At 43.6% G+C, this 72089-nt stretch overlaps 1 protein-coding gene across 1 annotated transcript; it reads left to right on the forward strand.

The window, feature by feature from the left end:
* The first annotated feature begins 13118 nt into the window (after positions 1–13118).
* Positions 13119–50728, forward strand: LOC118622391 (sperm acrosome-associated protein 7-like). Its single transcript, XM_036249797.1, has 7 exons — positions 13119–13218; positions 19124–19135; positions 27657–27758; positions 28887–28997; positions 32101–32148; positions 47984–48064; positions 50616–50728. Exons 1-7 carry the CDS (start codon positions 13119–13121, stop codon positions 50726–50728), a joined length of 567 nt encoding a protein of 188 aa, XP_036105690.1.
* The last annotated feature ends 21361 nt before the right edge of the window (positions 50729–72089 follow it).

Consider the following 72089-nt stretch of genomic DNA (forward strand, 5'->3'; position numbering starts at 1 on the left):
CATTTCCCCCATCACATGGCTACCCAGAGACAACACTCAAGCTGGCACTCGCATAATCCACACACCTACCAGGGGTATAGGTACCCGTGAACCCATTGTACAGATGGGGAGACTGAGCACAAGGAGCCCAGATCCTTGCCTGAGGGCGCAGAGGATTTGAACCTGGCAGTCTGGCCCTTAAACATCTCACTCTGCCTCTTTCATACACACAGATGCTGTGAGTGGTTGAAAGGGGTGCAGGGAGCTGAAGGGGTACAGAGTGGGAGGAGGAGGGAGAGGAGGCATGACTGAAGGAAAGTAAAGGTGGGGTGATACACCGGCCCACATCCAGGACTGTGGGGTACAGTGTGTAGGCTTTTGTTTGTTTGTTTTTTCTTTGTGGTGGTATGTGTCCCTAGCGGGAACCGAACCCGGGAGTCTGTGGTCCGCAGGCTGACGCTCAACCGCTGAGCCAAACTTGCCAGGGCCAGTGTGTAGGCTTTTGAAGAAGCTGCTAGTGTTTTTACTTCAAAGCACCTAATCAGGTGTGTTATTCAAGGTTAATGTGGCAAGAGGGGGAGATGTCATTGGTTCTGCCACCATGGCAGCCCAGTTCAGTGGCGCCTGCTGAGCCACGGAACCTTGGACACGGCCTCCTCTGTCTCCTGCCCACTCAGTGCTCCTTTGCCTTCTGGCCTCCTTCTGCCTTCTCTCCCTTTCTCCATCTCTTACATACAATCAGAGCGGGAGCCCACGCCACAAGAAAGAGTCCTTACTAGCCCGGAGGTGAGGCAGGCCCTCTGGGGGTGGAATCGCCTGGCCTCAGGTCCCAGGTGTGCAAGAGACTGCCCTCCCATCCCAAAGCAGACACAGCAACTTGAAGCTTCTCCAAAGCCAATGGGGACAGAAGCCAGCAGCCTTTGTCACACATGGCCCAGTGGGTCCTCCCGGGAGCACGAGCCCCTTAGCTACCCCACCCTCAACACTGACTCCTAATGTGCAATTTGTACTACAGAGAAATACATCTGAAAACATTAGAAGACCAAACTTCCATGAGGTTTCACTACCTTCAAAGTGAAATAAAACTTGGAAACATTCAAATACCCCCTCCTAAATCCTATAAGATAGTCTAGGTTTTTATTAATGTAAACATTTGCATCATCACACTGAGTCAAGGTTACCTTTCCTTTGGGGATGAGCTATCCACGGAGGACTTCAATTGGCCATTTGCAAAGCAAGAGCCTATAAGCATGGCCAGGGCGATCCGGTGTCCTGTCCCTATGATGTTCTCTCTCCATATGAAGGTAATGACTTCATGGGAAGAAGAGCGTTTATTACGCAGTTCTCAAATTTGTGTCCATTTAGTAAATTTTTTAAGATTAAAATTAATTTTAAAATTGCACTCAATTATTTCAAATAAAAACTTGAAGAGACACGTAAATGGAACAATCGGTGTTGTTCGACTTGCAATAGATAAGCACAGCACTTTAGGCAGCAGTGCTGTGCCATTTCTTCTTGTCCACAGCATTACATTTCCCAAGTGGTGTGTACGCTGCATGAATAGAGATTCGGAGGGTGCAACTTCTACTCATGCTCCAAACATCGGGTCCTTTATTTTTCAGTGATGGCATTGGCCTGTGACCTGCTAAGCTTTTGGCACAAATTTGATATCAGAATAAAATTAGCCCCGATTACCCATCCCAGTGGAAATTGTATGGTCCTCCCTTTCCACTTTCTTAATGGTTTCTTCACTACAAAGCCTCAATTGAATGACCACGTCAGCCATATCCCAGATTTGGAATTAAATGTACCTAGTGTAAATCAATAGAAAGGAAATCAAAACTAAAAGGCCAGAATTATGTTTGCAGATCTCTTTGTGCAAAACAACTTTGCATCGAACCTCTGGGCCACCTGGAGACCCCAGCACAACTCTGCATTCCAGTTTCAGGTACACTAATGCACTGAAACAACTTCTATGGGCAGACATTAATGATGAGCTCTATTAAAATGGAATTACAAGTCTTGCCCGTTCACCTCCTAGAGCTACTAGATAACAAAATTAGAAAATTCCGATTTCTAAGTGTTCAATGTCAAATAGAAAGAGATGCTGCACTTGCAATAGTCTTGGCTGTTTTCCTTGCTTCCTGACTCGGATTACCATAGAATTTCATGTTCATATAAATTTTAAATGCACCACGTTCTCAGTTAAACAGGGGGATATACAAGAACGCCCTAAAGGCACATTTAGAATTGAGTGGAAGGTGTCTTAGGGAGCTGGCCCTGCCTCCCTCCAAGACAACCACCCCAAGAGCTCCAGATCATCCTCCAGCAAAGTACATCATGTAGAGACCTTCACCCGTCTTTACTGTTCCACCCTGATCCTATGCCTTCAGACTTGCCAACCCTTCATTGTGTTTGGGAAGCCATTTTCTAAATTATTTAGCTCTTAGGTATCAATGGCTGGTAAATTATTGTTATCCCTTCCAAAAGTATTTAATTTTTAAATGGTACCCTCAATACCATAATATTTCAAGCAAAGAAAGAACTCTCTAATGGTAAAAATTCAGCCACTTGAGCCAATAAGAAGACAATTTGTGCCTCTATGGGTTTAAAGAGCTGCGTACTGTGTCGCCATCTATGGTTGGTTCTGTGAACTGCAGATTCCCTGTTGAATTTCTGGAGTGGTCAACTAGCCTATAAATGATATATTATGAATATGTGAAATCACAAGATAAACAGTTTGCTTCCACTTTTTCTTGTAGTTCCAAAGTATGTAAGCTTTTATTTATTATGCATTGTTTTACGAAATATGAATTCTTACTTACAATGAAGCATACACTTTGATGAGTAGGTGCTGGGGATGTGTAATTTCAGTGTGAAAGGAAACAGTAGACCCAGTGATTCTTTCAAGGCTGTGGGTATCCTCTTCAGAAAGTCAGCAAATGAGAAAAATATGTTTCATTTAGTCATTGCAATATTTAACAGCCATCAGAATGAACTTTATTGCAAAGTTGATCTTATCTGTAGAACATTGGAATGACAGAAAGAGAACCTTCCAATTTTTTCAAAAAATGACAAGTTCTCCCTCTTTTCTGGAATCAGAGTTCTAGGATGCACTTACCTAAATGAAGAACAGAAAAAAGAACTTCTATGGGAAAACATGACAGAGTGGAAACAAATGGAGAAGTGGTGTTTTAAAAGGTGTGTGTGTGTGTGTGTGTGTGTGTGTGTACATATATGTATATATACAAATAGATACTTGATGAGATCAGAAGGTTTTGAAATGGGACTCCTTAATTCCATTTCAAAAGTGATGTTCTTTTTGTGCCCAAAGAGTAGTAATTATTTCCTAGGACCTTTAATAATTCTCCAAGAATGATTTTAGGTTAAAAAATATGTTCCCTGTTAAGGTAGAGGTCTTATAAAATGTAAAGTAAAATTGTACTGCCAGTTCACACACTCGACCAAAAATTCTTTTAATTATACATTATCTGAAGAAGTGTATATATGTTCAGTCTCTTCATATCTGCACACATTTTCCAGCACTTTTGTTCAGATTGAAAAAAAAAAAAAAAAAAACCTTGACTAATTCACTTAAGCGCGAAGCTAATCCTACACCATAGGCTAAGTATAAAACAAGTGACATTCTCAAATGGGTGACAAAAATGAGCAGACTGGGGATCATTAAGTGCTCATTAACTGCATGTTGTCACATTAACTATGGGGTGTAGCACCAATTTTCTCTTCTTTGTCATGAGCCAACACTACCCCTTTCTATGGAAGCAAACCTCCGGTGAGATGGTACCCAAAGCATGCCCCATTCTGCTCTGTTCATGTAGGGTTCCTTTAGAGTTTTAGTTCCATCACCAGAATTTTAGAAGTTCACCAAGGAAAGGCCATTACCCAAGTCTGTTGGTAATAGCAATGAGTGATTGAAAGGGTCAAGTATCAGAAAAAAAATTGTTTTCGTACCATTCAGTAGACACAGCTGTTAGAGCCATGGGTGTGAGCAGGGTCGTTTTATTTCAAGTCATGATTTTAGAATCTTAAAGATGGTCATGTGGCCTAGACATTTAGGATTCCCTGATTTAATTTTTAGTCACCCTTAGTCCCAATAATTGTAGGACCGACAACTGTGAATTTATGAATGCCCTCCACAAAGAATGCCAGAGGTATTCACCCGTCATCTGCTTTCGGCAGTGCCCGGCGAAACAGCAGTTAGACTTAAGCACGTGTCTTAGTGTGGTGTTGCTGGTAAGCATCTTTAAGGTTTCCTTGCCCTGTTTCCCTGTTCATTCCCTCCAGTTTATGATGTTCTTTAAACACACACACACACACACACACACACAACCTGCATTTAAGCACAACTAACAGAGGTCCCATTCCATAGCATTATGTTTTGCAAGGAGTTGGTCTAGACAAACGTTTCTTACACAATTTTATATCTAACCCCTGATCAATTTTTATCCTAATTTTCTGATTAATATTTAATCCTATGTAAGCAACTTTTTCCCTTTAATTGTAAGGTGATTCCATCTTCACACCACAATGCATTTTGTATATTATATTTGATTTTGCCAAAATTATTTCTTAAAGCAATATTGGATTCCTCATTTGAATTCAAGAGACTGATAATATGGACTCAGTCTCAGCGAGCACACCTTGAGGAACTCACAGTTGGCCATCTAAACTGACCACCCACAGCGGAGAGATTGGATTTTATTGCGTGTAAAAATTTATAACTAATTTGATTACCTATAATAGCAATACTGAAATAGGATCCTCCCAGAAAACACACTCCATAAGAAGGCAAAGATGAATGAATGAATGAATGAATGAATGAATGAATGAATGAATATAGAAATGTTTTAAGGGATTTCCTTATCCAGGCAAACTTTTCCCTGTTGCATCCTCAGAAGAGAGCACATCCCTCTGGCATTTCACTTTTGTTGCTGAGCCTTGGAATTCCTAGTAGAGCGGTCTCAGGAATATGCAGTTATTATGGCCCATTGAGGTCAAGGTTGGTGTTTCCAGGGGTAGGTAGAAAAGACCAGGGGCCACCACCCCATGGTGGCCTCCATGCTAGACCCAGGTCCCATTCTGCATTTTAAAACATCAGCATAACAAGACCCTGTAATTAATCTGTAAAGCACCAGAACTTTGTGATTTGACACGGTTAATCGTTCCTAGTTTCTCTATTTAAAGCTTTCTGAAGACAAAAGTAAGAAGACAATTATACAGATTGCAGAGACCAGAGAAAGAGGATCAAGAAAAAGAGAAGCTCAGAGAGCCAACAATATAACATAAACAGCTCAGTAAATAATAGTGCCACGTCCCAGCTAATAGAACGGTTTAACACCTGAATACATTCACACGCCTGATTAAACACTGACAACATACACCATAAGGGAAGATTATAAGTTGTAATATGTCTTTGCAAGAAGCAGTTTATTAACCACTGTTTGTATACTTCTCCAATTACATTCCTTTAATTCTTTCATTCAGAAAACAGTTTGCATTAAAATAGCCAGCATCACTTCTGTTTTTGAAACAATTGATTATATGTATATTGCCAAATTATGGGTCTCCAGGATATTTTCAAAAGTGAAAACAACTACAAATGTGCTTTGAAAACAATGTTCAATTGGGGCATCTGGTGACATACAGGCATACTGCCTAACGGTCACCTAGTCCCACTATTTCAAGGCCTCCCAAGGGGTCAACACATCCCATCTTTTCCTCTCAAGGTTTCTGGAAGCAGATTTGTTCTATAGACGTGGAAACCTGAAAAAATGTGTCTGCCGCCGCTCCCTCCCTGGCCTCCGGGTTCTCTCCGTGGACCCCAGCCCTTCCAGGCTGTCACACCACACTGAAGGACCATGAGATGGTGACTCCATGCGTTTATTCTGTGGCAAAAGTGCCTCAAATAAATCCTCCTTACCAGAACCCCAAAATCCTGCCGACCCCACCTGCTCATCATCCAGCCAGCACAGGATCTTTCCTTGGACTGAACCATGTCAGAAGCCAAGGTACAGTAGCAAACAGCAGAGGCCCAGAGACAAAACACCACAGGGATGAGAGCCGATGAAGACCTTCATGGACAGGCATGCACAGCCAGGTGGGCACAGAAAGGACCCCGGGGCCTGGACACAGCCCAGCAAGCACACACGTGAGAATACTGACCCTCGAGGGTGAATCGATAGCTAGCAAGCCACTGAACTAGGACCTGAGCCTCCCTGACTGGAGCTGAGCGCTTAACCGCAGTGTGCATTACCTCTCCAAAGCTGAGCCAAGCTAAGCGCGTGCCTGCTAATGGTTTTGACGAGAGCATGCACGAACTTTGGCAAAATTGAAGCCAATGCCCTTTTCCCTATCCTTCTGGCTGAGCACAACAAAAAGCCCTGGACATAACATACAAAATGTGAGAAGTCTCCAGAAGGTATAGAGAAGGCAGATGGACAAGGGACCTCAGGACCCAAGGAATGACATGGCGGTGAGGACCCTGGGTTCTTGGTTTGCCTCATGAATTTCAACAGGGTGCTGGAAAAGCTGGCAACCTGGAAATACCCCTAGACCCAGATTTATTTTTTAAATGCTTGCTCTCACCAGCTAAAGAGTCAAGGACAGACAATGTCGACACAGTAACAGCTTTATCCAACCAAACACCACAGGAAACAATGACGTCCTGTCCCCAGCCTGCCAGCGAAGTTGAGTGGGGAGACTGGACTTGTATTGTACCATCACTGGGCTAGAAAAACACCCCCCCTTTGGGGTGGTGACAGAGTAAAAGCAGGGGACCTGGACTCTCACCCCAATCGACGGTAATATGATGGCACCAGAGTTAAATGAGATCCAGAGTCTCCCACAGTGTCCAGGTTTCCATCAAGAACCATTCATCACACCAAGAACCAGGAGAATTGCAAATGGAACAAAAAAACAAAGACAATCAGCAGGTACCAACCGTGAAATAACACAAATGTTAGAATTATCCGATAAGGATTTTAAAGCAGTAATCATAAAAACGCGTCAGCAAGCATTAACACACATGCTTAAAACAAATGAAAAAAATAAAAATCCTTAACAAAATCATAGGAAGTTTCAGCAAATAAATAGAAAATATAAAGAAGAACCAAATGGATATTTTAGAATGAAAATATTCTGTATCTGAAATATTTTCAAACTCACAAGATGGACTCAATAGCAGAATAAAGAAGATAGAAAAGAATCAGTGAAAAAAAAGGTAAAACAATAGAAATTCTTTAATGTAACTGACCATATTAGAATGCTAATGAAAAAAAACACAATCATTTCAATTCACGCCCAAAAAAAAAAAAAAAAAGACAATTCTTCCTATACTGATGTATATACATAGAAAACCCCAAAGACTCATCAAAAGTTTACTAGACTTAATAAATGAATTTGGAAAAGTAGCAGGATACAAAATTAATGTCAAGAAATCGATGGCATTCTTAAACACCAATGATGAACTCACAGAAAGAGAAACTAAGCAAACAATCCCATTTACCATTGCGGCAAAAAAATTAAGATACCTAGGAATAAACTTAACCAAGGAAATAAAGGACCTATTCGCAGAAAACTACAGGATATTGAAAAAAGAAATAGAGGAAGATATAAAAAAGTGGAAGCACATATCCTGTTCATGGATTGGAAGAATTAACATCGTTAAAATGTCCATATTACCCAAAGCAATCTATAGATTCAACGCAATCCCCATCAAAATACCAATGGCATACTTCACAGAATTAGAACAATTATTTCAAAAGTTCATATGGAACCAAAAAAGGCCTCAAATAGCCACAGCAATCATGAAAAGGAAGAACAAAGTTGGAGGGATCACAATACCAGATTTCAGATTATACTACAAAGCCACTGTAATCTAAACAGCCTGGTACTGGCACAAGAACAGTCATATAGACCAGTGGAACAGAACAGAGAACCCAGAAATGGACCCAAGGCAATATGCTCAATTAATATTTGACAAAGGTGGCAAGAGCATACAGTGGAGTAAGGACAGCCTCTTTAATAAATGGTGCTGAGAAAATTGGACAGCTACTTGGAGAAAAATGAAACTAGACCATCAACTTACACCCTACACGAGAATAAACTCAAAATGGATAAAAGACTTAAATGTAACTCATGAATCCATAAAAATCCTAGAAGAGACTGTAGGCAACAAAATTTCAGACATCATACGCAGCAGAATTTTTACTGACACATCACCTAAGGCAATAGAAACAAAGGAGAAAATGAACACATGGGACTACAGCAAACTCAAAAGCTTCTGCACAGCGAAAAATACAATCATCAAAACGGAAAGGGTACCCACTGTATGGGAGAGCATAATTACCTATGATATATCAGATAAGGGGTTAATTTCCAATACATATAGAGTGCTCATGCAACTCCACAAAAGGAAGACAAAGAATCCAATTAAGAAATGAGCAGAGAACCCTGGCCGGTTCGGCTCAGCGGTTAGAGCGTCGGCCTGCGGTCCAGAGAGACCCGGGTTCAGTTCCCGCTAAGGGCACGTACTTCGGTTGCAGTTTGTCCCCAGCCCTGGTTGGTAATGCGGGTGGCAGCCACTCAATGTGTCCCTTCACGTCGATGTTTCTCTCTCTCTCTCCCTTCCTCTCTCTCCCTCCCACTCTATCTGTACAAAAAATGGAAAAATATCCTCGGGTGAGGATAAAAAAAAAAAAAAATGGGCAGAGTAACTAAATAGACATCTCTCCAAACAGGACATACAAATGGCTAAGAGACATATGAAGAAATGCTCAACATCACTAATCATCAGAGAGACGCAAATTAAAACAACAATGAGGTGTCACCTCACACCTGTCAGAATTGCTGCCATCAACAAATCATCAAACAACAAGTGTTGGCGAGGGTGTGGAGAAAAGGGGACTCTAGTACACTGCTGGTGGGAATGCAGACTGGTGCAGCCACTATGGAAAACAATATGGTGTTACCTCAAAAAATTAAAAATTGAACTTCCATTTGACCCAGTGATCCCACTTCTAGGAATATACCCTAAGAAGCCTAAAACACCAATCAGAAAGAATATATGTACCTCCATGTTTGTAGCAGCACTATTTACAATAGCTAAGATCTGGAAATAGCCCACGTGTTCATCAGTAGATGAATGGATCAAAAAGCTGTGGTACATATACACAATGGAGTACTACGCAGCTGTAAGAAAGACCTCTTATCCTTTGAGACTACTATCCTTTGGAAAGTATTATCCTAAGTGAAACAAGCCAAACAGAGAAAGACAAGTTTCATATGATCTCACTTATTTGTGGAATATAATGAACATAACAGTCTGAGGAATGGGGTAGTCCCAGAGACGTGGAAGCGGGGTACAGACTGACAATCCCCTAAATAGGGGGGTGGTGGGGAAGAGATAAACCACAGAACTTATAGGCATGTATGCGTGAATAGTGGACATGGACAACAAACTGGGGAAAGGGTAGGGAGGGAGGGGGAGAGGGAAATCAGTGGGGGGAAAGGAGAAGCATCTGTAACAAAAATTAATTAATAAAAAATTAAAATAAATTAATTAATTTAAAAAAAGGTAAAACAATAGAAATTCCTTAATGTAATTGACCATATTAGCATGCTAATGAAAAAAAACACAATCATTTCAATTCACGCAAAAAAAAAAAAATTGACAATTCTTCCTATACTGATGTACGGTTTTGACATAATTCCCATCAAAATCCCAGCAGTTTTTTTTAATACAACTCTAGTAATCAGAACAGTGTAATATTAGTGAAGGCATAACACACAGATCAATGAAACAGAAGAAACAGAATATTGAATCCAGAAATAGCCCCACATAATTACAGCCAACTGATTTTTTTTTTTTATCCTCACTCGAGGACATTTTTCCATTCTTTGTTCAGATAGAGTGGGAGGGAAAGAGAGAAACATCAACGTGAAAGGAACACATTGAATGGCTGCCACCTGCACAACCAACCAGGGCCGGGGACAAACTGCAACCGAGGTACGTGCCCTTAGCAGGAACCGAACTCGGGTCTCTCTGGACCGCAGGCCAACACTCTAACCGCTGAGCCAAACTGGCCAGGGCAGCCAACTGATTTTTGACAAAAAGGCAAAAGCAATTCAATGGAAGAGGAATAACTATTTTAGAAAATAGAGTGAGAACAATTGTAAATGTAAAGGCAAAAAAATAAACTTTGAACTAAGCCCTACACCTTATCAAAATCAATCACAAATTTAAATGTAAAATTATACATTTTTAGTAGATAGGAGAAAATCTTTAAGACCTAAGGCTTGGCGAAGAGTTCTTAGACATGACTCTAAAAACATAATCCATTTTAAAATATCAATATATTCGACATCAGCAAAATTAAAAACAATTGTCTTTCTTTTTTTTTTTTTAACTTATCTTTATTGTTGAGTGTATTACAGATGTTCCTCATTTTTCCCCCATCGACCCCCTCCTCCCCTCTCCTGCCCCCCTCCTGCCTTTCCCCACACTGTTGTCTGTGTCCATTGGTTATGCATATAAGTTCTTTGGTTTATTTCTTCCCACCCCCCAATCCTCTTTCCTTTGAGGTTTGTCAGTCTAGCAACCAATTTGTACTTCTTAATTCCTTCACCTTTTTCACCCATTCCCCAAACCCCCCTCCCATCTTGCAAGCAACAAAATGTTCTCTGTATCTATGAGTATGTTTCTGTTCTGCCTGTTCATTTTGTTTGTAGATTCCATTGTCAATAGATATGTATTGATTGCCATTTTGTTTGTTATATATTTTATCTTTTTCTTCAAAAAGACCCGTCATCATTTCATATAATACTGGTTTGGTGGTGATGAACTCCTTTAGCTTTTCCTTGTCTGGGAAACTCTTTATCTGACCATCAATTCTAAATGACAGCTTTGCAGGATAGAGTAATCTTGGTCGTAGGTTCTTGCTTTTCATCACTCTGAATATTTCTTGCCATTCCCTTCTGGCCTGCAAAGTTTCTTTTGAGAAATCAGTTGACAGTCTTATTTCTCAATAAGCCAAGGGAACTCTCTTGTAGGTAACTAACTGCTTTTCTCTTGCTGCTTTTAAGATTCTCTCTTTGTCTTGAACCTTTTGCATTTTGATGATGATGTGTCTTGGTGTGGGCCTCTTGGGGTTCATCTTTTTTGGGATTCTTTGTGCTTCCTGGACTTGTATGTCTGTTTCCTTCACCAAGTTAGGGAAGTTTCCTGCCATTATTGTTTCAAATAGCTTTTCCATTTCTTGTTCTCTCTCGTCTCTTTCTGGCACCCCCAAGATGCGAATGTTGGCACGTTTGAAATTGTCCCAGAGGCTCCTTACACTGTCCTCATTTGTTTGGATTTTTTTTTTTTTCTGTTCTGATTGGGTGATTTTTTGCTTCCTTTATATTCCAAATCGATGGTTTGCTTCTTGGCTTTACCTACTCTACTATTGAATCTGTGTAAATTATTCTTTATTTCAGTTAGTGCTTCCTTCATTTCTGACTGTGCATCCATCATTTCTGACTGTTTTTTTTGTTTGTTTTTTATGCTCTTGAGGCCCTCACTATGTGTGCTGAGGTTCTCACTAAGTTCATTGAGCATCCTTATAAACAGTGTTTTGAACTCAGCATCTGTTAGGTTGCTTATCTCCATTTCGCTTAGTTCTTTTCCTGGAGTTTTGTTCTGTTCTTTCATTTGGGACCTGTTTCTTTGTCTCCTCATTTTGGCTGCCTCCCTGTGTTTGTTTCTGTGTATTACTTAACGAGCGGTATGGGGCTAGCTGAGACCAGATGCTGGTGGTTTGAAAGAATTTAGGAAGACCTGAAGCAAGATCCAAGACAGGTCAATCCTATGGTAAAGCAACTGGTAACAGCTTGGGTGGGCCTGAAAGTTGGGTGGGGCGGGGCCTCAGGGAATCACCAGGGCGGGGCTACCAGAGTGAGCCAGGTTGCTGGAGTCCCAGGTATGGTGACTGTCTGCCGCCCCAGGGAAGGGCTCACCAAAGGAACAAAGGCCTCTGACAGCACGTTTGTCCCGGAGAAAGCCCCCTCTCCAGCCCTCGCTCCAGTGCCAAACAGTTCAGTTTTTCCCTGTGTGTCTCTGGTGCCCCTCAAGCTGCCTCCCCTCTGAGCTGAGAGGGAGCAAGTTTGAGTAAGTTTCTGTTCTGCCTGTTCATTTTGTACTTGGGCCCTTTAAGAGGAGCTGCCTGGGGCTCCAGCTGCCTCAGCCTCCCTGAACCTCAGTTCCCTGATTTTTACAGCTAGAAGTGATGGGGATTCTCTTCCTGGCACTGGAACCCTGAGCGGGGCACCTGGTGTGGGACGGGGACCCCTCACTCCTCAGGGAGGACCTTCCCAGCCGAGGTGTCCTCCTGATTTTTATCTGCCACACGTGAGTGTGGGACCAGCCTGTCTGCCTCCGCCCCTCCTACCAGTCTTGTTGTGGCTGCTTCTTTAATTTCGTAGTTGTAGGACTTCCATTCAGCTTGATTTCAGGCAGTTTTGAATTATGGTTGTTCTGTAGTTTAGTTGTAACGTTGATGTGGTTGTGGGAGGAGGCGATACCACGTTTACATACGCTGCCATCTTGACCGGAAGTCCATTTCTTGTGACGAAAGTCTGCCACCAGGGCGAAGTTGGGCTGATGCTGAGACGCAGAGATGGGAAAGAGGAATCTGAGGAGAGAATGGGGAGGCCTGGGGCATCAGCCACTACTCTGCAAGGAACTGATGCTGCAGCAGCGGTCTGGTAACTCAGCTAGCTCTCCACCCTCCTTCTGATACATCTCTTTCACTGAAGCAGACTTTGTTTGGTTCTGCCACTTGCACTTAGAGTCCTGATTCTCTCTCTTCAGAACTCAGGGTCTGCACAACTGAGGAAAGCACCCAACCAGGCAACTGAAACCAGTAGAGGGGATCTCTGTTGCCCGATGGCCCCCACGAACCCCCCACTTCTTCTCAGTCAAAGGCCCTGGGCACGACCCTCCCCACACACAGGGCAGGACCCAGCTCACTTCCTGCCATGATGTCACAGGTCCCTGGACATTCCACAGTATCCTGGAGACTAAGGCGAGGGGAGCTGAGGGGCCTTCAGGAGGAGGTCCTCCTCCTTCAGCTGGAGGGGACATGGCAGCGAATCGGGGAGTGACCGTCTTTGTCCTGCTGCTGTACTGCTGTCACAGAGCTGAGCAGCCGGCCCGCAACACTTCAGGTACAGTCACAGTGGGTGGCGGTGGCAGGTGGAAAACATGCTCCTCCCTGGGCCTGAATCAGGTCCCTCTTCTTCTCCATCTCCCCAAATTTATCCTTTATTCCCTGGGGGAATGGAGTAAGTCGAAGCCTTTTTTAAAATCTAGAACTCCGTGGGAGAGTAGCATACAATATGTATTTTAACTTTTTATTATGGTAATTTTGTGACTTACCTAGAAGTAGAGAAATAGTATACCCAGTTTTAATTATATACATTTTGCCATCTCATTTTTTCTACACACACACTTTTGTGGTTACTAGGAGTATTTTAGCACTGTCCAAGATGTCTTACCATGTCATGAAAGCATTTTCTTGTTAAGATAAGGACCTTTTTATTTTATTTCTTTTTATTATTTTTTGATTTTTAATTTTATTTTATATTTTCCATCACCATTTATCCCCTCTATGCCCTCTTCAGGGCCTTTTTCTTCTACAACAGCATTAAACACTGACAAGAGTAACAAAAACCCTGTGAAGGATTGACTGTGGGCTCGTACCCGGCCCACATTCTAATCTCTCCCGTGGTCTCAGAATCTCCTGTTAGAGTGGTTGGCTCCAATCACACCTAAGCAGGGCCCATGTGCCTTTGGCTCTGACCCTTGCGTCCTGACCACTTAAGTACTGAGAAGTGGGACGGTGGAACAGTGGACAGGGGGTGACCTTCGGGGATGTGACTCTGAGAGAGAAGTCAGAAGACAGCAGAAAGGGGGGACTTCCGTGACCCACCCTTTCTCTGCCCAGGAAGCTACATGTCAGACCACCCGCTCCCCCCACCCACCCACCCACAGAGGTCACCACAGATGGGAGCTCAAGGAAAGAGGCCTGAGAGGGTCCCCAGCCCCAGCTCCCAAGGTTGGACGAGCAGACTCTGAAGAGACATCTGCAGGGTTTGTGCAGCGCTCCTGAGAGCAGGACACATGGGTCCCGGCCCCGGCCCAGCGATGTGCTCTCCCTCCCACCCACGCTGGCCTGAGTTACCTGAGAGACAGTCCAGCCTGGCCTCAGTCTGGATGAGAAGGCAGGGGAGAGGGGGCCCCCCAGGCCTGACAATGCCATGAAAGAAGCTAACATTTCCAGCTTTCTTTTCTTAAGGAAACTTAGTTTTGAGGCACTTACCAAGGACAGTGTTCTTTGGGGTGCTGAGTGCTGAGGGGTCTGTACCAGGTGGGGGGATGTGTGATCACTCCGTGCTGCCGTCCCTCCAGCCAGCTCATTTCTATGTATGCCTTTCCTGCTCCCAGGTCCACACCCAGGGATTAAATGGACACCCCTGCTGCAGCCCTAAGCCAGCCTCTCCTCTCCCTACATCTGGTCTCCTCGTCAGACACTGACAATCTTAGGTTCCCTCCAAGGTCTGCCCCAGCTTGAAAGACCAGATAGGGGTGGTTTCTAAATCATCTTCTCAAAAGGACATTGGGTGTTTTACTCTGCTGCTGGGGTCTTTCTGCCTTGGTGGGCACTGTGGCCACAAGGAGAGAAAGGGGATCAGAGGCCATGGACCTCATGGTGGAGGAAGCTTCAGCCTTATTTTCTTTAAATTAACCAGAGCACAGCCACAGAACTCAACAGTGAGCCCTTCCTGGTGGCCAGGATGTGCACCATGCAAATACGGAGAGAGAATAGTCAATTATCATGATAACACGGGCGGGTGCTGGGCTGGTTTAAAACTGAGAGACTGTCAATAAGAGGTGACAACAAGCAAAATCCGATACAGCAGCTACACTTGACAATACACTTTAGAAACCGTGAAGATATTACAAAACATAAATATTTTTCTGCATATGCTTACTGGCTGACTCGCACAATACTTCCATTATAATTATGGGACAGACACAAAATGAAAAGAATATTTTTAACAAAGTGCTTGCACGACACAGCTGTACCCATTCTTAATGACGCATTAATGTCTCCTCCAAAGAGAACTGTACTTTTGTTTGCTTCATTTGCCGAAGGTCAGCACACTGGGAAGCGATTGTCATCGCAGCACAGACCTTTTTACATCGTTTTCCTGTATTGTTCTAAGCCCTCCGTGCGCAGATGAGTCAATTGGTATGCAGATTGTCCATCATTAAACCCATTTGAAAATCAGCGTTGTCATTGGTTTAGTGTTAGAACTTCAGCGTCTGCAGACGCCACTTAAAAGCTGTGTGTTGCAGCAAGGGGAGGTGGCCCTGCCTAGCCAGTCCTTGGGGTGCTGTGTCCTCTCTGGTCAGCCTGCCACTGTGGCAGCAGCGGGACAGGCACCAGGTGTTAGACTGGTGGGGACAGACGAGACCGGGGTTCAGCAACCTTGGTACCTGAGTTCTCAGAGTCAAGACTGAAACTATAAGAGAACATTTATTTAGAAAATCACAGAGTTAGAAGTAACTCATAGAAGACATGTGCTTAGGAAAGAAGTGACAGGGGCCAAGGAAGAGCCCTTAGGGCTTAGAAGTGAGTAAGGTAAAGGTGACATGCATGGGGGGTGGGGCAGGGGAAAAGGCTCCTGTCCTTCCTTCTAAGGGTTTTAAGGGTGGAGATTTTAGGGGAGGTCCCAGGAGAAGATCTGAATAGAATATTCAGCAGCTTTCCAGGTGTGTCCTTCATGGCCGGGGTCTCCACTGATTGCTCAGTGCCAAGGCAGGAGGTCCGTATTCAATGCAGCTGGTCCTGAGGTCAGCCTTGGTGTCATTTATCTGGTTTTCTGGGCCCAGAGCTGAGATACAACTGAGGACTAGATGTTATCTCTAGGGTGGAAAGTTCTGGGGGTCTAAACTGCATCCAATGATATGAAAGGTTGCTGGGGGTCCAAACCATATGACCAGCTATATGCCAGGGGAGGAAATGGTACCCTAGGGTTGAGGTCCCATCCTACAGTTCGCCATTGCTAAGCACCCAGGGCTTTCTGCCCTGGTGACCTCCTCTACCTGGCCCGTTGTCCTTACTCTGCTCACGTCTGTCTAACTGCCTACTACGAAAGAATGTGTGTCCCTCTTCATTTGCTCTCCTCAGAGCACTTGCACAAGCACAGTCATCCTTGGAGCAAGGACAGTTTTTACTCTTCTAAAGGGATAGCACCAGGGAGCACTGCCCGAGAGCACAGGTGTCAGCTCAGAGCACAAGGGCAAAGTGTCACTCTATCCTCATAGCTGCCTTGCCCTCCACTTTCCAGATGAGAACCCAGACCCAGGGACTTGCGCAGAGCTCTGAAGAATTGAATCTATTTAGAGAGAAGTTAGTCCAAATTTAATGAACATTGTTAAGCTATTAGGGTTTTTATTACCCTACTAGGTCCAGTTACTGAAACGTCACCCAGATCAAAAACTAGGGAGCAAACACCTGGGCAATTATCAAACCTCCTACTATCAAACATCTGGTTCGTGTTTGAAGGGGTTGGGTGATTGTCAGTGGGTGTTTTCCAAATAACCTAATGCAAATTGCACAAGGTGGAAGTGATGTGGTTTGAGGCTCAAATCACATCCCCACATCCCATATCTTCAGTGCTTACATCTAAGAGTCAAACTTCCATGAAATTAAGAAAGATGTAGAATTTTAGGCCATTAGACCTAAGAAAAGTCTTATAGCCATGGACCCGCAGTGCCTACATGACCTAGGAAACTTAGTGGAAAGCCCCACTGTCCAGCCTCACCTGGAAGCATGAAGAGATTGAGAATCATTAATCTCACCCAGGGCTGTTGAAAAGAAATACAATGCAAGCCACAGATGTCATTTTAAATTTTCTACTAGCCACAGTTTGAAGAAGAAGGCGGAGGAGTCGAAGGAGGAGGGGGAGGAGAAGGGGAAGAAAGTGAAATTAATTTAATAACATTTTATTTAATGTTCTTCTGAGATGTAACCAATATAAAATTATTATTGAGATATTTTAAATCTTTATCTCACCGAGTCTTCAAAATCCAGGTGTACTCCACACTTCAGAGGACATCTCAGTTGAGCCAACCACATCCCACGCATGTTTGTGTGGTCACAACCAACCGACCATTTTATATTTAAGGAAATTGAGGCCCAGAAAAGTCCTCTGAGCAGAGAGCTGGGACTCAGAACTTGGAGCACTGGCCCCCAACTAAATGGAAGGACATTTATGCCCACTGCCACCTGTTCATGGGATCGGGAGCAAGGATTTTGGGTCACCCAGGGTCTGAGACATAGCCTAGGGAAGTGTGACACTGACACTGCTCTTGAGGCTGAGGAGTCTCAGGAGGACATCATCAAGCATAACAATATTCACATCATAGGGTCACCAGAGGGAGAAGAGAGAGAGCAAGGGACTGAGTAACCATTTAAGGCAATAGTGACAGAAAACTACCCTAACCTGGTGAAGAAAAAAGACATATGCAAGTCTGGGATATACAGAGAGCCCCAAACAAGATGAACTCAAAGAGGCCCACACCAAGACACCTCATAATTAAAATGGCAAAGATTAAAGATAAAGAGATAATCATAAAAGCAGTAAGGGAAAGATAGTTACCCACAAGGGAGCTCTCATAAGGCTGTCGACTTATTCCCAACAGAAACTTTTCAGGACAGAAGGGGTTGGTGTGAAATATTCAAAGTGCTGGACCTATAGCCAAGACCTCTCTAACAAGCAAAGCTATCATTTTAAATTGAAGGAGAGAAAAAGAGCTTCCCAGACAAGAAAAAGCTAAAGAAATTCATCACCACCCTGGCTGTTTTGGCTCAACGGTTAGACTGTCGGCCCACAAAATGAAGGATTGTGGGTTTGATTCCTGGTCAAGGGCACGTACCTGGGTTACAGGTTCAATCCCAGCTCCAGTCGGGGTGGTACAGGAGGCAACCAATCAATGTGTCTCTCACATATCTATGTTTCTCTCTTTTTTTCCCTTCTTCCTTTCCACTCTATCTAAAAAAAAAAAAAAGAAAGAAAGGAAGAAAAGAGAAGAAGGGAAGAGAAGAGAAGAGAAGAGAAGAGAAGAGAAGAGAAGAGAAGAGAAGAGAAGAGAAGAGAAGAGAAGAGAAGAGAAGAAGAGAGAAAAGAAATCACCATTAAATCAGTATTACAAGAAATGCTAAAGGAACTTCTTTTTTTTTTTATCCTCACCCGAGGACATTTTTCCATTTTTTTTTCAGATAGAGTGGGAGGGAGAGAGGGGAAGAGAGAGAGAGAAACATCAATGTGAAAGGGACACATCGAGTGGCTGCCACCTGCACGACCCATCTAGGACCGGGGACAAATTGCAACCAAGATACCTGCCCTTAGTGGGAACCGAACCCGGGTCTCTGTGGACCACAGGCCGATGCTCCAACCGCTGAGCCAAACTGGCCAGGGCTAAAGGGAATTCTTTTAAGAAGAAGCAGAGAAAGATTTTCGTTCAAGACGGCAGTGTAGGTAAATGCGGTACTTGCCTCCTCCCATAACCACATCAAAATTATAACTACATTACAGCACAACCATCATTCAGAACCACCTGAAGTCAAGCTGAATGGAAGTCCTATGACTACGAAATTGAAGAAGCAGCCACATCAAGACTGGTAGGAGGGACAGAAGCGTGGACGGGCTGGTCCCACACCCACATGTGGCAGATAAAAATCAGAAGGACACCTTGGCTGTGAAGGTCATCCCTGAGAAGTGAGGGGTCCCCCTCCCACACCAGGCACCCAGCTCAGGGTTCTAGTGCCAGGTAGAGAAGTCCCCATAACTTCTGGCTATAAAAACCAGCACAAATTGAGGCTAAAGGAGGTTGAGGCTGCTATTGCCCCAAGCAGCTCCTCTCAAAGGGCCTGTGCATGGACTTGCCCATGGACTTACTCAGACTTGCTCCCTCTAAGCTCGGAGGGGAGGCAGCTTGAAAGGCACCAGAAACATACAGGGAAGAACTGAGCTGTTTGGCCTCAAGACAAGGGCTGGAGAGGCAGCTTTCTCTTAGACAGATGGGCTGGTGGAGGCCATTGTTCCTTTGGTGAGCCCTTTCCCCATGGGCCGGCAGACAGCCGCCATATCTTTCTTGATCTTTCCAGCAACCGGGTTCACACTGTTTGCCCACACTGGTGATTCCCTAAGGCCTTGCCCCACCCAACTTTCAGGCCCACCCAAGCTGTTTCCAGTGGCTTTACCATAGGATTGGCCTGTCTTGAATCCTGCTTCAGAGTTTCCTAAAATCTCTCAAACAAGCAGCATCCGGTCTCAGCAAGCCCCATACCTCTTGTTAAGTGGCCCCAGATCTGGCACTAGAAACAGCCAGCCTTGGTTCACAGCTTGACTTTTCCTGGGCACCTCCAAGCCCAGCACAAGAAGCAGCCATCAGCAGATCACTTTGTAGCTTATGCCGGGTGGCCCCGGGTAGAACACAGGCAGTGGCTGACCTGGCCCCAGAGCCAGCAGGCCCAGTGGACAGCTTCAGACCACATCAAAATACCACCACCCAACCACCTTCACAAGTGACACACTCAATGAGTGGACTCAGTGGGTACCAGAGCCCTGCTGAAGTAAGTCTTATTCTGTGTGTTGGGCCCTGCACTACTGGTCCTTCAAGGTAGTCAGAGGCCAGTGGTCAGCAGGCACAGCCAATCCTCACAGGTGATCATTCTGAGTAAATTTCTCCCATTGATGTGCCAAAAGCAATCAAGACTCAATTACAACAGAAGTGTGTATAGTCCACACTACGGGGTGCACCTCGAGGGCCCACCTGGGGTGATCAGGGAGACTGTGCCACTAGACCTTACAGGACACTTACAACAATAGGCCACCCTACAAAGCCTAGGAGACCTAGCAACTCTACCTAATACATAGAAGCAATCACAGGGAAGCAGCCAAAATGAGGAGACAGAGAAACATGTCCCAAATGAAAGAACAGAACAAAACTCCAAGAAAAGAACTAAATGAAATGGAGATAAGCAATCCATCGGATGCAGAGTTCAAAACACTAGTTTTAAGGTTACTCAAGAAACTAGGTGAGACATTCAAGGAACTTAATGCGACCTTTAAGGCACTTAAGGAGACCTCCAAGAAACTTAGTGAGAGCATCAACAACAACAAAAAGGACCAGTCAGCGCTGGCTGGTTTGGCTCAGCAGTTAGAGCATCGGCCTGTGGTCCCTAGAGACCCAGGTTCCCACTAAGGGCACGTACCTTGGTTGCAGTTTGTCCCTGGCCCTGGTTGGGTCGTGTGAGTGGCAACCACTCGATGTGTCCCTTTCACGTCGATGTTTCTCTCTCTCTCTCTCTCCCTCGCACTGTATCTGAACAAAAAATGAAAAAATGTCCTCGGGTGAGGATTTTAAAAAAAAGGACCAGTCAGAAATGAAGGATGAAGGATACACTAACTGAAATAAAGAGTAATTTACAGGGAATCAATAGTAGAGTAGGTAAAGCCAAGAAGCAAATCATCTATTTGGAATATAAGGAAGCAAAAAACACCCAAACAGAACAGCATAAAGAAAAAAATATCCAAAAAAATAAGGACAGTGTAAGGAGATGAACATCTATTTGAAAAAAATTACAGAAAACTTCTCTTACTTGATGAAGAAAACAGATACAAGTCCAGGAAGCACAGAGAATCCCAAACAAGATGAACCCAAAGAGGTCTACACCAAGACACATCATCATCAAAATACCAAAGGTTCAAGACAAAGAGAGAATCTTAAAAGCAGCAAGAGAAAAGCAGTTAGTTACCTACAAGTGAGTTCCCATTAGACTGTCATCTGATTTCTCAAAAGAAACTTTGCAGGCCAGAAAGGAGTGTCAAGAGATATTCAAGGTGATGAAAAGCAAGGACCCACAACCAAGATTACTCTATCCTGCAAAGCTATCATTTAGAATCGATGGACATATACAGAGTTTCCCAGACAAGAAAAAGCTAAAGGAGTTGATCTCTACCAAACCATTATTATATGAAATGTTGAAGGGTCTTCTTGAAGAAGAAGAACAAAAATATGAACAATAAAATGGCAATTAATACATATCTATCAACAATTGAATCTATAAACAAAATGAGCAAGCAGAACATAAACAGACTCATGGATACAGATAACTTTTTGTTGCTTGCCAGATGGGTGAGGGCTGGAGGGATGGGTGAAAAAGATGAAGGAATTAAGAAGTACAAACTGGTTGTTAGACTGATGAACCTCAAAAGAAAGGGTGGAGGAAGAGGAGGATGAGATAAACCAAAGAACTTCTATGCATATATACATAACCAATGGACACTAACAATAGTGTGGGGAAGGCAGGAGCAGGGTGAGATTGGGGAGGAAGGGGTCAGTGGGTAAAAAAGTGGGGGGGGAGGACATCTGTAATACATTCAACAATAAAAATGAGTTAAAAACAAAACAAAACAAAACAAGAAGCCACATCAAGACTGGCTCCAGTATGAGGGAGGTAGCTTGAGAGGCACCAGAGACATTCAAGGAAGAACGGAGTTGTTTGGCATCAGGGTGAGAGCTGGCGAGGCAGCTTTCTTCCAGACAGATATACTGGTGAAGGCTGATGTTCCTTTGGAGAGTCCTTCCCTCACAAGGCAGGCAGATGGCTGCCATATCTGAGACTCTAGCAACCTGGCTCACAGTGTTTGCCCTCCCTGGTGATACCCTGAAGCCCTGCCCCACCCAACTTTCGGGACCACCCAAGTTGTTTCCAGTGGCTTTACTATAGGATGTACTATAAAATTTATTTTAAAATCTGTTCAGATTTTCCTAAGTTCTTGCAAACAGCAGCATCTGGCCTCAGTGAACCCTACACCTCTCACTAAGTGGCTCCAGGCCTGACACTAGAAGCAGCCATTTGCAGATCACTCTGTAGCTTATGCTACAGCAGTGGCTGACCTTGCCCCAGAGCCAGCACTCCCAGTGGACAGCTTCAGATCACGTTGAAGCATCACCACCCAACCACCTCCACAAGCAACACACTCAAGGAGTAGATTCAGTGGGTACCAGAACCTGGCTGAAGTAAGTCTTGCTCTGTGTTGTGGGCCCCTGCACAGCAGGTCCTCCAAGGTAGTCAGAAGTCAGTGGTCAGTGGGCACAGCCTGTCCTTGCAGCTGATCAGCATGAGTAAATTCCTCCCATTGATGTGCCAACAGCAATCAAGACTCAATTACAATAGAAGGGTGTACAGTCCACATAAGGGGTGTACCTCAAGGGCACAACTGGGGTGATCAGGGAGGCTGTTCCACTGGACCCTACAGGAAACATACTACAATAGGCCACCCTAGGAAGTCTAGGAGACATAGCAACTCTACCTCATACATAGAAACAAACACAGGGAGGCAGCCAAAATAAGGAAACAAAGAAACATGTTCCAAATGAAAGAACAGAACAAAACTCCAGGAAGAGAGCTAAACAAAACAGGTAAGCAATCTAACAGATGCAGAGTCCAAAACACTGGTTATGCCCTGGCCGGTTTGGCTTAGCGGTTAGAGTGTTGGCCCACGGAACAGAGAGGCCCGGGTTCAGTTCCCCCTAAGGGCACGTACCTCGGTTGCAGTTTGTCCCCGGCAATGGTTGAGTCGTGTGGGTGGCAACCACTCGATGTGTCCCTTTCACATCGATGTTTCTCTCTCTCTCCCTCCCACTCTATCTGAACAAAATATCAAAAAATGTCCTTGGGTGGGGATAAAAAAACAAAAACAAAAAAAACTGGTTATAAGGATGCTCAAGGAACTCAGTGAGAATTCCAAGGAATGCCGTGAGAACATCAACAATAAAGAAAAGGACCAGTCAGAAATGAAGGATACACTAACTGAAATAAAGAATAATTTACAGGAAATAAATAGTAGAGTATGTGAAGCCAATAAGCAAACCATCGATTTGGAATATAAGGAAGCATAAAACAACCAATTAGAACAGCAAAATGAAAAACGGGTTAAAAAAAAAGCGAGGACAGTTTAAGGAGCCTCTGAGACAACTTCAAGCATACCAACATTCACGTTAGCGGGGTGCCAGAAGGAGAAGAGAGAGAGCAAGAAATCGAAAACCTATTTGAAAAAAGAAAAAGAAAAAATAATGACAGAAAACTTCCCTAACTTGGTGAAGGAAACAGACATACAAGTCCAGGAAGCACAGAGAGTCCCAAACAAGATGAAACCAAAGAGGCCCACACCAAGACATCATAATCAAAATGCAAAAGGTTAAAGACAAAGAGAGAATCTTTTTTTTCTTTATTGACTTTAGAGAGAGAGGAAGGGAGAGGAAGAGAGAGACAGAAACATTGATAAGAGAGAACATCTATTGGCTGCCTCTTGCATGATCCCACTGGGGTTTGGGCCCACAACTTGGACATGTGTCCTGACCAGGAATCAAACCAGTGACCTCCTGATGCATGAGTCAATGTTCAACCACTGAGCCACACCAGCTGGGCAAGACAAAGAGAGAATCTTAAAAGCAGCAAGAGAAAAACAGTTATTTACAAGAGAGCTCCCTTATATAAGACTGTCAGCTGATTTCTCCAAAGAAACTTTGCAGGCCAGAAAGGAGTGGCAAGAAATATTCAAAGTGATGAAAAGCAAGGACCTACAACCAAGATCACTCTATCCTGCACCGCTATCATTTAGAATCAATGGACATATAAAGAGTTTCCCAGACAAAAAAAAGCTAAAGGAGTTTATCACTACCAAACCAGTATTATATGAAATGTTGAAGTGTCTTCTTGAATAATATAAACAATAAAATGGCAATAAATACATATCTATCAACAACTGAAACTCCAAAAAAATGCACAAGCAGAACAGAAATAGACTAATAGATACAGAGAACATTTTGTTGGTTGCCAGATGGGAGGGAAGTTGAGTGGATGGGTGAAGAAGGTGAGTGATTAAGAAGTACAAATTTGTTGTTAGAGGGAGTGAGATCAGGAGGCAGAAAGAAATAAACCAAAGAACTTATATGCATATACACATAACCAACATATGCAAATATGTATGGATATATGCATGACCAATGGACATAGACAATAGTGTGAGGAAGCCAGGAGGGGGAGGGGGAGCAGGGAAAAGGGTGTCATTGGGGGAAAAAAGAGGGGACATCTGTAATACTTTCAACAATAAAGATAAGTTTAGCCCTGGCCAGTTTGGCTCAGCGGTTAGAGCGTCGGCCTGCGGTCCGGAGAGACCCGGGTTCGGTTCCCGCTAAGGGCACGTACTTCGGGTGCAGTTTGTCCCCGGCCCTGGTTGGTCGTGCGGGTGGCAGCCACTCGATGTGTCCCTTCACGTCGATGTTTCTCTCTCTCTCTCCCTTCCTCTCTCTCCCTCCCACTCTATCTGTACAAAAAATGGAAAAATATCCTCGGGTGAGGATAAAAAAAAAAAAAAAAAAAAGATAAGTTTAAAAAAAATTTTTTAAACAAGGGAGGCCCAGCTGGTGTGTCTCAGTGGTTGAGCATCAACCCATGCACCAAGAGGTCGCCGGTTTGATTCCTGGTCAGGGCACAAGCCCAGGTTGTGGGCCCAATCCCTCATGGGGGACATGCAGGAGGCGGCCAGTTGATGTTTTCTCTCATTGATGTTTCTATCTCTCTTTCCTTCTGTCTTCCTCTCTCTCTAAAAATCAATAAGAAAAAAAATTTTTTTAATGAAAATAAAAAAATAAATTAAAAGAAGGAGGAAAAAAGGAACATAAATATAAATAATAAAATGGTGATAACTGTGTACCTATCAGTAATCACTTTAATTATAAGCAGATTAAGTGTTCCAATCAAAAAACACAGGATAGTGGAATGGATATGAAAACAAGACCCATATATATTCTGTCTACAAGACACCCATCTCAGAACAAGTAATACACAGAGACTGAAAGTAAAGGGATGGAAAAAAGGTATTTCGTGCAAAAGAAAATGAAAAAATGCTTGGGTAGCAATACTTTTATAAGATAAAATAGACTTTAAAATGAAGGCCATAATAATAGACAAAGAAAAACATTACATAAGGATAAAGGGATCAATCAAATAAGAAGATACAACCCTTGTGAACATTTATGTATTCAACATAGGAGCACCTAAATATATAAAGCAAATATTGATGAACATAAAGAGAGAGTTCAATAGTACTACAGTCATAGTAGGGGACTTTAACACACCATTGACATCAATGGATACATCTTCCAGTCAGAAAATAAATAATAAAACATTGGCTTTAAATGACAATTAGACCAGATGGATTTAAGTGATATTTTTAGAGCATTTCACCCCAAAGCAACTGAATATCCTTTTTTTCAAGTGCACATGAAAAATTTTCCAGGAAAGGCCAAGTTAGGACACAAAACAAATCTTAATAAATTTAAGAAGATTGAACTTATATCTAGCATCCTTTCTACCATAATGGTATGAAACTAGAAATTAATTACAAGAAAAAAATTAAAAACACGTAAACATATGGGAGTAAAATAACATGTTACTAAACAATGAATTGGTTAACAATGAGATTAAGGAAGAAATCAAAGATACCTTAAGACGAATGAAAATAAAAACACAAGAACCCAAAATCTATGGGACACAGCAATCTTAAGAGGGAAATTCATAGCAATGCAGGCCTACCTCATGAAACAAGAAAAATCTTAAATAAAAAATTTAACCTTACTTTTAAAGGAATTAGGAAAAAAAAAAAAGCCCAAAGTGAGTAGAAGGAAAGAGATCATAAAGATCAGAGTGGAAATAAGTAGTCTAAAAAAAAAATATGTAATATCAATGAAACCAAGAGCTGGTTCTTTGAAAAGATAAACAAAATTGATAAACCTCTAACCAGACTCATCAAGAAGAAAAGAGAGAGGACCCAAATAAATAAAATTCGAAATGAAAGAGGAGAAGTGACCACTAACATCACAGAAATGCAAAGGATTATATGAAAACACTATGAACAATTTTATGCCAACAAATTGAACAAGCTGGAAGAAATGGATAAATTCCTAGTAACATGCAAACTTCCAAGACTAAAACAAGAAACAGAAAATCTGAACTGACCAATTACTACCAATGAAATCTAATTAGTAATTTAAAAAAATAAAAACAGCCCTGGCTGGTTTGGCTCAGCGGTTGGAGCGTCGGCCTGCGGTCCATGGAGACCCGGGTTCAGTTCCCGCTAAGGGCACGTACCTCGGTTGCAGTTTGTCCCCGGCCCTGGTTGGGTCGTGTGGGTGGCAACCACTCGATGTGTCCCTTTCACGTCGATGTTTCTCTCTCTCTTCTTCTCTCTCCCTCCCACTCTACCTGAACAAAAAATAAAAAATATATATATATTAAAAAAATAAAAACAAGCAAAAGTACTGGACTAGAATACTTCTTAAGAGAATTTTAGCCAAGATTCAAAGAATAAATAGCTATCCTTCTCAAACTATTCCAAAAAATTCAAGAAGAGGGAAGGCTCCCAAGCTCTTTTTATGAGGCCACTCATCCTCATTTCAAAACCAAAGACGTTACAATAAAATAAAATTATAGACTAATATTCCTGATGAACATAGATGCAAAAATTCTCAGCAAAATATTAGCAAACCAAATTCAGTAATACATTAAAAAAATCAAGTGGGATTTATTCCAGGGATTCAAGGTTAGTCAAATATTCACAAATCAATCAACATGCTGCACCACATAAACAAAATAAAGGATAAAAATTATGTGATCATATCAACAGACACAGAAAAAGCACTGGACAAAAGCCAGCATTCATTTATGATAGAAACTCTCAGCCAAGTGGGAACAGAGGGAACATACCTCAACATAATAAAAGACACTGTTGTGACACCATATATGACAACCCCACTGCTAACATCATACTCAACAAGGAAAAACTAAAAGAGTTTAGTTTGCAACAACTGTTGAGTTGCAGAGATGGGGGGACTCCCATCTGCTGTTTATTCTTTTCGTTTCCACCACAGTTCAGGAGTGTGTTTCCTACATTCCCTGCTTTATTTGAGCCTCATAAAAAGCCCACTGAAATACAGACCCCATTTTACAGAAGAGAAAACTGAAGGTCAGAGAGAAACATGTCTAAGATCACATTCTGATGAAAGTAGAACCAGAATGTGGTTCAACTCTGTTCAACACAAAGCCTTGGACTCTTATGTTATAAACTTCCTAGGAGGGGTGAGAAGGATGTAAAGGGAAAAATAATGCCACATGATGTAGAAATCAGGAACACTGTTCGTGCCTACATGAGGACAGCTTAGAGAAGACAGAATGACAGCAGGGGCAAAAAGAATTATGACAACACCCAGGGCTAGGTTTTCAGTCTCCTATCTTTGGGGGTCAATGTTTACTGTTCAAGGAATCTGGATGGTCTCAGGTTTTCAGAAATAACTTAGGAAGACAATGGTCTCCCCACCCCAGGCGTGGTTCTTTAGAAAGCCGACTCCCTTGTCCATGGAGTCCCTGACTTCCTGTTTCCAGTCACTGCATTCGCAGACTGCCTCAGGTCTGTGTAGAGTAAAAGTGTGTGGATTCTGCATCACTGGCTTTAACGTGTCCTTGTGTGCTTTTCCCAAGATGAAATTCTAGTCCAAGAGATACTGAATCCAAATAAATCATCCAGGGCTGAAACGTCCAGGACAGCAGCAACGATATCAACAACAATACCCAAGAGAAAAGGCAAGTATACATTTTTAACCCTATAATTGCATGTATTCCTAGGGTATTACATGCACAATCCCATTGTTAGCATTTTTAAGGCCAGCTACTTCTGGGGCAAAAGCAAAGGGAGATGTGGAAGAAGCAGCTGTCCCAAACCATTTCTATAAACTGCCAGAGACTAGGGAGGTCAAACCTAGACCAGCAGAAACAAGTTCCCTTCATTCTGAGGTGATCTCTGGGGTGCATGTGCAAGCCGCTGGGGTTCAGCTACAGTAGAAACATGGGGTACAGAAAAATAGAGACTTTCCATAAACCAGCACACGTGATGCTCGCCAAGCTTCTGAGAGAGCAGGGCAGCCACCATGAACCCATTCCACAGATCAAACTAAGGTCTGAAAAAGGACATGCCCAAGACCACATTGCTAGTAGTGAATAAAAGCAGAGAATGTGCTTTTCCAAAATGCAGCTTCATTATTCAAAAGTGAGTATAAATAAATAAAGTAGCACTCTGAGAGCCAAGACAGAATATTTGGCTGACACTTGCTGAGGGGGAAGCTAGAGATCAGAAATCTACACTCAGTGCATAAAAATGCATAAAGCAGCAGGGAAGTTCAGCATTTTCTTGAAATTTTACATTCAAATGTAAATTCCAAGTCCTTGGATTAGCTCACCCAACATCTGCCGAGACCCAAACTGCTGGGTTCAAGGCGGTCAGATGATGCCTGACTCTGTTTACATATTAACTTTCCAACACACATTTCCAATGGAACTTGGAAACTCTATTAGCATTCCACTCTAATATTTTAAAATAAAATATAGACCAAAGTGTTGTTAAGTGTGTAATCAGGAAAACATTTCTTCATTTTTTCCATGTTCTTCGAAGATATCGACTCTGATGGGAATCAAATTGATTCTGAGGGTTATCATGAACTGTCAGAAAATCAACAAATCTCTCTTGTCAATGAGGAGAAAACACACAATAATGGTAAATGCAACCTGATAATTCCTTTGTCTGAGTTCGGAGCTTAGTGGGGAGCACAGAGGAACCAGATACATGCACATGGAGACAGCTCCTGATGGAGCATGTAAAGAGTGGAGAGATCGAGACTGCTTCACCAGGTTAGGCCGATTTCTCATCTCTTTCAGGGCCCAGGAACCACCAGCCTCCCACCCCTACCCCTGGGTCTGACCCTAGAACACTAGGCCTAGAGGAGCTGGCAGGAATGTTGTCCCTGCAGACAGGTGGATGGCAGAAGGGTAAGGAAGGTGCTGTCACACTGCCCATGCCCTCCCAAACTTTCAGTTAAGTCTCTGCTCCTCTCCTGGGGTGGACAGGATGGTGAGAGTCCAGAATGTACCCTCAGAATATTCCCAGGAGTGGAGAAAATGCTCCCCTCCAATAGATGATTTGCTGCAATGAAAACCAGTGTCATTGTTTTCTTATCCAAATTATCCCAGATTTGCCTTGGGAGACCCTTCCATTTTGTTCCTCTGTCCTTTTAACATGTCCCATCCTTTCTGAGCACATCCTTATTTTCTGGCACCACAAGATGTTCTACGGCCTCTTGTATTTTTCCTGTTTCAGTCTTGGAATCTGGTTTCTTTTATTGGAGAACTGAACTTAGAAATCAAGAACTGGGTGCTGGGTAAATTCCGTAGAATGGCATTGCTTCCAGGCTCTCCCAGCAGACCAAGCTGGAAATACATGAACACAGAGAGACACACACAGATGTGCATACACAGACAGACACATACAGGCATACACAGATGCACACACACAGGCATACACAGATATGTGCACACAGGGACACAAATGCACACAGACACACACAGATGCATACACAGACACATCTATATTGAATTCTCTGCCTCTCTCCCTCCCTCCCTCCTTCCTTCATGTAAAATCACTTGATGCCTCTGATTCCACTCCAGCAGCACAGGGTTCTCTCAGGGTTCCTTCTGTTCCTTCTTTGTTAGAAACCTGGCTTCCATTTTCCACAACATATTTAAGCATTTGCTTAGTCCTCAAGTTTTAGAATTGTTATTTCACACCCCCAAGAAAATCAAATTTACCAGCAAGAGAATAATATTTGTGAATAGTTTTTTGTGGGTTTTTTTGTTTCGTTTGTTTGTTTGGTTGGTTGGTTGGTTGGTTGGCCTCTAGTCTCACAGTCTGTAGTAACATGCTGTTTTCCAAAGTTACGTAGAGTAGTTCTTTCCTTCCTCGCCCGTTTGTTGTGTGTTACTCATTTCTGATAGAGTCAAGTTTGTTTGTCACTGATTGCATCCCTTTTTGGTTCCCTCATCTTGTTGATTTTAAAGGCTGATTAATATTTGACTATATAAAGCATTATCATGGTGTCAAAAGTCCTAACTATAGAAAAAGGTATATATAGAAACATACCACTCACCCTCATCCCACCAATTCCATAGGTGATCTATCTCATTCATCCTGTTTTATCCTTCCTGTATTTCCATTTGCACAGATGAGGAGATATATGCATATCTGTATATCCCTACTTTATTACATGAGGGGTAAACACCTTTCACTCTTTTCATTTAACATTTTAAAGTGGAAATCACTCAATGTCAGCTAATAGAGATCCTCCTCTATGTTTTACAGCTGCAGAGCACTCCACAGTGCTAATGAAGCATAGAGCCCCTATTGTCAGTGTATGCTCTTTCCACATATTTTCAATCTTCTGCAATTACAAATAATGCTTCAATAAACAGCCTGGTGCAGAGCCCAGAGCTGAGACAGGAGAGAGGTGAGAGGTGAACTTAAATGAGAGGGGTAAGGTCATGACCTGTGGACCGTACTGAGTATTTTGGACTCTATTCTAAAGGCAACCAGAAGTCTGCATAGGCTTTTAAACAGAGAAAAAATAAGATTAGATCAGAAATGGGCAACTTGTACCCTGCCTATCACACAATTACTATATGGGGAATAAATGAGACCAAAGATAGTCTTCCAGGTAAACCATAAAGCAAGAGACCGGTATAATCACTAAGTAAACTCCCAAGAGTCATGAGACAGCATTTATAAATTCCCCATTCTTCGGTAATAAGGTTCAAGAATGTTCATTCAGGCCATTTCAAAGAGTCTGTCCCTGGAAATGTCAAATGTGCTGGTGTTCTCCATGCTGGATTTTGGTGTGCCATCTCACTGTCATTACTCATGTTCCAGGAACATGCAAGCAGCATTCAAACCAATGCCCTGATTCATCTTGGCTCTTCCAAAGGTGTCTTAGCATAGTCTCTGCTCATCAAAGGAAATGTGACTGCATCATAATAACAATGCTTTGCACTTACCCAGCACATTGCTCAGGGGTGCCTCAAAGCATCTTGCAAACAGTTAGTCTAGTGACTGCAGGGGAGTCTCAGGCCTCTCAGCACCAAGGGGTCTGGGTAGAGCAATGGGAAGGAAGTGCAAGGCCTACCTCCAGCCCAGCTCTCAGACACGGTGGCTGGTGGGAGGGATATGCAGGAGAGTGAAGCCTCTTGTCACTCGGGGGAAGCATTCACATATGCAAATAAATAAATAAATGGCCTGGTGCATATGTATTTTGTTATAGATGGCGGAAATGGACCTCCAGGGTAGTCTTAGAATCAGAATGACTGGGTCAAAAAATAACTGACTATATAGTTTTAACACAGCCAAACCTTGGTTCTTGAATGTCTCCCATCTCAAACAATTCAGTTCTTGATCAAGTTGTTCACGGAAAAAATGTCTTGGTTGTCAAACAAAACTTTGGTTCTTGACCAACAATCCTTTTACGCTGACACCTGGATGATCATTCACGAATTTCTCGGGTGACAAAGGAGAAAATGCTCAAGAATGAGTCAGCTTACTGCTAAATCTTGCATTGTTAACATCTCAGGAAATTGTGCTGCGAATATGTTCATGTTTTTTTGCTTTTGTTGCTGCTCATTATTAAATACAGTAAGTCCTAAGAAGGTTATTGACAAAGCAAACTGAAAAGGAAAGTTGTGAGAACAACAGTAGAGCTTAGACATGCACTGCATATAAGAAAGGTTAAAACGGAATCATTTGGGGGTCTGGAATGGATTAAGTCAATTTCCATTATTTCTAATGGGAAAAAAATGATTCTGTTTTTGAACAAATCACTTCTCAAACAGCCTTCTGGAATGAATTGAGTTTGAGAACCGAGGTCCCACTCTAGTCATATGGGGCCTGACTCCATAATTGCATTACTTTCCAAAACACATTTTCCAATAAAACTCAAGAATGATATTAGCATTTGAACCTAATCTTTTAAAATGAAGTATGGGCCAAAATGTTCATACGTGTGTAATCAAGATTATGTCTCTCCTTTTCTCCCCATGTTTTTCATCAAAGTATCCAGTGCTAATGATAGTTACCAAGTCAGTGGTCCTGAGGAGTATGGTGAGTCACACCTCTCTTCCAGCAGAGAGGACAGAATTTTCCATAATAGTAAATGCCAAGTGGTGATTAGTCCTGCCTGCATTCCGCAGGAAGTGGGGGAGAGCGGGCATGAGAGTCTTCCCTACAGCCTCCCCAATGGTGTGTTGTATACTGTTAACCTTTCACCAATCTTGTAGGTGAGGAGCAATATTTCGGTGTTCTTTTAATTTGCAGTTTTTTTCATTATGAGTTTGACTATCTCATATGTTTAATGGCTTTTTATATCACTTTTGTTGATTTACTTATGTTCATTTTTATATCATTTTTGTGAATATTCCGTTCATGACATTTTTTTTTCCACTAGGATTTTGGTCTTTTATTTTCAATGTCGAGTTCTTTATATTTTAAGATATTAACCTTTGTCTGAGATGTATGTGACAAATATTGTTTTGAGTTTGTCAGTTGTCTTTTGACTATGTGACTGATTTTTTCGTGCAGAAGATTTCAATTTTTGTGTAGTCCAAATTATCCATCTTTAATTATCTTTAGCTTTTGAGCTATAGCTACAAAGTTTCCCTTCACTGCTGCTAAAGAGCATTTTGCTGTTTCCTCTACTGCTTACATGACTTCATTTGTTCTGTAACATGTAGCTCTCTCAAATATTTGGCGTTACCTTAGAGTATGGTGCAGGTATGTTTCTAACTTTATCTTTTCTTTTTTCTTTATTGATTTTTAGAGAGAGAGGAAGGGAAAGGGAGTGAAAGAAGCATCAATGAGAGAGGATATCAATTGGCTGCCTCTTGCATGCTCCCCACTGGGGATTTGGCCCAAAACCTGGGCATGTGTCTGACCGGGAATCAAACCGGCTATCTCTTGGTACGTGGATCGACGCTCAACTACTGAGCCACACAAACCAGGCTAACTTTATCTTTTTACACATGGCTACCCACTCATCTCAGTACCATTTGTTTAAAAAGTCCATTTTTGCCCCCATGATATGTAATACCACATTTATTTCTACTAAATGTCTATATGAATGGATATCTCTTCTGAGATATGCATCCTATCCTACTGGTCTGTCTATTAACGTGTCAGCCCCACTTTGTTTCACTTAAAGTGTATTTTAATCTCTGGGAGGCCAGTAACCCTTTTAGTTTTTCTTTTTTAGTGCATTTCTGATTATTTTTGCATGTTTTTGCCAACATTGTCTAAGTTCTGTTTTTCAACTTACATTTTTATTGGGATTGCATTATATTTCCAAAATAACTTAGGAAGAGTGGTTATCTTCATGATATTGAATTGTTCTGACCAAGAAGAGATGATGTCTTTCCATTTGTTCAAGTCTATTTTCATGTTTTGGAAGATAATTTAAATTTTTTTCTTGTTGTATATTTTATATTGTTTATTCTTAAGTATTCAATCTTGTGTGTTGCTATTATAGATGGGATTGTCTCTATTATTATATATTTTAACTGATTTTTATTTGTGTATATGAATGCTACTGATTTCTGTAGGTTAATATTTTATTCTGCTATCTTATAGAATACTTGTATTGCTTGAGTTTGTTTTTATCATTGATTTTATAGGTTTTCCAGATATACTATATTATCATCTAAAAATAGAATTTTAATTTTCTTGCCAATGTTTATATATCTCATAAATTATTTATTATCTAATTGCAGTGGCTAATATAGTTAGGATAATAATATTTAATAGTAGTAGAGTTTGTGGGCATCATTACCTTGCTCATGATTTTAGCAGAAATGCTTCTAGTGTTTAGCCAATAAGTAAGATTCTGGCTATAGGTATATGTATTTTCACATGTAAAGAAAGTATCCGTAAATTCTTCTACATCTTGTCAAAGTCCTTTTCATCATTTTTGGAGATAAACATTTTTTGAGGTCTATAAATATGATGTATCAGGATTTTCTAATATTGAACCAACCTTGCATTTTCACCAGTTGGTCATGGGTTTTGTTTTTTTTTTAAATGGTACAGTATTGGATTCTGCTTGTTAATATTTTATTTATAATTTTTGTACCCAAATACACAAATCACATTAGTCTGTAGTTTTTTGTACAATCTTAATTCAGTTGAAGTATCAGTGTTATACTGACTTTATAATATAGAATTAAATTTTTTTTCCTTCCTTTTTGATTCTCTTAGAAAATTTATAGAGCATTGGAACCATCTGGTCTTTTCAGATTTGTTAGCAATGCCCTGTTAATTATCTCATCCTGCTGTTTTTCCCTTGGGCTACTTCCTCAGAACTTTCTTTTTTTCCCAGGAAAAGTGATTAATTTCAGCTTTCTTAATCAAATGGGACCAAGTTTAGCAATCTACATTTCCTAGAAAATTATCTATTACTTATGTGTTTTCAAATGTATTTGCATAGAAGTCTTCAAATTATCTTGTGATTTAAAAAATACTATTTGTTTTCATTGCTATTTCCTTCTTCTAATTTCTTATTTTGTAAATTCATACTTTTCCCCCCTTGTTGATCAGGTAAACTAGTTCATAAATTTTTTCCAAAATCCAGAGTTTTAATAAATTAATTAACTCCACTGTATTTTCATCCTATACCTCTTTATTTTGTTTTTATCATCAATATTTCCTTCTTTATGCTTTCTTATAGTTCACTTTGTTGCCCTTTTTTTAGGTTTTATTTATTTATTTATTTTTAATCCTCACCCGAGGACATTTTTCCATTTTTTGTACAGACAGAGCGGGAGGGAGAGAGAGGAAGAGAGAGAGAAACATCGATGTGAAAGGGACACATCGAGTGGCTGCCACCCGCACGACCAACCAGGGCCGGGGACAAACTGCTACCGAAGTACGTGCCCTTAGCGGGAACCGATCCCGGGTCTCTCCGGACCGCAGGCTGACGCTCTAACCGCAGAGCCAAACCGGCCAGGGCCTTTTTTTAGGTTTTAGAACTGAGCAATTTAAAAATTTTTTTTTATTTTGCCAGTAAGTGTTTAGTGCTCTGCTCCTTTAAACATATTCCATAGATTTTTATACGTGGTGTTTTAATTAACATTATTTTTCATAAATTCTATAGTTTTAGTTTGTACTTCCTTTTTATCCAAAAATTGTCTAATAAAATGTTTTCTTAAAAGGTAGGGCCTTGCCCTGGCCGGTTTGGCTCAGCGGTTGGAGCGTCGGCCTGCGGTACAGAGAGACCCGGGTTCGGTTCCCGCTAAGGGCACGTACCTCAGTTGCAGTTTGTCCCCGGCCCTGGTTGGTTGTGCGGGTGGCAGCCACTCGATGTGTCCCTTCACATCGATGTTTCTCTCTCTTTCTCTTGCTCTCTCTCCCTCTCGCTCTATCTGAACAAAAAATGGAAAAATGTCCTCGGGTGAGGGTAAAAAAAAAAAAAAGGTAGGGCCTTTTCTCTTTGTTTCTGTTAATTTCTAGTTTTATTGTACTGTGATCAGCGAGTACTGTTTTAATAGTTAGACTTTGAAATTGACTTACATTTTCTTTTGACCTAATATATAATCAATTATGTAGATATTCCATGAGCATTTGAGAAAAAGATGTATTCTCTACTATCAAGATATAAAGGGTACTTAGTGTATATTTATAGTATCTATCTTATTAATTATGTTGTTTAGGTCTCCTCTCTCCTTACTTATATCTTATCCCCTTAATCTTTTATGAGAACAGTGTACAAAAGTTTCCTATTGTAAATGTGTTTCTGTGTATGTGTTCTTGCATTATCTGCAGTCTTTGCTTCATAAGTTTGGTTCTTGTGCTATTTCCTGCTTAGATTTTCATGATTGTTATATTTTCATTGTAAACTCTAGCTTTTAGTATTAAAAAGAGCAATTCTTTGTCATGTTTAATGCTTTGGGGTTTGAATTTTACTTTCTCTGATAAGAGGATCACTGCTTTCTTATTATTTCAATTTACTAACATATTTTTGTCTATTTCTTTCTTTTTAATCATTCAACACTCCTTTAAGTATAATTTAATGGATAAGTTAAGCCTATTTACATACTGATGTGACTGACATTTGTTAGAAAAATGTGAGAGTTACACATTGATAGAAGTTTATTGAAAGTTCATCAGTGATGTAATGCTAGAGGAATGGAAAACTGAAATGTAAGAAGCAATAGTGAACCAAAAAAATCCTGATAACTCTGGGGGTAAATCCAAACAACAACAACAGTGAAGTAATTTCTACCTCACTGCGATTCATTCAACATACCATGCGTGCTGGCTTGCCTCTCATTTCAAACAGGTGTTTCTGTGTGCTGGCCAATCGTCTGGGCAACTTAAATGTCTGCACGCAGAGGAGTTGGTGGAAAATTCTCCCCTCATGGCCACTGCCACCATTTTGATATTAGTGTAACAATATTGTTCATTACACTAATATAATGTTTTCTATGTCCTAATCAGGCATCGATTCCCTCTCTTTCTTCTCTGTGACAGTCTATTTTGGTTTGCGATGCACCCAGGATGGTAGAATACCAGAGCCAGGAGAGATCTACATGGTTTCGAGAATGAGCGAGTTGCCAGAGGTGGCACGCAGAGTTGATGGATAGCTAGGAACACTGTGTTAGAGGTTTGGCCCTTTTAATGAAAAGAACACTGCATCATGATGTCCCAACCCGCCCCCCAGGGGGAAGGCTCAAAGAAACAGAGTCTGAGCCTTGAGAAAGGCATCCCTGGGGGAGGGGGGGGGCTTATCTGCAATGACTGCTCTGTTTCCTCTTCCTTCCTCCTACAGCCTGAGTCAGACCGTTTAATTTTTAGAAAAATCTAAATAGAAGTGTTAAGACAGATCCCAATTTAGCTTGGTTCCTAAAAATTAAGGGAAAGAGGTAAGGTGGAGCTGGCGGGGGCTTTGGTTTCCTGAGGGAAATGCGCTGTTCGTGCTGTTTCAGCGCCCACCACGCTGGGTAGCAAGAGTCCCTTGGCACGTCCACTGTCACCCGCAGTAGAATGTGGTCTCCTGAGGGGAACACTGTGTCCTCCGTGCCACCCAGCATTCTGTACAGAGCAGGTGTCTGTTGACTGAATAAATGAATGAAAGAGTGGGTGAATGAATAAATGAAGTGTCACAACTAAAGGCGAACATGAAACCTTGGCGTTCATTTGAAGAACTGGCCAAGATGTTTCTGTGGAAATGTGTGGAGAAAACTTAGATTCATTAACACGGAGAAAAGGCCAAATTCCATAATAACCTACTACCTTTACAAGCAACTCAAATGCAACTTGACAGTGTTGCTCTATGTCACAAAAGGTGTTGGGTTCCACACCTCACCCACAGGTGCTCAGAATCTTGTCAGGGGAACAGGCCAGGAAAATATTATACTAGAAAGAGATGTGTGATCATGGAGAAATTCAACTAGAAAAACAGTTGAAGAAAATATAAAGACATGTTTTCTCCATGTCCACTGAAAGCAAATGACAAACATAAACTCTGACAAAAACAGAGACGATCAGACAGTATGTCTACAGCCAGAGAGAAACCGGTCCTCTTCCTGGGATAGGACACCAGCTGGCTTCCCCTCAGCCTGGCCTGGTTAGTTAGACACTTTCAAAGGAAGGAGGGGCTCCCTCAAGCCAGTGGCTTTCACACTGTGGGTGGCTACCCGTGAATGAATCATAAATCAAGATACTGAATCGGCACTAACATTTGAAACAGAAGAAGAGTAAAATAGAGTGCACATGTTGACGAAACTTGGGTTGAGAGAGAGGAACTTGGTCATGATATAATGCAATCGCACTCCCACGAGTGGGAAAGGGCGATGAAGCTGCCACTTCAGGTGACGTACTCGCCGCCTCGGGAAATCTCTGAGGTCAGGGGGACTCAGTTCGCTGCATTTCGCTTGTATACACAGTGGGTCTCCTCACTGCACTGGGGCTGAAGCTGGGCTGACTTCTGGGGGTACACCCAGCAGTGTTCTTCCTACGGAGAGGCTCTCTTCCTGGTCAGGGCTCCCAAGGGACTGTTAGCTTTCAGCAAAACTGGGACCCGTCACCTGCAGTAGGAGTTCACCCATCTGCGTTTGTTTCCTGGGGCTGCCACTGCCAAGGACTCAGCCTGGGCAGCTTTGACACCCGGAATGGATGGTCTCAGCTCTGGAGGCACAAGTCCGAGGGGAAGGTGTCAATGGGTTTGTTCCTGCAAGGCTGTGAGGGAGACTCTGTTCCATGCTGTCCTGGCCTCTAAGGCTTCCCCACCATCTCGGACGTTCCTCGGCTTGTAGATGCATCATCAGGTCTCTGTCCCTGTCACCATACGGTGTTCTCCCTGTGTGTATCTGTCTCTGTTTCTATTTCCCCATTTAATAAGGATGCCAGTCATATTGGTTACCACCAACCTACTCCAATGTGACCTCATCTTAAGTAGTCACATCTGCAATGACTCTATTTCCAAATTAGGTAGCATTCTGAGGTAGTAAGGGTCAGGACTGCAACATGAACTTTGGTGACCCATAATACCATTTGCCTGCAAAGACCTTCGAACCAGCACCTGGGAAATAGTCGGGAGCTTCCCCAATTACTGCCTTTTTTTAAATCCTCACCCAAGGATATGTTTGGGGGTTGAGGGGAAGAGAAACATCAATGTGAAAGAGAACCATTGCCCTGGCCAGTTTGGCTCAGCAGTTAGAGCGTCGGCCTGCAGTCCAGAGAGACCCGGGTTCAGTTCCCCTTAAGGGCATGTACCTCGGTTGCAGTTTGTCCCCAGCCCCGGTTGAGGTCGTGCGGGTGGCAGCCACTCAATGTGTCCCTTTCACGTTGATGTTTCTCTCTCTCTCTTCCTCTCCCTCTCACTCTATCTGAACAAAAAATGTCCTTGGGTGAGGATTAAATAAATAAATAAATAAATAAATAAATAAATAAATAAGAACCATTGATTGGTTGCCTCCTGTACAAACCCCAACTGGCACCGAATCCACAACCTAGGTATGTGCCCTTATTGTGAATCAAACCTGAGGCCCTTACTGGTACATGGGATGGTGCTCCAACCAACTGAGCCACCAGGCCAGGGCTTGACTGCATTTAAAAATAAAATAAAGTAAATACTTTGCCATTTTATTTTATTTTTTTTGTTGTTAATCTTCACCCAAGGATATTTTTTCCATTGACTTTTAGAGAGAGTAAAAGGGAGGGAGGGAAGGAGAGAGAGAGACATCAATTGGTTGCCTCCCAAATGTGCCCAGACTGAGCCCCAACGAACCTGAAACCCTGGTACATGCCTCTTGACCAAGAATCAAACCTGCAACCCTTCGGTACGAGGGCTGATGCTCTAACCACTGAGCAAATGAGTCAGGGCTGCCCTTTTATTTTAATTAAGAAATAGAGTGAGGCTCAGTGCAGCCTTATCTTTCCTGTGTTATTTCCTCTTGTGCTCAGATGTGGCCCCTGACACCCGGACTCTGGATGATGAGGGTGGTGCCCACATTTTTGAGGAGGCTGGGTGCGTGGTTCCCATGGTGGTGTCAGCGGCGGCTGCCACAGGAAAGACCCACCTAGTTGGTCAGAAGTTTGTTTTTGAGTGATCAGTGTCCAGAGCCCTTTAGAATACCAGATCCATCACACACGCATTTCTTGGAATAGGCTGTGGTCTGGTAGAGAAAGTGACATTTCAGACTCTTCTCACTTCTGAGCCAAGATTGATGCCTGTCGGCTTTGTCAGGTCGCTTCTACGCTGTAACGCCAGGAGCGTTCCATTTGCTGATCGTGGGCTGAAAGGCTGAAAGTGGGGTTTTTGTTTTTTGTTTTTGCCTTGAACCTGATTGTTCCAGACAGGAAAATGTATATAGAATTCATCTGGCACATTATTGCAAGTAATAGTAGTAATAATCATAATGATACTAATGCTGCAGCAATGCACCTTTTAGTACTTTATATTAAGAGAAATAACCCTAACCCCCCCAAATCCAGGGATCCCTGTGATGGCCCCTGGGCCACAGGGGGATGAGGATGGTAATAACGGACTAGTTGCCTGACACTGTCACAGGCTACAAATTATACTATCTTCCCAACAAACTCACGAGACAGGCGCTGTGTTTGCTTTTTAGAGAACAGGAGGTTGTTTAAGGAACAGGCTGGGTTAGAGCTCCGGCCACTAGGTCAGGCATCACTGCACTGTCTTCTCAGTTCTTCATGTCGCCAAAGACAAAACCACCTCTGCTGAGTGCTCTTGGGTAGTTAGTTTTCCCGACTTTCTCTTCCCTTCCAGGAGATTGCCTCAATGTTCAGTGCTAAGGACAAAATGGACTTCTCCTCCTTCATCATCCAAGACCACCAAAGTTTGCAGTGATTTGTCTAAACTAGGTTCGAAGTCAACCCCATATCCTTTGTAGACAAATGATCACCTTTAGAAGAGAGTCCTCCTCTTTGTCTCTGGCCAATAGTGGTATTGGGGATTTAAGAGTCTCATAATTGGAAGATATGAGTAGATTATAACATCTCTTTGAGGACCAATGTATTACGTTGAAGCATTAAAAATTACTGTGCAGTTCAAAATGGTCCAGTACCCACTACTTCATTGGTCTAACACAGTCCCTGGAACCTTTGTCGGGGCCCCTACCCCAAAGAACAGCTGACACACCCCTCAGGAAGGGTGTCCCCCTCTCTTCTCTCCAGCCACAGTCCTCACACAACACCCCAGCTCTGCTGGGATCAGAGACAGACCCTCTGTCGCCACAGGCAGAGCCTTTCCTTTGCTGAATGATCGTCCTTGGAATTCTAACCTTCTCCCCTAATGGACGCACAAACGCCCAGCACAGGCTGGCTCCTAACAGTTGGTTTGTGATCATTTATTCCATAAGCAAGAAATCCCGAGTGTTTTGGACTCATTGTTCAGGGCTCCATTGAGCTCTCCACCTCTGACTTCCCCAATGATGTAAAAGTCCAGACATACCTTGGAATTATAAGGCAAAGAGGTTTTAAAGTAGGGGGCCAAAGAATTAATTTTTTCTTTCTTTATTGATTTTAGAGAGAGAGGAAGGGAGAAGAAGAGAGATAGAAACATTGATGAGAGAGAACACTGATCGGCTGCCTCCCACATGCCCACCAAATGGGGATTTGGTCCACAACCTGGGCATGTGCCCTGACTGGGAATCGAACCAGCGACCTCTTGGTGCATGGGTCGACACTCAACAACTGAGCCACACCGGCCGGGCAAGGAATTAGTCTTTAATGTGAAATTCCAGCCACAGCAGGAGAACCTCTTGGAAACTCACTCACACTACTTTCTAGGCTGGAACAGTTCTCTTACACTACTAAGTGGCATGATGCCCCTGACCATGTAATACCGCCTTTTTCTGACACTTGATCGTTTTTGGCTGGATCTTCACTCAGCTTCTTAATGATATCTGGGAAACAGTGTAGGGTAAAAACTAAGATCCTGTCAAACCCTGGCTTTATCTCTTGCTAGCTGTGTGATCTTGGTTAAGTTACTTCACCTCTCTGAACCTCTGTTTCACTGTCTGTAAGCTGGGGATAATAGCACCTTAACATAGAGGGTTATTATGAGGGTTAAACAATTTGTGCTAATAGGTAAAGAACTTGGGGCAGAGCCTGATTTATGAGATGTATTAGCTATCAGTACTAGATTTTTGTTTTTTTATAAAAGGTTTTTTATAATTTACATACAGTGAAATTCAGCCTTTTTAGTGTACAGTTCTGCAAGGTTTGACAAATGCATAGATTCATGCTACTAGCACCACAAACAAGATATAGAACAGGTCCCCAAAATACCATGCCTCTGTGTAGTCAATTCTTCCCACAATCCCCAGTTCTAAAATTACTGACCTGTTTCTGGTCCCTACAATTTTGCTTTTTCCAGAATGTTATGTACATGGTACTGTCTACTATATGGACTTTTGAGTTTGCTTTCCTCAATTAGCACAATGCATTTGAGATTTTTTCGTGTTGTTGTGTCTGACAGTAGTTCATATCCATGTGTTGCTGAGTAGTATTCCATTGTAACCAGTTTATTCATTCACCAGTTGAATGACATCTGACTTGTTTCCAGGTTTGAAAATTATAAATAAAGCCACCATAAATATTTGCATACAAGTTTTTGGATGAATATGAATTTTTATTTTGGCCGAATGAACGCCATTCGGCTCAACTCGGCTCATCTCGGAAGTTCGAGTTCCAAATATTTGTTCGGATTCCGAGACAAAAGTTTCCCGAATCTCCTGGTCGAATACCGATTTGGTCGAAAACCGAGGCGTTCGAGAACCGAGGTATCACTGTATTTAGATAAATAGCTAGAGGTATATAACTATGTTTTACTTTATAAGAAACTGTCAAATACATTTTTGTATGCCCACTAACAGAATTCAAGTTGGTCTGGGTCCTCCTCAAAACTTGATATTTTCTTCTAATTTTTTAAGCCATTCTAATAGGTGTGCAATAATATCGTATTATAGTATTAATTTGCATTTTCATGATGACTAATAATGTCATCTTTTGGTGTGTTTATTTGCCATCTGTGTATCTTCTTTAGTCAAGTGTCTGTTCAAACACTTTGCCCACTTGTTATTAGTTTTCTTATTATTGAGTTTTGAGAGATATTTAATATATTCTGGGTATAAGTCCTTTATCAGGCATGTTATTGGAAAATATTTTCCACCAGTCTATAGCTTGCTTTTTCATTTGCATAACAGTGTCTTTCTAAGATCAGAAATTCTTAATATTGATCAAGTCCAATTCATCAACTTCCATTTTATGGATCATGCTTTTGGTATCAAATATAAGAAATCTTTGACTAATTCAAAGTCACAGATTTTTTTATGGTTTTTTAATTAGTTTTAAAGTTGTAGGTTTTACATTTAGGACTATGATCTATTTTGAGCTTATTTGTGTATATGGTATAAGGTATTGATTGTTTTGTTTGGGTTTGATTTCTTACGTATTGATGTCCAGCTATTTCAAAACATTCTGTTGGAAAAAACTCAGCTTTCTCTGTTGAATTGCTTTTGCACCTATGTTGACAATCAGTTGATCTGGACTCTTTATTTTGTTCCATTGATGTAAGATTTATTCTTTTTCAGATATCAGTGTTTTGGTAACTGTGTGTTGATAACAAGATTTAGAATCAGGTAGTATGACTCCTCCCACCCAGATGGTTCTTGATTTTCAAATTTGTTTTGGCTATTCTGCTTCCTTTGCCTTCCCATATAAATTTAAGAAACAACTTGTTCATCTCTACCAAAAATTTTGACGGAATTTTGATTGGGATTTCTATGAATCTGTAGATCAATTTGGCAGGAACCGACACCTCAACAATATTCAGTCTTCCAGTCTGTGAATGGCTCCATTTATTGATTTCTCTCATCAGTGTTTCATAGTGTGCAACGTAAAGACCTTGCTGCCTGCTGTCTGATGTAAAGGAAATCATTGTTTCCTATGTTTTTTCTATTATTTTAACTAACTTGGGAGGATAACCTGGTCCTTGTTGGTTCATTTTGTCCAGACACAAAAGTTCAGATATTAGACTTTTATTCAGTTGGTACCATTGAGATTTTGTTGCTATAAAACCTCTGCATTTCAGTCCTGGAAGCAGCTTCAGGGTGGCCTGGAATGAGCAGGGGCCAGAGAGTATAACCCTGTAGTTCTCTCCCGGCTGGGCCACATATCACCTCAGTGACCTTAGGCAAGTGCTCCTTTGCCTCCCTGGGTCTCATCTATAAGTAGAAAGTAAACATTACCTATAAGCTGCATCAAGTGCATTGATGGTCATATGGAACCACATCTACATAGGGACCATGTAACATGATACGTGCTTCCTGGAAACTCCCAGTGGCTAAACATCATACTCCACAAATAAGGAAACTTAAGATGCAAATTGTTTATATTTACTGATGAATTATATGTTTCTATAAATCAATTATTTGATTTATCTGCCCGAATGATCTACCAAAATTTTCTAAGCAATGTCCTCTAAAAAATATAAACGTGGCTCGGTGAAAATAGGATGTTGGCAACAATCTTGATGGTATAGTGTATACTGAAAGAACACAAGAATTGGGTAACAATTGTGGCCTCTAGGAGGCAACTGGAAATGAGGGGTCAGCTATTGGAGACAGCTTTACTTTTCACAGATGGACTTTGTTTTCAATTTTAAAATTATACTATGGGCTTCTAATACTTTTTTTTTTTAATCTTTATTGTTGAATGTATTACAGATGATCCTCATTTTTCCCCCATTGACCCCCCTCCTCCCCACTCCCGCCCTCTCCTGCCTTTTCCCACACTATTGTCTGTTTCCATTGGTTATGCATATAAGTTCTTTGGTTTATTTCTTCCCACTCCCCCAACTCCTTTCCCTTTGAGGTTTGTCAGTCTAGCAATGAATTTGTACTTCTTAATCCCTTCACCTTTTTCGCCCATTCCCCCAAACCCCCTTCCTTCTGGCAACCAACAAAATATTTTCTGTATCTGTGAGAATGTTTCTGTTCTGCCCATTCATTTTGTTTGTAGATTCCATTGTTGATAGATATGTATTCATTGCCATTTTGTTTGTTCATATATTTTATCTTTTTCTTCAAAAAGACCCTTCATCATTTCATATAATAATAGTTTGGTGGTGATGAACTCCTTTAACTTTTTCTTGTCTGGGAAACTTTTTATATGGCCATCAATTCTGAATGACAGCTTTGCAGGACAGAGTAATCTTGGTCGTAGGTTCTTGCTTTTCATCACTCTGAATATTTCTTGCCATTCCTTTCTGGCCTGCAAAGTTTCTTTTGAGAAATCAGCTGACAGTTTTATGGGAGCACCTTTGTAGGTAACTAACTACTTTTCTCTTGCTGCTTTTAAGATTCTCTTTTTGTCTTGAACCTTTTGCATTTTGATGATGATGCGTCTTGGTGTGGGCTTCTTGGGGTTCATCTTGTTTGGGACTCTTTGTGCTCCCTGGACTTGTATGTCTGTTTCCTTCACCAAGTTAGGGAAGTTTCCTGCCATTATTGTTTCAAATAGGTTTTCCATTTCTTGTTCTCACTCTTCTCCTTCTGGCACCCCTAAGATGTTGGCATGCTTGAAGTTGTCCCAGAGGCTCCTTACACTATCCTCATTTTTTTGGATTCTTTTTTCTTTTTGCTGTTCTGATTGGGCGTTTTTTGCTTCTTTATAATCCAAATCAATGGTTTCCTTCTTGGATTTACCTACTCTACTATTGAATCTGTGTAAATTATTCTTTATTTCAGTTAATGCCTCCTTGAATTCTGACTGTGCATCCATCATTTCTGACTGGTCCTTTTTTATGCTCTTGAGGCCCTCACTAAGTTCACCGAGGTTCTCACTAAGTTCACTGAGCATCCTTATAAGCAGTATTTTGAACTCAGTATCTGTTAGGTTGCTTATCTCCATTTCGTTCAGTTCTTTTCTTGGGGTTTTGTTCTGTTCTTTCACTTGGGACCTGTTTCTTTGTCTCCTCATTTTGGCTGCCTCCCTGTGTTTGTTTCTGTGTATTACTTAACGAGCGGTATGGGGCTAGCTGAGACCAGATGCTGCTTGTTTGAAAAAATTTAGGAAAACTCGAGGCAGGATCCAAGACAGGCAATCTCATGGTAAAGCAAGTGGCAACAGCTTGGGTGGGCCTGAAAGTTGGGTGGGGTGGGGCCTCAGGGAGTCAGCAGGGTGGGGCTACCAGTGTGAGCCACGTTGCTGGAGTCCCAGATATGGTGACTCTCTGCCGCCCCAGGGAAGGGCTCACCAAAGGAACAAAGGCCTCTGACAGCATGTTTGTCTCGGAGAAAGCCCCCTCTCCAGCCCTCGCTCCAGTGCCAAACAGCTCAGTTCTTCCCTGTATGTCTCTGGTGCCCCTCAAGCTGCCTCTTCTCCAAGCTTAGAGGGAGTAAGTCCCATAAGTTTGTGTGTGTGCCCTTTAAGGAGCTGCCTGGGGCTCCAGCTGCGTCAGCTTCTCTGAGCCTCCGTTCCCACTGGTTTTTCCAGCCAGAAGTTATGGGGATTCTCTTCCTGGCGCTGGAACCCTGAGCGGGGCATCTGGAATGGGGCAGGAACCCCTCAGTTTTCAGGGAGGACCTTCCCAGTCAAGGTTTCCTCCTGATTTTTATCCACCACACGTGGGTGTGGGACCAGCCCGTCCGCCTCTGCCCCTCCTACCAGTCTCGATGCAGCTGCTGCTTTAATTCCGTAGTTGTAGGACTTCCATTCAGCTTGATTTCAGGAGGTTTTGAATGAAGGTTGTTCTGTAGTTTAGTTGTAACTTTGATGTGGTTGTGGGAGGACAAGATACCACATTTACCTATGCCCTCTAATACTTTTTAAAAATATAAAATTGATACCTTTAAATAAGTTAGATTAATATTTTAAAAGACTGAAGCAATGGATAAAAAAGCTGTGGTACATATACACAATGGAGTACTATGCAGCTGTAAGAAAGAAAGATCTCTTATCCTTTGAGATGACACGGAGGGACCTGGAAAGTATTATCCTAAGCGAAACAAGCCAAGCAGAGAAGGCCAAATATCACATGATCTCACTTATTTGTGGAATATAATGAACATAATAGTCTGAGTAATGGGGTAGTCCCAGAGACATGGAAGTGAGTTACAGACTGACAATCCCCAGAAGAGGGGGTGGTGAGGGAGAGATAAACCACAGAGCTTATATGCATGTGTGCATGAACAATCGACATGGACAACAAAGCTGGGGACAGGGTGGGAAGGAGGGGGGAATCACTGGGGGAAAAAGGAGAAACATCTGTAACAAAAATAAATTAATTAAAATAAATAAATAAAAGCCTGAAGCAGCCTGAAGGAAATTGTATCTGCAAACGCCTTCCCCTTCTTGTTGCTGAAATAGCAAACTTCCTCTGTGTGCTTCCCAGCATATCTGAAAAGTCCTCTGTGTCTGTAACCCTATTGCTGAGATCTTGACTGTGCCTAAATTCTAGTTTAAGATTTTGCGCTGTGTTAAAATCTAAGTGTCTCGTGAGGCATATGTAATTTAATGCCATAATCATTCATTTCCTATTGACATTAGCTTTAATAAAAGATTCATTCACTCACTCAATATCTATTGAGCCCCTAAGTGCTGACAGGTGAACAGGGGTTGTTCTAGTCCAAGAACCCACAGACCAATAGAAGACCCAACGAGTTATTTTTCACGTGTACAACAAATATAAATGTGCTAAACTTAAAGGTATTTCTTCAGGGTTCCAAGTTGTCCTCCGATGGAGTTCTGGGAAAACTGGAAGGAGCTGGGTCTTCTTGATCCCCTTTGAGAGCAGGAGGGTAGGGAGGCAGAAGGATGAGAATGCGCTGCGGGCACCGTGAGGGTCGTACCCAGAGAAGGAGTGACTCTGACTATGACATGAGCCCACCGCCACCCTGACTCCGCCAGCCTGGCGTCGGCCTGGGGCAGGCCAGGTGCAAGCCCCACTCTGCCCCTCTTCCCTGGCAGCAGGACCGGTTCCTCACCATTATTGACAGAAAGGGCTTGACAGGAGGCAGGAGGGGAAATGACCCACTTTGAAGAGTGAAGTGTCGTGTGAGATGTGTCCAGGTGCAGGGACAGGGTCTAAACAATCAGGAAGAACCAGTGCCCACCACGAGGAACGAGGGGCCCCTCCTACACCTGACTGACAAAGGGTTCCGCGCTGGTGTATCCTCGGAGTGTAGAGAGAGTGTGAGTGTGTACGTCTCCACCCAGGCCATAGCACAGGCCACACGTTCTTGGCTCTGGACTCAGGAAGGCAAGGATGTTCTGAGGGCCTCACCTGAGGCTGTGCGACCATCACATACTCTGTGAACAGGATGCTGCATCCTCAGAAGTTGAAAAGAAAAAAACGTTTGAATTATGCCTTAATTATTTACCAAATCCTGATCACTGTACTTATCTTTTTCCCCCACAGAAAAAAATAACTCAAAAATTAATCACCATGAACATTTATCAATTCTGGACAAAATCCTCAAAAAAATTGGAAAATTTTCAGGTAAACTGGAACAATAGATAAGTGGCTCCTGGTTCTGGGATTATTATCCTGGTATGAAGAGAAGTAAAACCTCTACTCAGAAGACGCATGTGCCTTGTGAACAGCTCTCTGAAAGAGCAGGTGACTCAGTCCCGGGGTAGACCAGCTGGGAGCGCCACAGGAGGTTCCTGGTGGTTGTCAATGTGGGGACACCTGGCCCAACAGTCCAGATTCAAGGAGTCATGGCCACGTTTGGGGGTATCCTCTCTTTCTCAGCCAAATTGAGCAAGAGGTTGTCCCTCTTTCCCAGTAAGAACTGGGACAGGTGGGGCTGCTGTCACACACACACGACAGCGGTTGCTGCCCTTGTGACCAGACCCAGGAAGGCCCCAAACCACCTGTCAGACCTGCCCCTTACTGCAGACGACCTCCCACCTGGGGCTGATTCTCATATCCGTGGGGTCCCCTTACCTCCTGCCCTTCCCACTGCCTTTTCTGGTATGACTTTCTAACTGCTGAAGGTCCACGCATTTCCCCTGTGGCTTCTGCCCCTGGGGCTTCTTTTTTTATTATTGATTTTAGAGAGAACGGAAGGAAGAGAGAGAGAGAGAGATAGAAACATTGATGAGAGAGAACATTGATTGGCCACCTCCTGCATTTCCCCTGTGGCTTCTGCCCCTGGCTCTACGCTTCTCCCTGTAACTTTCCAGAACATCTGTGAGCCTTTTCTCCAGGCCAGTCCTCCTCCCGTCCTCTCGGCCTCTCTGAGTTAGACTCTGTGGTCACATTGACAGTTCAATACCTCCAGCATTCTACATCCCACTCATCTGTCCACACACCCTAAGGCGGCATTGGTTCTGGGGACACATCACACCGTTACTTTCAAGCTAATGTTATTGAAAACGTCTAAGGATTTGGTAAATGTGCTCTTGCTAAGCCACATGCAGTTGGCTTTTGTAGATCCAAGTGCAGGACCAAACATTTAAGCTTGGTCACCTTAATTGTTTTTTTTAACTATTGAACTTTTTATTATTGATTTTAGAGAGAAAGGAAGGAAGAGGGAGAGAGAGAGATAGAAGCATTGATGAGCGAGAACATTGATTGGCCACCTCCTGCATGCCCCCCACGGGGGATTGGGCCCACAACCTGGGCATGTACTCTGACCGGGAATTGAACCAGCGACCTCTTGGGGCATGGGTCGACGCTCAACCACTGAGCCAGACCAGCCAGGCATCAACCTTTAATGTTTACTGAGCACCTACCATGCACCAGGCACTGTTCTCAGTTCTCGGGATTCATCACCATAGACACAGAGACCCCTGCCCTCGTGGAGCTTACATTACAAGGGAGGGTCATCTGTGTCTCATTGTTCCAGCCTGTTGGGAAACTCCTGGGTCCTGACTCTTCCAATCAGCTGCTCCTCCAAACCCCTGATCATCTTCAATGAGGCAAGCCTGCCATCTTGTCCTTTAAATGCCAATGAGGATGGAGTCTCAGGCACATACTAGACACCTGTCAGTTGTACAGGTTGTCATCAGGCACAGGCAAGGAGCTGCTCTGAAGTAGGATGCTCCCCATCTCAGACTTTGCAGGGCCAGAGCCAGCCCTGGGGCCACAAAATCTCAGGCCCCAAGGTCTGCACCCCCTCCCACAGTAGGACCAGTTTAACACAAGCAGAGGTAGAAAGGGAAGGTAGTGGTGGCTCAACCTGCTGCAGACTTACCAACTGTACTGTCATCCAGCCAATTTCTGCTGCTCTGATGCAGATTTCAAGGGAGACTATGCCGAATACCCAGGTGCCTGGGATTGAGTGTCCTGACATGAGAACAATAAATCATCCTGTAGTCCAAATGACTAAAGACAGGGGCCTCACCATTTGCTCCTGTAAGTTACCCCAGCACCTACATATTTGAGGACAGACAACAGAAGCTCCTTGAATGGCAGTGAGGTGTATAGGGCTTGGGGCAATGCTTGGACAGAAAAGGGGAGAAGGGGACCACCCAATGCCACCAAGTTCAGAGAAGCCCCAACCTGGGTTTTGAGGCAGAACACATTGGAAATGAGACACAGAATGAAACAGACTAACTGGGGCAAGCAGGTTACAGCCTGGCCCGCCAGATTCTCCTCTCTGTCTTCTCTCTTCCCACCTTTCTGCTGGCTCCTCCTCCATCTGGGCCTCTCCCTCCCGCAGGGACCTCCAGTTCTTTCTTCTCCACCTCACTCACTGCCAACCTCCCTAGACCCACACTTCCACTTTTCCCTCCATGTCATAACACCTATGTTTGTGTTGACCGCTGTGATGTTTTTGTATTGCATCTGTAACATCCTCTGAGCATCTCCAAGGTGTTGTCTGCCCCTTAACTGGGGAATGTTCCCAACTGGCTTCTTCCCCCCACCCAGGACTTTCTCTTCTCACCATCTCCTTCCAGTTCACGCAACACCAGGGATGCTTGAAGATGGTTTCAGGCTTCTCTAGTCTCTACAGTATGGGATGCCCACCAGAAGAGCTGACATGCATGCTCACGGAATGAGTCGAACACCTCAAATTTCTCAAAATTCTTTCTCCAAACAGGAAATCTTTCCCGTAAATTGAAGAAGACGAAGGAGGCTCGAAGAGCAGAGAGTGGTCAGCACGACCATAAACTCCGAGAGATCTCCGTAAAGCAAGAAATTCTGACTGAATGAGAACATAACCATCCACCCATTATTAGGAATAAAGAACATATGTATACACATATGTATGTATTGTTAACCATTCAGGAGAAGGAACATTCTTTTATCCATGTATTCCCAAGTAGAGTTCATTTATTTCAACATTAGGATATGTAGCTTTCTTTTCATTTGTGTGTTGTTGTTTTTGTTTAGTTTTTTAACAAAAAGGAAAACAAGAAACAAAAAATGTATTGAGTCTGAAAAGAAGAGCAACGAAAAGTTCTTCTATTTTAACAGGATAAGGTTTAAGGAAACGTATCCCCAGATATTCTGAGAATTCTGTCCACGAAAGCCTGATAGTCCGCTTCCCCCTGCTGCTGCTGCATCTCAAAGTACACACACGTGTACAAAACACATACCGTTGCATCGCACCATAATGCTCACCAGGCTTGAGAAACACATTCTGGGTCTCTGTGGTATGGGAGGTAAAAGCATATTCCAAGTGGGGTATCCAGCCGACAGCATTTTCTGGGGGTGGGGGGGCAGAATATATCTCGCACCAAGTGTTTTAGTCCAGACCCATCTGACTGTGGACAGGCTATTCTTCTGCTTGACTCGTGAGGTAGCCAGGTTGGGAAGATTACTGAGAACAAAGTGGTTGTCTCATTTCTTCAGAAAGGCAGGTCTGGAGAAGCTCATGAAGCATGTCTTAGAACAACCCTGGATAGAGAACTTCTGTCCCAAGGTATAGTCATAGCAATCAATTGGTATTCGATCTAAAACATTTTTAAAGGCAGTTGGAAAGTAAATTAAACTAAACCATTTTGTTTGTATTGCTGGCTATATACTCTTCTCGAGAGAATTCTATCTTTTTTCCCTGATGTCATCAAGTTCACTGTAAAACAGAGGACTAGGGCATTGGAATCAGAGAATTGAGACCTTGAAGCCAACCTTGTGATCCTAGAGGAGGGAAACTGAGTCAGAGAGAGGTTCTCACTAGACTTGCTAGTCACCAAGTAAGTCGGTGGCAGGGCAGAATGCAAATATCTCTGGTTTTTCTGCACTATGCTATTTCTACAACACCATTCTGCATCCCCTCTATCAATAAATGGATATTTCCGTGTTGTTTTTCTGGTTTTGTGCATATAGTTTTAATTTTTCTGTTTTGTGCTTGAATCTCACAGAATATTTTTAGAATGCTTTGTGATTTGTAAATGGTTTCCATGCCCATAATGCCACTGAACCTTCACCACAGGGCTTGCTGGGAGGGAGGTGTCATCTCCACAAACAGATATTAAGTGTCTCTCATCGTCACACCACCACATGGTCCATGTCTAGTAGACCCAATGCTCGTCACAGGCTGGGATCTTCCTGCTAGATAATCCAATCGTTAGTAACATTGTTTCCAGGCAGCACCTTTCAGTGTTTGTCCCCAGGGGAACTTTGACAGAGCAGGACTCACCTAGCTGAAACAGAATACAAAAACATCACTGACTTGGCCCCTCCCTCTCCCTCTCTCCATTCCTCACCTCACAGGATCGCTGGTTACAGTTACTTTTACACTGAAACTTTAAGGATTTAAGAGTTTGCATCAAAATGTCTCCTCTCAGTGATAATATAAAAAACAGCCATGTCAAATGTTGCTCTCAATGTCACCAAGAGTCAAGTGTCCAGCCCACTGCTGAATGCTATAGGGGATGTACAGTAGCTACTCTCAGGGGGCTTGACATATACTTGAAGAATTAAATTATTAACAAAAACATAAGTATTAGTATTAGCTAAGAAATATCAAGTGATAAATTGACTTACAGGTAGTTAGTGGTAAAGACATTCTTCTGAACTGGAAGTAAGCCATCTTCTGGGTCCAGAGTCTAATTGGAAAGGTGCTCCATGGAGATTTAACCCCCCAAGGTAAGAAGCACAAGTGGTTCTTATGGACACTACCACCCTGGGTACCAGAGTGATCCCCTAGAACATATTATAGGTTGGAAAAAATGTTTAAACAAGTAATAATGTACTCCGTGTGATTTAAGTTTTGTGAAATGTAACGAGCCTACTTTATCAAACACGGCCCATTTGGGTGACTATTTCATTTGGGACTTGAGAGGAATGTGTATCATGCAGCTGCTGTGTGCTGCCTCCTACGAAGACAGTTGTGTGACAAAATTTTCTCCTCAGCAACTGATCTTTGTTTGGTCTATCAATTTCTAACGTGGTGTGTTAATGTCCCCCACTGTGTTGGTGAGGGATTTATTCCTTAATAGAGCTGTGAATTTTGCTTTATATATTTCAAAACTATGTTATTAAGTTCATAAACACTAAATTGTTATATCTTTCTGGTGGACTGAAACCTTTATTGTTTTAAAATATTTCCCTGTATCTGTAGTATTTTTTCTTACTGTAAATGAACTTTGTCCAATATTAACATAATCATACAAACTTTATTTTGGTTAATGTTTTGTGGTATATCATTTTTCATTCTTAAACTTTCAACTTTTCTGTGCATTATATTTAATGTATCTTTTTTAGGCAGTATATTCTTAGGTATAAGGACATATTTTAAATTCATTCTACCTTTTTGTCTTTTAATTAGATTATTCAATCCATTTACATTAAGTATAATTAGCAATATAGCTGGGCTTATATCTGCTCTCTTACTATTTGTTTTTTATTTGCCTAAATTTTCTCCATCCCCTTAATTGGATTAGTCAGGGTGGTTTTTTTTTTATTTTTTATTTTTTTATATTCCGCTTTTCAATCTTAGATTGCTAATTTTTAATATTACCTTAATAGTTATATTACAGATTACATTATACATGCTAGATTTATTATAATTAAATATAAATTAGTACTTTTACTACTTCTTGGAAATTACAAAGACAGGATAATACTTAATCCCACTTACTATCTTTTATATATTATTTTCATCATGAATTTTAATTTTACATTTATTTTAAATGTCACAAAACATTATAGTTATTGCTTTATACAGCTAATATACATTTAGATTTACCCATATATAGTTCCCTTACCGTACATCTTTATTCTATTATGCATTCTTAATGCTTCCAACTGACAGTATACTCTGACTAAAAAATTCCTTTTAGCTTTTAATGTGGACGTGTTAGATGTATTATCAAGTTTCCTTTGTCTACAAATTATTTATTTTATTTTTTAAAAATATATTTTTTTTATGTTTTTATTGAGTTTTTAGAGAGAGAAGAAGGGAGAAATAGAAACTGATGTGAGAAACATCAACTGGCTGCTTCCTGCACGCCCCCTACTGGGGATTGAGCCTGCAACCAGGGCACTGCCCTTATCAGGAATTGAACCATGACATCTTAATCCATGGGACGATGCTCAATCCACTGAGCCATACTGGCCAGTCTGAAATATATTTTTACTAAGTATAGAATTCTAGGTTAACAGCTATTTTCTTTGGGTTTTAAAGACAACTTTCTATTGTCTTCTTTCATTTTGATTTTAAAAAGTCTGCTGTCACTGTAAGTGTTCTTGCTATTTCTTTAATAGTAATGTGTCTTTTTTCCCCTCTGGCACCGTTAAGAATTTCTCTGTGTCTTTTTATTTCAGCAGATTTACAATGATGTGCCTGGATGTATTTTTACTGCATGTATTATTCATAGGGTTTATAGTGATATTTGAACCTATGGCTTAATTTGTTGTACATTTTGGAAAATTCTAGGCTATTTCTTTAAATATTGATTCTGCACCATTGTATCTCTTCCCTCTTTTTCAGTTTTACATCTTAGATCTACTGTGTCCTATATGTTTCTTATAAATCTTTTTATTTTTCATTCTTTGATTTCTTTCGCTTTTATCCAAAGATTTTATACTGACCAAATTTCAGATAACTTATTCTCTTCAGCTGTAGTTAATACTCTGTTTTATACTAAATTACAATCGTTGTGCTTTTTAATCCTAAAATTTCCATTTGATTCTTTTTTATGGATTCCACTTATCTGTGAACCCACCATCTTGTCATCTGTTTTACTGAGTTATATTAGTCATAGTTATTTTTTATCTGTATTAAATAACTCCAATATCTGGATTGCCTCAGAGTCTGTTTTTATTGCCTGGGCATTTGTGTGATTGGTGTTTTTTGACTGAATGCTGGACACTGTATTGTGAAAACCTACAGAGACCCAAGAGAATCTTTAGTTCTGGCATCCAATTAGAATAGGACAGATCATCGTGAGTTATTTTGACACAAGTTTTCAGTCTTTGTAAAATTTTATCTATTTCCAGATTTTTGATTTTTTATTTCTAGAGGGGATTTTATTTAAATCTCAGAAAGTTTATGTGGGTCCCTGAATTTCATTTTTAATTTTACACTATGAAACTGCTTGAAAGCTCTCTTTAGCTGCTCGGCCAAGGTCATGTGGCTACCACTTTTTGCTCACCTTATCTCAGCACGCACAGCTAAGAGAATGCTTTGAGGGACAAGCAGATCAGATGAGGTATAGACTCACTATACTTCACAAGCCTTCTCTCTGACACCTCAGGTCCTGGCGGTTTCAGAAGCCCTGAACTCATCATTTTGTCTTCCCAGCCCTGGGAAAATTACTGAAAGGCTCTGAGCATCTGCTTTCTGCTATGTTCTCACCCTTTCTGTGATTGCGTAAGAATTAACAAATGCCTTAGGGGATGATGGGATTAAAGTGCAGAGCTCCTATCAATGAATCTTCCTCCTTTTTGGCTTATTGACCCCTTGAGTTCATGGAAGCTTTCTAATGTGCACATTTGTATTTTATCTAGGCTTTCTAGTTATTTTCAGTGGGATAATTAATTGGTCTGCTCAAACTAGTTCACCACTTCCAGAAGTCAAACTCTGAGAAACATTGATCTATCCTGGGCCGCAAGAATAGGTAATGAAGGAACAAAAATAGTATAAAGATTTATAAGATGCCTATTTTTATATTTAGAAAAATAGCACAAAACAGTATCTTCTCTTGGTATTTTATGATTTAAAGAATGATGCCATCGCCCTGGCCAGTTTGGCTCAGCAGTTAGAGCATCAGCCCGTGGACCAGAGAGTCCTAGGTTTGGTTCCCACTAAGAGCATGTACTTCGGTTGTGGTTTGTCCCTGGCCCCGGTTGGGGTCGTGCAGGTAGCAACCAGTTGATGTGTCTCTCTCACATCGATGTTTCTCTCTCTCTCCCTTTCTCTCTCCCTCCTGCTCTATCTGAAGATAAACGCAAAAATGTCCTCGGGTGAGGATAAAAAAAAAAAAATGATGCTATTGGCTATCATGAGGGAATACTTTGAGATATTTTCCAGAATAGGAGAGAGATTTCCCCTGCATCATCCACTGTCCCCTATTCACCATAGATCAGTCTATTTAAGATCCCCCTTCTAGACTGGGCATCATCCCTTAAGAGTTTTAAAGTTGTATAACATTTAGACTCTAATCCGAACATGTGTCAGTATCTGCTCAGCATGTGTCCTAAAGAAAGGAGTGAAGGTTGTTGCCTTTGCTACCTGTACCAAGTAAAGATGTGAAGAAGATTGAAAAAAGAGGAATAAAAATTAAAGACAAAGAATCTATTTTTTTTTATCCTTACCCAAGGACATTTTTCCACTTTTTGTTCAGATAGAGTGGGAGGGGGAGAGAGGAAGAGAGAAAGAGAGAGAAAGAAACATCGATGTGAAAGGAACACATCGAGTGGCTGCCACCTGCACGACCCAACCAGGGCTGGGGACAAACTGCAACCAAGGTACATGCCCTTAGAGGGAACCGAACCCAGGTCTCTTTGGACCACAGGCCGACGCTCTAATGGCTGAGCCAAACCAGCCAGGGCCAAAGAATCTATTTTAATCTGACATACAAGAAATGTGTTGTTATCTAGCAACATTCCCTAACAATTGTAAAAGGAACTATGAAGAAGCAGGTAAGGAGTTTTTTCTCTTCTGTTATGGTGAACTATAAGTGGTTCCCTGGTACATTTGATCAAAATGCAATGTCACATAATTTTACACTGAAATATCTATTTTCAATATTATGGGAATGGATTCTAAATAAGTCTTGATAAGGATAACAAAACAATGGAGAAACCCAAACAAAAGAATGAACAATGTGCAGTTTTCTGATAGGTAACTTAACCCACAAACATGGAAAAAAATCCCAGATAATGTGCAGGTATAATCACTGGTGATTCGGGTTCTAAGTTACAATTCCCCCTCACTGGAGGAGCTTTTAGCCAGCAATTCTTTCATGCACACACTCACTCATTCACCACCTATATATTGAGCAGTTTCTTTCTGAAAATACCTTGTCGAGGTCTACGGGTACTTCTCTTGCCGTGGTCTTGAGCCTGCTCCCTCACTTCGTCCATCACCCAGACCTCACTGTTCTCTTCCTGGCACATGTGCTTCTAGCCACTGGCTGATATTGGGGCAACAAATTAACACTCAGTCTTTAAACTACACAGAGTTCAGGATGTGACTGATCATTGCTCCTAATATTTTGGTTCCTAGTTGACACACCCAGATCCATGCAGTGTTGGGCCTGTGGATGGCGACATTGAGGTGTAACTCCCTGATGATGTGCTGAAATGGCTGCAAATGCCTTTGAGCCACCTCTGCCCTTCCTGCTGCAGCTGCAACACTCTTTGCCATGCACAGACTCATTTCCCTGTGGGTTCCCATCTACGTCCTCCCAGCTCCAAATGCAGAAGCTCTGGCTTCGCCTGTGTTTACCATAACCCTGTCTTTTTTGCAGGTGGCAGGATGTAGCTCATAGCTCTGTCCCCTCAGACTGGTGGCTCTCAAAATGAGGTTCCTGGATGAGTAGCATCCACAACCCCAGAGAACGTGTTAGAAACGAAAATCCTCGGGCCCTGCCCTGTGACGTTGCTCCAGGAGATGCTGGCACCTGCATAAGTTGAGAGCCACTGTCTCAGGCTGTTATATTTCTAAACCGTAAAATAAGCTGAAATGCTGATGGACAGTCATACATCTGAACTTTCAGTCAACATCTCCCCTACTTCTCACTTCAATTACAAATGAAGTTACCTCCATTAAAACGTCAGCATCACAGGCCAATGGCTGTGCTTAAATGAACTGATTTCAATCCTGCATCTTCTGAGAATTACATTTCCAGAGTTCAAGGGACCCAAAGCATCCTCTCAGCTTGCAGTGATACATAAAGAAAAAATAACTAGAGAAAGTAAGTAATTCAACTGATCACTTAAAGAACCTGGATAGTGTGCTTAGAAGTAGTTGACTCCGGAGTCTGTCTTCTCTGGTATTTTAACTGCATACCCATCAGCACACCCCTTTAGTTTAGTCACAAAAGCGTACTCTCTACAATTAAGTCCACTCCAGAAATGTCATCCACCTTTCCAAACGCTGTGGCTTCTGTGTAATTCCCACAGCAGACCCTTTCAGGACACGGTGGCTGCCTGTGACCTCCGTGGCGTGCCCTGCACAAAGGCTTTCCCACAAGGAGGAGGGTGAAGCAGTGGTTCACCTTGTGTCCCACTGGCCTGGCAGCTTCTCTCTTCAGTTCAGCTTCCAACTGACTAAAACAAGCCCCTCACAGCCCCGCACTGGCCCCAAGCCCAACATGGGGCTGAGTGTGTCCACTGGTCTGGAGGATTTGCTACTAGGGTTGGGCGCCATCGTCATCACTCTGATTCTAAGAGTCGGCTTTCTCTTCTTCCAGCGATTGTGCTGCTACAGTGAATTGCATTTTCTAGAAACAGCCCTGCAGAGAGAAATCTGTCTCCTGGTGTGATCAGGAATAGAGTTTCTTTCCCCAGGGGACAGTGAGCCAGGAGGCTACTATTCCCACAGTTTCTCTGGAAAATAATCTGGTGGTCTTTTCCTTATTAAAAAAAAAAAAAAAAAAAAAAGGAGGGGCGTTTCTGCTCTGTGCGGTCCTCTCTCTCTCTGCCTTGGAAAAGGAAACAGCCTCAGGCGGCCCCGCGGGCATTGCCCACAGAAGGATGCTCACAAGCTGGCTGGATGCCTTCCCCATAACATGCATACATGTGTGCACTCTTGCACACGAGTGCACATGCCACACATGTGAACATGCATGCATGCACACGTGTGTGCACACATGAGGCCTTCTGTCCCTACACCTCCCACCCAGCACGTCTGTGACATGTGCTTGAGCTGCTGTGCACAGGGACCATCATGTCCCTGCTGTGGCACATCTTGGACCTGTCCACTCAGTTGTACCACAGAAGAGGCCAGTGCTCATGAGCCCTGTGTGGCCAGCATAAGGGACCATCACCGCACCCTCACGGATGTGCCCAGCCTGATCGCACGTCTTGGTCTAGAGCAGGGTCAGCGATCACTTTCTGAAAGGGCCAAAACAGAAAATATTTTCAGCTTTGCAGGTCACATGGTGTCTGCTGCAACTTAACTCAGAGATAGTAGTGCAAAAGCAGCCAGAGACCATCCATAAAAAGGGGTGTGTCTGTGTCCCAATGAAACTCGATCCACAGAAACAGGGAGCTGGATTTGGCCCACAGGCCCAGCGGCCTGCTCAGAGCCACACCGTCCAGTAGAATTTCTCAGTGAAAAAATGCTCTCTGTGGGCACTACCCGGGGCAGGAATCACCAGCTGCTTGGGCCCAGGAGCACTTGAAATGTAGCTAGTGAGACTGAAGAGCTGAATGTTCAAGTTTATTTAACGGTGAGTGATTTGCATGTAAACGACCAGTGTGGCTGCTGGCCCCTGTGGCACAGCCCAGCTCGCAGTGAAGCCTGCGATTCCTGTGACTGAAATCTGTTGTTGGGAGTTCAAGGTTCTCTGTGGCTCCCATCAGAACCATCCCTCTGTGTGCACAGGGACACTTTCTCCAGCATTGCCCCGTCTATCCTTAACAATCCCTTGAAGAACCAGAAAAAGGTTTGCTTCTGTGGCAGGCTAAATTGCTGCATAGCTTTATATGAAAGAAAAAAAATTTCATTTGAGACCTTAAGAGGCTAAAAGTGGCACGCTCACACACTCTTCAAGCTCAAACACTTTTTAAGTGGCCAAACAGACCTTAGAAATATTTGTTAGGAAATGTTTTTCAGCGAAAGATCCCACAGGATGTTTTTCAACTCAGAACACACTTCACCTGCTTGATTCTAAATCACTGATGACAGAGCTGTAAAGGCAGTGCTGGCGGCCCGCGCGGCAGGGAAGCCTGTCGCCCTGGCGGGGAGCGGACAGGCGCTGTTCGGGGGGATGAGCAGTTGATGGACCCAGCTCCATGTGCACCACCCCAGGTCCTTAGCAACGCCACGTCCCCAAAGTTGATTCCAGGTTTTTTAATTAAAAAAATGGAGACAGTGGCACCCAACCTCAGCTCACAGGTGGGTCTAAGAATTAATTGAGGCCTCCATGAAAAATTTTTAAAAGTTTGAGAAAGTAACAGCCGTCATTCACAATAAAATTAACACCCTGCTCGCCACCATCAAGGGCAAACTACGTGCCAGGCCTTGTCCGAAGGGTCTTTATTTACATTGGCACATTCCATCCAACAGACCTCTAGGCACACAGTGCCATCACCGCCTGCCATGAGCTACTTCTGCCATCGCCTTCTGCCATCACCCACTGCTGTCGTCACCCACTGTCATCGCCCACCTGCCACCGCCCATTCCATCCTCCCTGGAACTCTGCAGAGGGACACACACCATCACACTCTCATTACCTGTATTAGTCAGATTCTCCTGAGAAAAAGAACCAATAGGATATGTGTGTGTTTGAGAGAGAGGAAAGATTTATTTTAAGAAATTGTCTCACCCACTTGAGGGGCTGGTGAGTTTGGTGAAACCAAGGAAGAGCATGGAGCATTCAGTTCCAAAGCCCATCTGGAGGCAGTATCCTCTGCAGACACTCCGTGTTTCTCTTAGGGGTTCAGGGAAATGCTGCCGCCCACCCACATCATGGAGGGTGACCTGCCCTACTCAGATCCCACTGATCTGTGTTATTCTCATGTTAAAAATACCTTCACAGTGACACCCCGACTAGTGTCCGACCAAACGTGTGGGTCCATGCCTGGTCAAGATGGCGTGAAATCAGCCCCCCCATACTTCACTGCCTCACCCCCGCGAACAAATAGGGTCTGGAGGCAAACAGGCGCAGGCGGAGGAAGGATGGGGCCAGAGGCAGAGCAAGGGGCTTGGCTCCTGAGTCCACAACCTCAATCACTGTCCTACAGTGCCTCTCCATGGCTCATCCAAGAATAACAACCACCATGCCCTTAAGGAAGTTCAGGCTAGGCTGGGTAGGTGTCACCCTTAGCGTGGGACTTAGCCACATAATGGATAGTGGTGGTCAAGGGCTCGTCCCAGGCACGCATCCTCCACTTGAAAGCCCTCACCCCCAGCACTCCCCACCTCCACTGGAAATTGAGGCTGCTCAGACCACCGTAAGCTCCTCCCCAGGGGTGGGACCAAGGAGGAGCCTCTTTATAGACGGATGTGTTGTCAGCCCTGGGCAAGACAGCCCCCCAGGCATCAAGGCATGGGACTGGCACCAGAGTGGCGAAGGCACCAGGCAGAGCTCACCCTGAGGGGTCTGGAGACTGGGGGGTTTTATGTGGTGACAAAGTCTCTGGATTCAGAGTCAAATAGACCAGGCAGTGAGCCCCTGCCCCACCCCTTGGGAGCTAAGTGACCATACACAAAGTGGTTACCCAGCCTCAGTCTTGTGCTCCTTACCTGCAACATGGCAAACAGTGAGATTGTTGGGAGAGTTGAAACAGATGATGAATTTAAGGCATTTTGCATGAAATTGGAGCACAAAAAGCATGCTCAGCAAATAAGAAGTGTTATCATTCATGATTTTGGACCCTGATGCCATCAGTCAAGATATTACAGTCCTAATGCAGAGCATTAAAAACTCTGGAACCGTTGGCATCACCATCCTTGTTGTTGAAAAGAGTCCACAGATTCCCTCCCCACCACTCATGCCCCCCCTCTGCCCACACCAGTCCCATCCTTCCAAACCCAGTCTGACCCAGTCTCCCCAGCACCTAACACACCTCACCCCTCTGCAGCTCTAGCTCCCTTTGTGTCACCGGTGTTATCATCTACTCATTACAATTACTGTACCCTCTTCCCATCTCTTCAATTAGATCGAAGTCCCCCTGAGCTCAGACTAGGTCTAACTCATCTCTGTGCCCCTAAAAGCCTAGGACAGGGACTTGGATTTGAATTTTGGGTAGTTTTGTGATTTTGGGATACGTTATTAAATGCCTGCAAGCTTCAGTTTTTTTGTATGGAAAATGAAGATTTGCAGTTATAACAACAGGTGCTTGTTGATGTGCTGATTAAAGGTGGTGGCTTCCTCAAATGTAATTCTGCACTAGTACTTCGGCAAAGGTCATCCATCCCAAAGACCCTTCGAGCTCTCTGTTGTTTCTGATCTCTGCACTTAATCGAGGGTTTGGCCAATCCTGTCTTCACTGACTTCTACCCTTCTCTGGATACGTAGTAATCCAGTAAGTATAATCACAGAGTTTTAGGGGAACAAGTGTCTTAGTTTCCATGGACAGGAATGCCATCCTGGCCAAGTTACGTCCACCAGACTTCTTCCTTGAACTCTGCCTGAAGCCCCACTACATAGACAAGCATTTCTGTTTCCTGTTACAGATACGAAAACAAAAACAATAATAGCAGATTTTAGCTTTTGAATAAAGAAAAGGGTAACTATTTTACCATCTGATTTCCTTTGTTAATCTATACCTCCAAATGCTGACTCCTCCTGTCAGGAGCTCTCTGTAGGTTTTTATGAGAAATGACGTGTAAACACAGTGACACATTAAGGGGGTCAAACTCAGTTTTACCAGCAATGCCAGGCAGCCTAATCCCCGCTTTGCTGTCATTTAATACTTGACTAGTATATTGACATACTAAGCTTTTGCGATCCTCGTTCTATTTTTAAACCCTTGATTTATGCCTTTCGGTTGGATCTTATTCAACTAAAAATGAACTGTGTGTTCAGCTGAAAGAGAGTAAACATTTCCCCATGCCTATGGCAATATGTTTGCATAGACCTCAATTACAAAATTAACAGGGCAGATTTTGTTGTCTTTGTGGAGCTGAAAAGATGACAATAAAAACCTCTAATGAAGGGAGACATGAGAAATAAGACCTAAAGACAATACTAAAAGAGAACAGTTTATTCATTTACCAAGTTTGATTTACTACCAGCTGTGTGGCTTCAGCTTCAACATTCAGCCGGCAAGAACATCATCCTTACATCGCGGCAAACCTCCGAAGCCCTGGGTGAATGCCAAGGGCGCAGGGGTCGGGGAGGAGGTGAAAATAAAAATAAGAGCAGCGGCCATCAGATCGCGCTGGCCCTGGGCCCGCCATAACACTGCAGCCCAAACTGCACGTGCGAGCTGCAGGAACTCGGTGGAAATCCCGTCCGGGGCTTCACTCCGTATCCCGGCAGGAAGGAAGGCAGGAGGTGGGAGCAGCTGCCCAAGGCAGAAAGGCCTAGAAGGTCTGCACCGGCAGGGTGGCCACAGGATACTGAATTATTTCAACAGAGCCCCAGAGAGGCAGCCCTTAGAAATGGCACAGACGCCCCGGAGAGAAGGCAGATAAAGGGCAGGCCCCACTTTCTCCCCGTGAAGCTGAAGGCCACCGTAGGCTGGGCCAGGCCTGTTTCCATCCGGGAGCATCTCGAGAAGCCTGCTAATGAAAGAAGTGATGGAGGCCCTCTGACGGAATGGCTGGGTGGGCACACTGATGAGGGAAGAAAGGGAAGTACAGCTGAGGGGGGCAGGAGGAACGTGGCCACTGGGGAGAGGGGAGCTCAGCTGCACTACCTGTGACAATATCGAAATATATTGCTACTGGCGGGTCACAGCCACCTCCCTGAGCCCCCAGGGCCTCACAGCCTTAGTCCCCCTAGACCACCCCCAGCCCCCCAAACTGCCCCATGAAGGGAATGGAGACGTGAATGCCTAGTGGTCTGCGTGAGGGTGCGGGCGCGGAGCAGCCACCGAATGGCACAGAAGGCTCACGACAGAAGTCACGTACTGTAATCGCAGCTGAAAACATGTGGCTCTCTCTGCTCCCCATCCTGGGGCACAGGCGCTCTTGGGGACAGGCAGAAGGGCAGCTTCCCTCACCCCCCTCAGAACCTGGAGTCGACTCCACACCAGGCCCAGCGTGTCCACAGATGGACGTGTGCGACGCGGCTGGAGTGCCCGCTGGCCACCCACCCCCACCTCCGACTCGGACACTGCAGGATTTAGATGCCACCGCAGGAGTGGCTTTGCTGTCCTTTCCAGTACAAGGCTCCCAGAGCAGCGGTCCCTGCCCCTCTCTCCTCAGGGAGGCAGAGGTCGAGCCCTGAAAGTGGCAGAAGAGACAGAGAGTCTTGAAAAGCCAGCCGGTCTGGACCGCCAGCGTCCTCACAGATGCCCGCGGCCCCGCGTGGGTCTGCAGAACTGTCTGACCCCCTCGTCACCAGAGAGCGCTGACGACCGCCCTGGCCGGGCAGAGTCAACTGGCAGCCACGGCTGGCGCCAGCCTGCCCACAGGAACTGGACAAATCAATAAAGGACTTCATATTTCATTCATCAGTTAATGTTGGGCCAGTTTTTATTCACCACCGGGAATCATGGTTAAAGTAAAAGAAAGGAAGAAAAGAATCACAGTGTGTCTGAACTTCTAGGTGCCATTGCTCTTGAGTGGTCAAGATAGCTGAGCCTGTCGGGGCCCCATCAGTACACAGGAAGTAGACTCAAATGTGGGTACCGAGAGGGTGATGACAGAGGGACTGCACAGGCTGGAGGGAAGCCGCGGGGATGGAGAAGGGCCCTCCGGTGAGCAGGAGCAGGGACCCCTCACCCCCAGGGCCGGACCGCGACGGTTCCAGATGCAGGTGAGGGCCACCTGGGAGACGGTGTGGCTTTGGTGGGGGAACAGCCATCCACAGGGAGACACTCGGTAGGAAACAGAAGGTACAGGAATCTGTTAATCATTAACAGTTAATGTGATCGACTCGTGGAGAAGGTTAGTGTTTCCAGGGCCGAGGCGAGTGGACAGGGTGGGCAGCGTGTCTGAAGAGCCCAACAGAGATATTCAGTAGACCCACATCTTCTGTCCCTCAGCATTCGCTCAGCCCTTTATGGATAAGAATTATGCTTACATCCGTGTCCTGGGGCTGCCATAATAAATGATCACAAAGCAGGTGGTTTAAACCACAGAAATTTGCTCTCACTGCTCTGGAGACTGGAAGTTTCCAATGGAGGTGTCCCAGGGCACGCTCCCTCTGGAGGCTCTTGGAGAGCACACTCCCTGCTCTTCCAGCTTCCTGCCTTGGCTTGGGCTGCATCGCCCCGAGTTCTGCCTCTGCATTCACATGGCCTGCACCTCCTCCATCCGTGTGTCTGTCAGGAGGTCACCACTAGAGTCAGGCCCCACCCCCATAATCCAGAATGATCTCCTCATCTCAGAACCTTAATATAATGACATCTTCAGAGACCCTTTTTCCAAATAAGGACACATTGGCAGGTTCCAGGGGTTTGATGAAACTATATTTTTTGGGGGGGGCACCATTCAACCCACAGCAGTCCCCAACATAAAAGACATAAATTCCAACAACCAGCACACCAGCCAGGCGACATCGTTCAATCCTACTCCCACCTGCCACACTGAACGACAAGCGGCAGCCACCTCTTTGAGCTCTCAGTGTCCAGGGAGGAGCAGGCAAGAGGTAACAGCAAATCCTCCAGAAGAACCAGCCTGGACGGCAGGGCTACGGGAGGAGCACGTGGCACCCAACAGCCCACAGAGGGCAATCGGAGTGAACAGGTGCAGCAGTCTGAGAAGGGTGTGGTTAGCTGGGCTTCAGCCCCTCAGGAAGGTGGGCTTGCATCCCATCACCAGGTAAGCAGCTGAACCCAGCAAAAGCGGCGCTGAGAGGGGGCATCGGAGAAAGGATGCTACAGGGCAGAGATGAGGACCTGCACCGGGACACCTGCTCAGACAGGACTGGTCCCTCCACTGCTCCCGCTGTAAGCTCCCCTCAGGAAGACATGTTTCTTGCCCTGTAGGGGCTGGTGCACCAAGAAGCAGCCACGGCCCACGGCCCACGGCCCACGGCCCACAGGAGAGCACAGCTCAGACCCCCCAGGAACAGCCTCCAGTTCTTGGTGCCTTCACATCGGCCTCAGCTGTTGGGATGACCTGTCCCCGACTGAGCCAGATGGTGGCACAGGGCCTGGCCATTCTGCCTGACACCGACTCACCTCCGAGCAGCTTGGCCAGAGCTCTCCAGGAGGTGGCTTCTCCTGCGGCCCAGCACTTGCCGGGTCCCCTCCAGGCCTTGCCCTCGAGGCACCGTTTACACTCCTGTGTCAGCACGTTTTCCAAAGAATCCAGCCCGCAGCCACGAAGACACGCACACAGAGGCCCCGCGTGATGAGTCCACAGCAGCGAGCCAGAAAAGGCAGGAGCCAGCAACCCCACGGCTTGGTGCTGACCTCCCTTCTCGGCCAGGTGGCTGGTTACGAGCAGGTCAGTTAACTGACGTGTCTCCGATTTTCAATGCCTATAAACTGCTGAGTGGGAACAACATCAACAATGAGTTTCCGGGGACATAATGAATAGATATCTCAGAGCCGCCTGGATCCTGGCACAAAAGGCCACAGAGTGACATGAAATATTAAGCAAGGACATGCAGATAAAGCAGCAAGCTAATGACATGGTTGATAACACATCAGCTTGGGCAAGGCCAGGAGCTATCTCCTCGCTTCAAAGTGAGGCAAGGTTTCCCTGCCTTCTTCAAAGGAAATTAATAACAATATTTGCAGATTATTATAAAAAATATATATTAGCTCCTGGAGTGATGATTTAAAATGTTATTTATGAGAACCCAGTTGACACAGCACATCCAGATGGAGCTGCCCCTGACGCTGATGGGGACGCAGGGAGGGAGGGACGGCAGCGGCGGGGAGCCCCTGTGACAGTCAGCATGGGCCCCAATTTACATTCATCCCAAATGGTAAAGCGGAGCGGCAGGCTACAGGGAGCTCAACTTGAGGGCTAAACTTGCCTTATCCTGCTACCTAACCTTTAAATTAAAAAAAAAAAACACAAAAACAAAAACAAAAAAACTGTTAAAACAAACAAAAATAGTCTCTTGGGGATAGAACATTAGTCTAAAGTTATGTGTCTATGCTGTTGGGCCCCAATTTGTGCTAACGACCATCACCCGCTCCTGCGAGGTGGGTAAAGCTCTGGGTGCCACTCTGAGAGCCCCAAGGAGCAGCTGGGCCCTTCTGTTCGCACAGACACCAGCCCAGGCAGCAATGCCTCCCGGACCCCAGTCCACAATGAACTGGTGACCAAGACATTTGGCTGCCGTATGGCCTTTCCTCCAGGTCTTGAATCCCAGAAATAAAGTTATACCACAGTCACTAGAGGCACAAAGAAGGATCTAAGAATCTCTTCTTGTACACTGAAGGAAAGAAATCAGCACTGTGAATTCCGGCCAACACGGCGGGTAGGTAACCGCGGTATCGCGTCCTCCCACAACCACATCAAAGTTACAACTAAACTACAGAACAACCATCATTCAAAACCGCCTGAAATCGAGCTGAATGGAAGTCCTACAACTATGGGATTAAAGCAGCAGCCACATCCAGACTGTAGAAGGGGCGGAGGCGACGGGCTGGTCCCACACCCACGTGTGGCGGATAAAATCAGGAGATACCTCGGCTGGGAAGGTCCTTCCTGAGGACTGAGGGGTCCCCGTCCCACACCAGGTGCCCCGCTCAGGGTTCCAGTGCCAGGAAGAGAATCCCCATAACTTCTGGCTGGAAAAACCAGCGGGAACTGAGGCTCAGGGAGGCTGAAGCGGCTGGAGCCCCAGGCAGCTCCTTAAAGGGCCCGTGCATGGACTAATCAGACTCTCTCCCTCTAAGCTCGGAGGGGAGGCAGCTCGAGGGGCACCAGAGACATACAGGGAAGAACTGAGCTGTTTGGCACTGGAGCGAGCGCTGGAGAGGGGGCTTTCTCCGGGACAAACGTGCTGTCAGAGGCCTTTGTTCCTTTGGTGAGCCCTGCCCTGGGGCAGCAGACAGTCGCCATATCTGGGACTCCAGCAACCTGGCTCACACTGGTAGCCCCGCCCTGCTGACTCCCTGAGGCCCCGCCCCACCCAACTTTCAGACCCACCCAAGCTGTTGCCACTTGCTTAACCATAGGATTGGCCTGTCTTGGATCCTACTTCAGGTTTTCCTAAATTCTTTCAAATGAGCAGCATCTGGTCTCAGCTAGCCCCATAGCTCGTGTTAAGTAATACACAGAAACAAACACAGGGAGGCAGCCAAAATGAGGAGACAAAGAAACAGGTTCCAAATGACAGAACAGAACAAAACTCCAAGAAAAGAACTAAGCGAAATGGAGATAAGCAACCTAACAGATGCTGAGTTCAAAATACTGCTTATAAGGATGCTCAATGAACTTAGTGAGAACCTCGGTGAACTTAGGGAGGGTCTTAAGAGCATAAAAAAGGACCAGTCAGAAATGATGGATGCACAGTCAGAATTGAAGGAGGCATTAACTGAAATAAAGAATAATTTAGCCCTGGCCAGTTTGGCTCAGCGGTTAGAGCGTTGGCCTACGGTCCGGAGAGACCGGGGTTCGATTCCCGCTAAGGGCACGTACTTCGGTTGCAGTTTGTCCCCGGCCCTGGTTGGTCGTGCGGGTGGCAGCCACTCGATGTGTCCCTTCACGTCGATGTTTCTCTCTCTCTCTCCCTTCCTCTCTCTCCCTCCCATTCTATCTGTACAAAAAATGGAAAAATATCCTCGGGTGAGGATAAAAAATAAATAAAATAAAATAAGAATAATTTACACAGATTCAATAGTAGAGTATGTAAATCCAAGGAGCAAACCATCGATTTGGAATATAAGGAAGCAAAAAACGCCCAATCAGAACAGCAAAAAGAAAAAAGAATCCAAAAAAATGAGGATAGTGTAAGGAGCCTCTGGGACAACTTTAAGCGTGCCAACATTCGCATCTTGGGGGTGCCAGAAGGAGAAGAGAGAGAACAAGAAATCGAAAACCTGTTTGAAACAATAATGGCAGGAAATTTCCCTAACTCGGTGAAGGAAACAGACATACACGTCCAGGAGGCACAGAGAGTCCCAAACAAGATGAACCCCAAGAGGCCCACACCAAGACACATCATCATCAAAATGCAAAAGGTTCAAGACAAAGAGAGAATCTTAAAAGCAGCAAGAGAAAGGCAGCTAGTTACCTACAAGGGAGTTCCCATAAGGTTGTCAGCTGATTTCTAAAAAGAAACTTTGCAGGCCAGAAGGGAGTGGCAAGAAATATTCAGAGTGATGAAAAGCAAGAACCTACAACCAAGATTACTCTATCTGCAAAGCTGTCGTTTAGAATCGATGGCCATATAAAGAGTTTCCCAGACAAGAAAAAGTTAAAGGAGTTCATCACCACCAAACCGTTATTATATGAAATGATGAAGGGTCTCTTTGAAGAAAAAGATAAAATGTATGAACAAACAAAACGGCAATGAATACATATCTATCAACAATGGAATCTACAAACAAAATGAACAGGAAGAACAGAAACATTCTCATAGATACAGAGAACATTTTGTTGGTTGCCAGATGGGAGGGGGGTTGGGAGAATGGGTGAAAAAGGTAAAGGGATTAAGAAGTACAAATTCATTGCTAGACTGACAAATCTCAAAGGGAAAGGGGTTGGGGGGGGTGGGAAGAAATAAACCAAAGAACTTATATGCATAACCAATGGAAACAGACAATAGTGTGGGAAAAGGCGGGAGGAGGGCGGGAGTGGGGAGGTGAGGTCAATGGGGGAAAAATGTGGAACATCTGTAATACATTCTACATTCAACGATAAAGATTTAAAAAAGAAAGAAAGAAATCAGCACTATGAGCTAGTCACTCCTGCACCCCATCCCAACCCTGCAGGAACAGAACGGGCCCTCCCCGCTAGGATCTGCAGAATGGAAAACAAAGCAGCCTGCACTGCACCAGGAGCGTCAGGAAAACGGGGGCTGCGTGGAGATGGTGCAAAGACCGTGAAATGGAGCCGTGGTGGCCTCATGGAAGCGAATCCTTTAACTCTGCTTTTCCAGCAGTGCGAGGACGCATGCTGTCCTCCCTGCCTTCCTCCTCCTCTTCCCCTCCACCCGAGGGACTTCCAAGATGGAAGCAAACAAAACCCGGCCACAGAGATAACTTTGAATCTGTTCTGTCTTTATTAAGAAAGTGAATCACATGCTACCTTTGGCTCTTTGTCATTAAGAAATTACCAGCAGCATCTCCCCTAACTTCACCAGTGCTCTTAATAGTGTAGTTAAGAACTGACCTAAAATAGTCATCTCTGACTCCTTAAAACGAGAACTAGAATTTAAAAATTCAAGAATGAGCCCCGCCGGTGTGGCTTGCTGGTTTAGTGTCGACCCATGCACCAAGAGGTGCTGGTTCGATTCCCAGTTCTGGGCCCAATCCCCAGTGGGGCGCCTGCAGGAGGTGGCCATTCAATGTTCTCTTTCTCTCTCAACGACGTTTCTATCTCTCTCTCTCTCTCCCCCTCTCCCTTCCTCTCACTCGAAAATCAATAAAAATTCAAGCATGAATCCCACAAGCATGTAAACTTATTTACGAATTATATATAAGAAGTATTAGTATATTATATAACAAAAATCTGATTTAGAAACAGAATTTTCAGAAGAATGATATAGAATGAAAAAATATTTTTAAATAATTTAAAATTTATCAGTCAACTTCTTTGCTTTTACTAACATATGGTATAAATAATAATGTTTTTAGGGAGTGCTATGTGTGAATATGTTTCTTTAATTATGAAATATTGGGTTTAGCCCTTTTTGGTACAACCACGTCACATGATATTTAAATCCAGTTAATTTTGATACAGGGTTTCAATGACCTTCATGTCTGAGAAAGGATTCCTTGTGAGGGTGCACACACCCAACTGGGGACCGCATCACTGACTGCACTTCTCCCCTGTGTGGCGCGTTCTCCAGCCGCACTGACCGCCTCTGCGGGGGTCTCTGTTTCAGCGGGTGAGCAAATCCCTGTGCTCCCTGAACACAGTCAGCTGCTGCTCCAGACTCATCAGAACTGTCAAATTTTAAGAATTTTAACAAGTGGCTCCAACCAACTATAAAAACCTTTGCTTGGAGTATTTTAAAACAAGTTTAAACACTGTTTCCAAGTTTTTTAAGTGTTTAAGTCAAACTTTAAAAAAAATTTAATGGCATACATCATCCTTAGCAACAAAGCCACATAATAAAAAAATTACATTTCTGAACATTCATTTTTCAAACTGTTTTCTTTTCAGACACATTTCTTTGGAAAGGTAGCTGTTTCCTCACTCAATGTCAAAATATCATTAGTGAATAAAAAAAATTTTTTTTAAGTCATTAATGAGGTTCTACTTTGCAAGGGGCTGACTTGATTGTCTTACTATTGTTGCAAATATTTGCTCAACACCATACCATCGAGGGCCGTTTCTCCTCACACAGAAGATCGGCAGATTTGGTAAAAGTGCATGCCTAACTCTTAGAAAACCTTGGCATCTCTTTAAGGCCCTGAGGTAACTGGCAAACCTCTGTGCATCACACAAAGAGTTTCATGATCGCGTCCCATCTCCTTACAGAATGTTGTAAATATTTCACAAGTTACAATAAAGAATGCACACTTCTGCTTCCACTCAGGCCACGAAAGGTCACGCAGAAATGTTACCGCCACCCTGGAAATGAGAACAACCCAGATCCTCTACACTGTCGTAGGCGAGGGGTGTCCACGCGCGGCTGACCTCGGCGCAGTGCCGGTGGAAACCTCCCAGTAGAAGAAGGAGACAACCTGTGATGAACACAGACAGCCTGTGCGGGGTGCATGAGTCTATAGCGCCTGTGCGACCAGGACACGAGGAAAAGCGGCCCTCCCCTCCCCATCTGTTTGTTTGTTTGTTTGGTTTTATCCTCACTCGAGGACATTTTTCCATTTTTTGTTCAGATAGAGTGGGAGGGAAAGAGAGGAAGAGAGAGAGAGAAACATCGATGTGAAAGGGACACATCGAGTGGCTGACTCCTGCACGACCCAACCAGGGCCGGGGACTAACTGCAACCAAGGTACGTGCCCTTAGCGGGAACCAAACCCGGGTCTCTCTGGACGGCAGGCCGACGCTCTAACCACTGAGCAAACTAGCCAGTGCCCTCCCCGCGATCTTTGATGGGAGGAAGACTGGGGAAACCTCAGGACAGTTAGCGGAGAGGCTGCCCCCAGACGCGGGAACATGGCCTACTGAGATGGAGAGTGCAGCCGCAGAACGAAGGAAAACGTGAGGAGCCCAGGCCTTCCGGGGGGGCAGGAGAGCTAAGGG

The sequence above is a fragment of the Molossus molossus genome, unplaced genomic scaffold (genome assembly GCF_014108415.1).
Source record: "Molossus molossus isolate mMolMol1 unplaced genomic scaffold, mMolMol1.p scaffold_m16_p_9, whole genome shotgun sequence".
NCBI lineage: Eukaryota > Metazoa > Chordata > Mammalia > Chiroptera > Molossidae > Molossus > Molossus molossus.

Bases quoted from the DNA above. Each gene is read 5' to 3' on its own strand.
- LOC118622391 (XM_036249797.1), top strand. From the start codon at position 13,119: ATGGCAGCGAATCGGGGAGTGACCGTCTTTGTCCTGCTGCTGTACTGC. The intron at 27,759-28,886 runs GCAAGTATACAT...CATCTCTTTCAG, and splicing joins AACAATACCCAAGAGAAAAG to GGCCCAGGAACCACCAGCCT. The intron at 48,065-50,615 runs GTAAACTGGAAC...TTCTCCAAACAG, and splicing joins AAAAATTGGAAAATTTTCAG to GAAATCTTTCCCGTAAATTG.